Source organism: Bombus huntii, unplaced genomic scaffold, assembly GCF_024542735.1.
Source record: "Bombus huntii isolate Logan2020A unplaced genomic scaffold, iyBomHunt1.1 ctg00000075.1, whole genome shotgun sequence".
NCBI lineage: Eukaryota > Metazoa > Arthropoda > Insecta > Hymenoptera > Apidae > Bombus > Bombus huntii.
The window spans coordinates 452690-524778 of record NW_026099333.1 but is presented as its reverse complement, the minus strand read 5'-3'; the positions used below and the strand labels follow the sequence as shown (position 1 = coordinate 524778).

General features: G+C 38.9%; 2 protein-coding genes and 1 pseudogene across 2 annotated transcripts; 2 read left to right on the top strand and 1 right to left on the bottom strand.

Moving 5' to 3' along the window:
• The first annotated feature begins 16956 nt into the window (after window positions 1-16956).
• On the top strand, window positions 16957-17817 carry LOC126876445 (uncharacterized). Its single transcript, XM_050639300.1, has one exon. It carries the CDS (start codon window positions 16957-16959, stop codon window positions 17815-17817), a length of 861 nt encoding a protein of 286 aa, XP_050495257.1.
• Window positions 17818-30143: 12326 nt separating this feature from the next.
• LOC126876443 (uncharacterized) lies at window positions 30144-30629 on the top strand. The gene has a single exon (XM_050639299.1). The coding sequence runs from the start codon at window positions 30144-30146 to the stop codon at window positions 30627-30629; it is 486 nt and encodes a 161-aa protein (XP_050495256.1).
• Window positions 30630-53197: 22568 nt separating this feature from the next.
• LOC126876471 (5S ribosomal RNA) lies at window positions 53198-53315 on the bottom strand (annotated as a pseudogene).
• Window positions 53316-72089: the final 18774 nt, after the last annotated feature.

Genomic DNA, 72089 nt, shown 5'->3' with positions numbered 1-72089 from the left:
GACTAAGCAATTTATAACGTTTGACTCTTCAGAAGGGACCGATTACTCATCGATCCTTTTCGTTGTCTTCTCTGGAAGACGACCCCCACTACGCTCGGATCACGCCACCGTTCGCGCCTATGATCACGTATACCAGCTTCTTTATGCGGATAAAATAACGCACCGAAGGCGAATAGATGTTTCTGGAACTCGCTGCTTGACGACAACTACGCGTTTATCGCTACTTTGTGTATATCTCGACGGTCATGTAAGACGATCTGTTTGCGACGGTTAGGAACACGGCCTATAGTAAGCCTTGGGGCGTAATAAACGGAGAGAATAGAATAATCTACAGGATTATCAACGGTGAAGTATATAAATATACTAACGACTTAGAAAACATAATTGAAGTGAGTTGCTTAGATATTAAATTATTGTTAATAACTAAAAGAATAATAGTACAAGTTAGATTAGCAGAGAGACAAACGTGATTGTGCAGTGAGTCTAGGAAACAGGATAAAATATAAAACAAATAAAAATGGAATATGCAATACGTTCTATCCAAGAAGATTGGATACCAACTAATGCATAATAAAAGAATGTCCGCAATATTTGGAATTAAGAACAAAATTCTTAAAATAAACAACCACCATCTTTACGAACAGAGAAAATTGTTTATTGAGACTAAAGAATTTTATTAAGAAACAACATGACGCTCAGAGCATAATAACTGAAGTTATAATAACCTGAGCACAACTCAAAAACTTAGCTATGACCCTTTTGTAATAACTAACAAACAAACATTTCAAACTTAATTAATTATAAACAAGCTACAGATAATTTGAAGTTGGATATGAATAAGCTTAATAACAAAATTAAATAAATAGAATTTTTCTTATTTAAATGCGACAGTTCGTAGTACAAAACAAATTTTGTTCAGGAATAAGGTTTTCTGAAAATTTCCAGCGAAAATTTTTGCAAAAATTTCCTAAAGGAATTATAACCTATGAGATAAATGAAATAAAAATACAAAAACCAACTGATATTAAAAGAAGAATGATTATTTTACAAGATAATATGAAACTGTGTAAGGAATTACATATGTAACATATTGTCCCGATGTACACATATCTGCGAAGCGACTTACTACCCTGTATATTCCAGAAACTTCTTAGTTTGCCCCAGCCTTAGCAATTTGAAACTATTTTATTAAAATTAAGAATTTTCCACATTAGATCGAACGCACTTCTAATAGGTACCAAACAGTATATATATATATATATATATATATAGCAAGATTTTACGTATCTCTAAATTATTCACAGAAAATTAATACGGCACATAAATTAGACTTCGGATTGTAAATATTAAGAATAAATAACCGATACAGTCTCACAAAAATAGAAGGATAAAGATAGAGATAAGGGATCAAAAACAACAGTTATTTTTCAAATTTGTATGAAAAGCCCTGAAGAAAATAAGTTCCTCCTTAAATTGAAAACAGTTATATGTATAGAAATCAAACTTGCGATAAAAGTAAAAAAGATAGAAAATAAGAAAATTGTATTTGTTTTTATGACTCACTTTTACATGTAGTATAATTTCCACCGCTATTTTAGCATAGAACGCTATTTTCAAACACGAACTGTTCCAACTCGATAGTCCCTTGCTTTACTGTAAACGGAAAATTCTTTCGTGTTCTCAACCAAATTTATCAAATTCCAGCAATGACACATGCTATGTGATTGTCAGTAGAACATGGAGAAATGTTTCCAGTAAAGTTTCGAGCGACTTATCGCCGATTTTCAGGAGACACTGCGACGATATCGCGTGTACAGTGCTTCTATCGGTGTTGATGCGCTTTAATACATAGTGCAAGAGAACACTAATAAGATTTCCCAGTGGGCCTGTAAATCCTTATAGATCACTCAAAAATATATCATATTGTTTGTTTCAATTACTAGCAATTTAAAACGTCGTCTACATATATTTAGAAAGTTAGCAAAGACATATATTTGTTCCTGAGCATGATTTCTATCAGTTGAGCAAATTGTAGCAAAATGTCCGATACAATTTAATGTTGAATTTGTCTTTTTTTAGGCTAGCTTGATTTGATTACAGGTAGATTTAAACGATCCGTGTGTTGCATCTCCAAGGCATCTTCGACTCATCGATACGCAGTGATACCCGGCAAACTTCTAGTGGACAAGCGACGTTGCTTGCAGGCAGTTTATATACATGTTTTGGCATGTGTTGTCGGCAGGCAATGTCTACAGACGCCTGTAGTCTGCCCGTACGCGCCTTAAGTTTCACTGACAGACATTGTCCGCCGATTACTACGACATCTGTCTGTGGACAATAGGCCGTCAGTGTGGAGTTATCTTTACCCGAATAATTTAAGAAATATAAAATAAACTTCAACGAAAAGTTGCTAGCTTCGATATCTTACTAATACAATGTTATCGAAATTGAATAAACCTCGTTACTGTATTTAAAAGGAAATTGCATTTATATTTCAAGTTTATAGAGACAACAACAACAACCAAACAAAGAATCGCAACGAAGAAATAAACGGATACAACAAACAGAACACTGGATCGAAGATAGAACAATAAACAAGATAGAACCAAGAAAACAACAGTAACGAAGAACCGGGGCGCAGAAGAAAGCACGAAGCGTGCAAGCTGGAGAGGAAACCTGTGACCGTCGGTGAAAGCGGTAAGCATACAAAATGGTTGCCGAGCAGGAATAATCGGCTGGAGAGCCAACCTGCTGGGACCGAGCTATATGGTGGCAGGTATCGCGTGGCGCCAGCTAAGCGAGCTGTCGCCCGAAAGGGTAGGTTTAACTTGTCCAATGATCCGCAAGGAGAGGGCAAGTCGCGCGCCGACCATCTATGCGCGCCATTCCCAAGTCGAACGCGAACATCTAAATGCGAAGCCAGTATGCGCTTTTACTGCAGGTATGGCGCGGTCGACCAAAAGGTCGGGCCCTCAAACGCACACATTACTTGTACAATTCGAGTGCTGCAGATACGGAAAAGCAATTTATAATTTATCGTAATTTATCGTAATGCGAATTTTGGCGCGTCGTCATAAATAGATTTTTATTTAAAACGAAATTCTTAAATATCCTTTTGTATCAATTCACACAACGTTAATAAATCAATATTAGACATATTACTCATAAATTGTACATATCTTTGTGCATATACGCATAGTTTTCGTGCATATATCAATATTTGTATATTTTATGTGTATAACTTTCATATGCTTTTCGCAAATTTTACATTCATAAACATCTGCAATCTACACGTTACGTTTTTCGTTGTATTTACAAGTACGGACATTAGATATTCTATTACATTCTTTTATTATAATCTTTTGATATATTTATAGTTGTTTAATTATTAGGTCATCCCATAAGTTCGTGCCGTTTTTCGAGAGGTTATATATGTTAAGATCGTTTACATACCTTTCAGTTTCATGAAAAAATGTAATCCCCCTCTCGTTGTACAACTTCTTCCCATTTTTCTGGTAGGTTCCGTCTCGATAAAAGTTCTCTTGTTTTTCTTTAAAATAATTTTCTATGCTATTTTTGAGAGTGTCAATATTTTCAAATTTTTTAGCTACTAAAAAGTGTTGTAATGCTCTGAACAGGTAGTAATCAGATGAGGCAATGTCTGGGGAATATGGGGGATGTGGTAAAATTTTTCAATTAAATTCAGACAATTTTTTTGTAACGCTTTTCGCGACATGCGGTTTAGCATTGTCGTGATGGAAGATAACGTTGTTCCTATTCACTAAACCTGGCCGTTTTTCAGCTAGTGCTTCCCTTAATTTTTCCAACTGAGCGCAATATTTATCTGAATTAATGGTATCACCACTAGATAAAAGTTCAAAATAGAGTATTCCTTTATAATCCCACCATACACACAAAAGAACTTTACGTGGATGTAACCCTGGTTTTGCACAGCGTTCAGGCGGCTGATTTCGTTGGGATCAGCTACGTTTCCGTTCAGGGTTTTCGAAAAGTATCCACTTTTCATCACCAGTTACCAGGAGCGTTTAAGGAATGGTTCACGTTTATTACGCGCAATTAATGACATGCACGCTGTCGTTCGTTCAAGACGGTTCCGTTCCGTAAGTTCATGGGGCACCCAAACGTTCAACTTTGACACCATCCCCATTTTTTTTAAACACCTATGAATCGTTGTCTTAGGTATTTTCAGGACATTTGACATCTCTTGAACTGTCAAACTTGGTGATTTTTCAACAAGATCCCGAATTTTATCTCCGTCTGTCTGAGGAGGACGCCCGGAGCGTACCTCCTCTTCTAAACAGAAATTCCCAGCTCTAAAACGTTGGAACCACTTCCTACAGGTGCGAGATGAAAGCGTATTTTCTCCGTAAACAGCACATATGTTTTTCCTGGCAATTGTTACCGAACTTTCTTTCCGAAATTCATATAACATGAGATGTCGAAAATGGATACGCATTTCACTCGTGATTTTTTACTGTTAGAAGTCACTGTGTTCACTATATTACGATCTTATGCCCACGAAGATCTACTCTAGCCTGTTCTCGATCAGCTAAGCTCAAGTGCATTGGTCCCGTATCGCCGTATGTTTAGAAATCGACACATGAAATATATACACAAAAGTGTATAAATATATACACAAAAACTTATGGGATCACCTAATATGTAAACGATTTTGAACTATTTAATTTAATAAAGACCTTAGATCGACGGATTTTAATTGCTGTCACATAATCGTTAATTCATTACTTTTCCTCCAACTGTCACGAATTTTCACAAAGTGTGTATTTCGGATCGTTAATCTCATACGGATGTAAACTTCATTTTCTTAATAATCTTGGTCAATCATGTATCACATTTTCTATAAAATCTATAAGATCAGCAAGTGCTCTAATACTTGTGAACAATCATATATCTTAATTCGTGCCTTTTGTATTAATACAGAAGCTTCATGCGAGAAAGAATTTTCGATATAAATGTTCTCAATGTTGTAAATCGAGTTCTGCCAGAGCAACCGAGCCAAACGGACGTGTAAAACAGTGCTTCAGAAAAAGTGCGGCAAGTGGGGAAGAGAAAGTTACGAACGGCAACGCCCATAGCTAAATGGTGGAAACTCGTGTCTTCTACTAAGAAGACTACAAGCAAAACTAAAATGAAAAAGCACATCCCACCGATAAAAATAATTAACAAAGACGAACAATACTACATAAATAAAACAACAAACATATCAAAACCAAGCCAACCAATAAACGAAGAACAGGAATGCTCAGCTACAAACGAAGTTGATATGGAAACAATACCAAACAATGAAGAGAATATTACCAATAACGAATTAACCCAACAGGATGAAAGCTGGAAGGTGGCAAGTTATAACAAGAAACGAAAAATAACAGGAAATTCAGATACAGAAAAGCAGCGATGGCTGCAAGAATTACCATTAAGAAACTCCTTCAGCTCACTTACAGAAGAAATAGACGACCCAACAACCAAAAACACAACTAAATCAACGCAAACTACAAAACCACCACCAATATTTGTCGACGCCCAGATAATAGACCCGCTTATTGATCGACTAAACGATATAGTTGGGAAGGAAAACTACACAATAAAACAAACAAAATTAGAACAAGTAAAAATTCAAACAAACACCCCAGAAAATTATAGGAAAGTGATAAAAGAATTAAAAGAAAAAACGCTGTGTACCACACATACCAGCTGAAAACGGAAAGGAGCTACGAAATAGTTATAAGGGGACTACATTCAAAAACTAACACAAAAAAAATTAAGTGACGAATTAGCAAAAATTGGTCACTAAACAAGAGCAATAAACAATATGACAAGATACGATACGAAGCATTTAACAACACACTGTCCATACGTAGGGAAAATAAATGAAGTAAAATGTTACAACTGTAATGGAAACCACCCAGCCAGCTATAAAGGATGCGAAATCAGGAAACAATCACAACGTAAACAGTTTCCACCACTTGGCAATAGATCAATCAATAACTACCAACCACAACAAAGTATAACGGATAATTAAGCAACATTGAAAGCACAAAATGAACCAAAAGCTATAAACGGAAACACCGATCCCCAAGGAAACCGCAGCTACGCGCAAGTAACCCAAAACATTAGACAAACAACGCCCACAAACAAACAGAATCAAAGCAACAACACCGAAGACGATACAGAAATCAATGAAATGCTCAGACAATCCATTAAAGGTACAGAGATATTAAGAAAAATTGTAAGTGAGAAAAACACAATACTAAGGCAACAAGTACAACAAACAACAGTCATGTTACAACTACTCACAAACTTGCTAAGTAAAAAATAAAAATGGACATGCTTGAAATAGCAGCATGGAACTCTAACGGACTATAACAAAGGGCCCTAGAAACTAAAACATTCCTGTATAATAATAATATCGACATACTACTCGTATCGGAAACACACTTCACTATAAAAAGTTACATAAAAATACCGTACTACACAATATATGATACCAAGCATCCCTCAGGAAAATCACACGGAGGGACAGCAGTAATAATAAGAAACGACATTAAACACCACTAACACAGCCAAGCTAGTAAGGAATATATACAAGCAACCGCCGTTACTGTACAAACTAGCAGCAACCATTTACAGTTGTCAGCAGTATATGTACCACCGCGACACAAAATGACATCACAAACGTGGGAAGAGTACTTTCAACACTTAGGTGACAAGTATATCGCAACGGGAGACTACAATGCAAACCACACGCTATGGGGATCAAGAATTACCACACCTCCAGATAGAACCCTGGAAAAATACATTAAGAACAACCTCAATATATTATCCACAGGAAGACATACTGGCCGACAGACCTGAGCAAAATACCTGGCCTACTCGATTTTGCAGTTACAAAGGGACTAAACGCAAATAAACTAAAAATAACACCCAGCCTCATTGCATACAGCCCAATTGCTTACAGAAACAAATTAATACTTTATAGCAATCCAGGGACACTATGCAACAGAACAACCAAATGGCAAATTTTTAAAGAAATAATCGAGAGCAAAACCAGTTGCAGCATCCCATTGGAAACACCCGAACACGTCGAACAGGCAGTAACACCATTGACAGAAACTATCCAAGAAGCATCATGGACAACCACTATACCTGAACCAACCAACAGACAAACAAAAATAATTCCATCAGACATACTTGAAAAAATTAGAGAAAAAAGAAAAGCGAAAGCTAAATGGCAAAAACATAGAACACGAGAAAACAAAAAACACCTAAACAAACTTGCAAAGGAAATAAAAAACAAAATAAAAGTGCACAACAATAACGAATTCACAAAATTCATAGAGTCACTCTCTGCTCACGAGAACTCCAACTACTCCCTATGGAAAGCCACGAAAAAAAAAGAAACCAATAAAACTAGTCCCAGCAATCAGGACGGCAGACAACACATGGGCAAGAAGCAACGAAGAGCAAGCTGAAGAATTTTCCAACCACCTTTGAAACACATTTATACCACATAATATCAACAACAGCAACCCCAAATGTCATACGGACGAGGATGCGTTTACCACTAGTACCTCAACTGACAACCACTATACCATACCTAAAACAACAGCACAAGAAATTAGAAACATAATCGAGAAAACAAAAAACAATAAAGCACCACGAATCGACCTAATCAATGGCAAAATCTTGAAAAACCTTCCGCCAAAAGCGATAACACTAATGACAATAATATTCAATGCAATACTAAGAATCCAATACTTTCCTAAACTGTGGAAACTAGCACAGGACATAATGTTACCTAAACCAGGCAAAGAACCACACCAAACTGCATCTTACAGACCAATATCACTACTTCCTGTGTTTTCCAAAATACTCGAGGAAATAATATGCAACCGCATAAAACCAATAATATAGAAGGAAAAATTAATACCAGATCACCAATTTCGATTCAGAAACATACACTCCACTATAGAGCAAATGCACAGGCTCATTAAAGAAATAATACTAGCATTAGAAAACAAACAATACTGTACAGCCCTCTCTATGGACATAGATAAAGCATTTGACAAAATAAACCACGAAAGCCTACTACAAACAATCAGGAAACAATTTCCGGAGCAAATATACCAATTAATAAAATCTTACTTAAGCAGCAGAACCTTCGTAATAAAAATCAAGGACACATACTCTGTAGTTAAAGACATCAAGGCAGGGGTTCCGCGAGGAAGCGTCTTAGGATCAATACTATACACAAAACATACCAACAACTACCAATAGCAAAATACTGACACTCACGGACGACACAGCTGTACTAGTCAGACACACTAACCCAGAAACAGTAGTCAAATTACTACAAGAACATATCACAAAAATAGAAAAGTGGCTGCAAGATAAACAAATAAAAGCAAACCCCGATAAATGCAACCATATTACACTCACACTGCGAAAACAGACACCATCAAACATCCTACTGAACGGCACGCACATACCGCAAACAAAGCAAGTCAAATACCTAGGACTAGACCACCTAGAAACACAACTCACATGGAAACAGCATACTAAATCAATAATAGACAAAATACAGACAACAAGGAGACAAATGCATTGGCTAACAAGTCGAAAATCCAAATTAAGCATAGAAAATAAATTAAAAATATACAAAACGATCATAAAACCAATCTGGACGTACGGAATACCACTATGGGGGGCAGCGGCAATGAGCCATATAAACAAAATAGAGACAGTACAAGCTAAAATTCTTAGAACAATAGTAAACGCCCCATGGTACGTTAGAAACGAAGGCATACGGAAGGACCTGGGAATACCAATGGTCAAAGAGAAAATTAGCAGACACGCAGAAAAATACAAAGAATGAATAGGAACACAGCCAAACTGGCTAGCTGCGGAAACGATCAACACCTCAAACATGGATAGAAGGCTGAAAGGGAAATACTCAGCAGACCTCACAAAGGACACAACCAAACAAACACGAAGATGGTATCCCACTGGGAGTAGCTACCCACATAATAATCTAACAGCTAAAAAATTCTACCAAATGTCCAAACTGGCCAAATTGTGAATCTAATCTATAAAATAAAAAAAAACCTGTGATCTGAGTTTAGATCTCAGTTTAGAGTGATACATCTCCTAAAAGGATTAAGAGATTTTTTAACAAATTCCCAAAATAACAGTGAATTTTAGAACAAAGATAATGGAAATACATAAACATCTTGTTAATAACGACGTGGGTATACTGATAGGAACTAATATCTGCAGAATATATGAATGTCTTAAACATAACGTAATGCTAAAAAACGTTCTCTTTGTCCAACGACCTCTTGATTCCTATACAACCTCTCCTGGTTATCTTGCGCACGCGTAACATTCACGTACCGTTACATGCATTGCCATTCCATACTTTTCGTATCCTTTTTATACGGTTACTTGGATATAGAATTATATAAAAAATACAAGAGCACAAAGATATAGAAAATATAAAAATATAAAAATAAAAGATTACAAAACTGTCAAAATTACAGAAAATCAGATTAAACATTAGTACCTATATTCTACATTCTTTTTGTATTACATATACATTTTTTACATTATAAATGTCGGGTTTACATTAGAATTAGGGTTAGGGGCGTGAAACGAATCTTCATTTGGATTACACATTGTCGTTGTGCAATAGGGAAGACATTGACTAGTGCAACTGCGATTATTATAGAGTCGGACAAGTAACCGTGGTAATTAGATACTCGAGAAACTAATGACAATGATCCTAAGTGCAATAACGAATCCGCGGTCAACGGGATAGTAGACGTACGGGCTCACAAAATCTAAGTCGGACTCTTTGTTAATAAAACGCGTAATATTCACTGGTCGTATGGGGTTACCCTTTTCGTCGATGAGATCGCAAGAAAGAATGAATTTCCGTCTCGATGATGCCACAGAGAAAAACTATGATGGGGTGTGTCTAAGGACACGAGATCATCGGATTCGTCGAGGATAGCCTTCGTTCAGAAAGTAAGGGAAATTGACGTTGCTGCTAATTGGTCAATTTCCATATTGGTGGTTAGAAAAAGATGCTAGCCGCCCTCGAGGGAATGTTGCTAGTTGGAGACGCCGTTCGTTGAAAAATAGGTCTCTTCTATCTTCCCGTAGCTGGGACAAAGACTGTTTGTTTGGAGGACTTTAGTTAACTAAATCCTAAGATTTATAGCGGCTCCTCAGGCTAGCTGAACATGTACTGTGGAGACGCATCGACATCTGGCAATCATCTTACTCGAAGAATAGGGTCTGCGTGTGGCGAGCCAGGGGACAGAAACCGTTGGAATGTTTACTGTCGCGTGTCGCCACAAATATTTCTTTTAAGGAGAGCTATAGAATTACTCCATACCTTTGTTAGACAAAGCGTTCATTCCGTGACCGCGGCTACGTTCGGCAACTGATTGTCGCCTCGAGCCCAAGCTCCTTATCACAAATCTCAAACAATTATAATCCAGTTAAGTTATAGAGGCAAAATATTGGGGGTTTTCCGAAGAATTCCAAAGGAAGGTCCCGGTGTCCTTTCATTTCCGACATATATAAAGTGCATGCAGGATAAATTTGATAAATATGCACTTACTTAAAGAAAATTGATATATCTGTGTTTAATTAATGTATTTAATATTATATGTACATTATGCAAACTGTTATAAAAATCAATTGTTTTATACATATCTTTAACACGCAAAATACAATGTAAGATAAATACTAAATTTTAATGTCAAAACAACGTAATATGGATATAATATTTTTAGAGACATTCACAATTATGCTATTAAACTGTAGTAATAATCTGTATTAATATTGATAATAATAATAATAATCAATTAATTAATACTTATAGTTTATATTAGCATTGAACTGTTATGCTTTTTTTCGTGGAGGAAGATTTCATAGGCGCCCAAGTCGAGACGCTCACTTGAGGTTACATCAATTCTTTTGTCAGTCCGTGCCAATACAGTCCGTGTCCCATAGGTGTTTGTCCTAAGTCTTACGCCATCGATGAATCTCGAGGGCTTGAACAGATTATACTCCTCGAGCCACACGTTGCCAGTATTACTCTTTGAGAAGTCATTTACTCCATGTCCCTGACTTCTCAACTCTTGCCATTGTTTAATATGTCCGCTCTTTAGTCGCTTTCTAGCTTTTTTTACCTCTTCGGAAGTGGCCGGCCAATTGATCCTTAGAGAGTTTGCGATTTCCTTTAGCTTGCTGTCGTTTTCTCCATTGATCAAGCTAGATACCGCTGAATCGACTGAATTCTTATTGTTCAATGCGCTTTTTACGGTACCAAGTTTGATAATATGTTCAAGTCTCGGTAGCCCTAATCCCCCTTTTGCTTTTGGAGCATAAAAGAAACCAGTGGCTGTCCAATGCACAAGATGTAATATGACCTTTATATCCTGCCTGACTTCGCTGTCCAATAATTTTAAGACACTGTCACTTGGTAGATTTATAAGGAAATGGTAAATATATCGAGGGAAGATGTACTTCGTAATTAACTCAATTTTCTAGCATGGCTTCAGAGAGAATTTTCTAACTCTTCTGACCATGCTCAGAATTTCTAGCACTATGATGCCACAATGGATACCGTTCCAAGGCCCCATTTTGGCGCCTAAATACCTGAAGGCCTCATCTGGGTCAACCGTTGGTATGTTGACATTTTCGAGCCTAATTCGCGATTCTTTTATGAATCATGTGTCCTTTTTGGCGACCACCTGGAACGTTTGGCTCTTCTCACCAGATATGTTCATCCCCAGGCTCTTCAGATATTAATGGAGCATATTAATTCTTGTTGTGCCTCCCTCTCATCTTCACCAAGTAGAACAATGTCGTCAGCGAAAGCCAGGATCGATATTTTTCTTTTACAACTGACAATGATGCCACGGGTTTGCTCCTCAATCATTTCCAGCAGCGGTTCTAGGCATAAGTTGAATAGCAGTGGCGATAGAGGGTCACCCTGCTTAACTCCGAATGGGATATTGTGTCAAATGCGTTGGAGATATCCACAATTGTGAATATCCCCCCGTTATTTTTTTTACTATAATTTAAGGCAGCGTTCAATGGATCGATGTTTATTTTACATCCATTTTCAGATGTAAAACCTTTTTGCTTTAAATTTTACACAATACCTTTTCTCATCCTTCCGCCACGGATGGAGAAGAAAATTCGGCTGAGAATGGGGCCTACTGTTATAGGCCTCCAATTCTCCACCTGGTTGCTTGGTTTCTTTGCTTTGAAATTGGTGTAGGCCTATTTTCCTTTCATACTGTCGGAAAATGGGAACTATACATTAATATATTACAAATTTTAGCTAGTATTGCGGGCAGGCCAGATATCATTAAATGTTCTTTTTGAAATCCATCCGCTACTGCCGCAGCCTTTTTCCTAATTTTATTAAGTTTCTCGCTCACATCCTCGGCGGTTATCGGCGGAAACAATTCGTTTATTACCAGCTCAGAGGTTCTACTTCCTGGGATTGGGGGATTGGTTGGTTCTGCCCGACGCCATAAATCTTCATAGAGCGTCCTCACTTCACTCTCTTCCGGTGGCTGCCTGGTTGGTTCCAGGTATGCACGATCGTTGTTAACGACAACGTCGGACAACTTTCTTAGACATTCCTTAAACAACTCCTGGCAACGTGCGTAGGAGTATTCCTTCCCTTTATTTCTATTATTATTCTTATTATTATAATATCTTCTATTTTGGGATTTTGAATTACTTTTGTTTTTGTCATTTTTAATTTTAACATTCTCTAGCGCTCCATATAGAGATGTGTAAATAAATTCATTTTAATTATTTGTTAGGACTTCTTTATTTTCCTTGTATTTTGCCCAAATATCTGTTAACCGAGCGTTAACCTCCTTCAACGACAGGGGCACCTCGGTTACTCTCTCTATTTCGTACTCTAGTTGGAGTCTCCACTGATGGGTAGGCTCCTCATTATATGTTTCCCCGCTAGTTACAGGCTAAACGCATGTCCGCGCATTGCCTGAATTAACGGGATCGCACCCTCCCTCTGTCTCCTCGGCAAACTCTTGAGGACTTGTATTCTCACTAGCTATTTTTAATATCTTTCTCTTGTATTTTATTTGTTCAACTGTCCTGTTAGTGAGGACTTTGCTAATTTCAACATTTGGCAATTTTTCACTGTTATAAATTTCATCGAGCTCTCACAAGAGCCCGTTCTCCTTCTTTTTTCATTTCTCATGGCAGAGTGCGCATGCCATTCGTGGGTGGATAATCCTCTCTGAGTACAGAAGCTCATGGGGCAAAATTTGCATTTGTACGCTCCTTCTTTCCTTTGACTAGTGCCACTACACTTTGGAATGTGGCATTTTGCCCCATGGAGCTTCGGGAAACTCCTTTCACAATATTGACATCCCCACTGGATGCGAGCATCCGTGTGATGTCGGCCAAGGTGCCTGTTCAGGTTTGATAGGTCAGAACCTAACACTCGTAACCTCCTAACACTGCACAAGCAAGGGCTTAGTTCTCCAGTAAACGCCAGTGAGTAAAAGTGCGCAAATACTTCCCTCCTATATACTTATGGCTAATAATAATTAATAATAACCCATCAACATGGGTAGATGTATGGAGTGTTAGAAGACCTCTTCTCTATTCACTATTAGTAAAACAATTTATCGTACAGTCTCAAAAGTAGATTTCTTCCTCGTCATAAAGCCGCCGACAGCGGGCTCTCTAGAACCGCCTGCGGGCCCGAATGCACTTTATCCGTAGCTTTGCGATCTCCAGGTCCACCAGTTTAATCCCTGGCACGGAGCGCGTCATTGACGCATCACATGCCGCTTTGACGTCTCGGCGAAGGTTCTCCGCCTCCTCCTACATGTTTGTCTTCTCTGTACGGGCGTCCCAGTTCTAGGCCGCGTCACTGGCTGCTGTCTGGAGCATCTCGTTGTCTCTATCCTTGAGGCGCCATCTTGGTGGCGGGCTGGAGAGTTCCATTCCCCTAATGCCGCAGGTCTGTCTCGCGGGTATTGCCTCCGGGCCGACCTCGATGAATATATACAGGTGGACTGCGAGAGTCTCAACCCCTTCGGCTACTCTCCAGCCTGAGACCCGCTGGAAGGCATTGGGGGTACCCCATGTAATATCGACGACGGAACATCTTCTCCATGCCACGCATGTGCTGGACGAGCCTCTGTTAAGTAAGAGGAGCCCGAGGCCCGCAGCCCAGTCTGATAGCATCCGGCCCGGAGCATCTGTCCTTGTGTTCCCCATTGCGAGGAGTGAGCGTTAAAGTCTCCCAAGACGAGGACCTGACGTGAAAGGTATCGTCTCACGCAATCGCTAAACACGTCCAGGAACTCCTCAAACGCGACCAGGCCACTGTTCAGGGAAACATATACGCCCACCACTACCATCCCAGCCCACTCGATCGCGGCATACCCCTTGCCCTGCTCGAACAGGATCTCTGCGGCGGATGTGCTCGGTGCTGACATCCACGTCATAGCGGCTAAGCCGTCCAGGTCTGCGACCCTGTCAGGGGTGTCTAGTATACAATAGGGCTCGGCTACCATTGCCAGAAAAACCTTGCTCTCCCTTATCGCCTGGAAGAGCAGGTCTTATGCCCGTTTCGATCGCTCCAAGTTGGTCTGGTGGAGCCGCATGAATTTATTTACTTTACTAAGTCCATATCCATGGCTTCCCCCTGGCCATCTGCCCCACTCGTGATTCTTTCCTCTTCTTGCGGTAGATCTCTCGCGTTGTCGCCCTGTCTCCAGCCCGTAGCTGGCTCCCGAATCCGGCTCGTCCCTTTAGTTTTCGGCGGAACGCATGCCGCCTCTCCCATTCTGTGGGTGGCGCACCAAGCGACTCACAGAGCGGGCCCCCGGGCACGGTGGCAGAGCAGCTCTTGGCCTGGTAACCGATGCCTTCGCATCTGTACCATAGCTGCCCCCGGTCTACCGTAGATCTGCAGGTCACTCTCACGTGTCCCAGTTCTAAGCATCTGTAGCTTCTATTAGTTTCTTCGGGGAGACTTCGACCCTCTTCCCGCTTGACTTAATTTCCCCGCTGTTACTGTCGGGCATCTTATCCAGGCTGACCCAACCTCTGGAAGTCTTCATGTCTCCTACTCAAACTTCCAGTGCCTTGCATCCTCCGGCCCTCTCCAGGGTGTCCCGAAGTTCTTCTTTGCCGACCGAGATGTCAATCTTAGTTACCCTCAGCTCCACCGTTGGGGCCGCAACTTTCACCGTGGTCAGATCCAGGACCTGTGTCAACCATGCTGTAAGCGCGGGTGCCTTCTTCCTCTCTTTGTCTACGGGAACTTCTAGAATGATAATCTCAGTCATCGCCATTTTGATTTTAACTCGTTCAATGCCGAATTCGGCTTTCTGTCTAGCCGTCGCTAGCACTTCAGCTTATGATGTTTTCCTCCCCTCGTTCAGCGTTAGGGTCACCGCAGATGACCGCGGAGGAAGTGGGAGCACCATCTTCCTGGTCTCCTGCACCGGCCCTCCTGTTGGAGTTCGTTGTGAGGTCCTATTTTTTTTTAATAGCGAGGAGGGGAAAACGCTTTTACGCATACCCAAAGACCCGCGTCTCCGGGTTATGTAGGACTCGGCAGATGACATCGCCATACCCACTAAAAACCCCTCCTCATTTTCCCTCTGCTACGGTACTCGAGGCACCAACCGGGTACAGTCATTCGACATTACTTCAGGTTGGCCTCTACACCACGTACCCGATCCTTTATCCTCTCTCCTCGACTCCGGTCATTCTTCTCCTCCTTCCTTCCCATCTTCTCCTGACCTCCACCGCCCTTTCCTTAGAAAGCCAGCATTTCATCGCCTTTGTACAAAAGTCATGAAACCTGTTCCACAGCCGCTCCTCTGCTGCCATCTTCTCAACGACTCGGTTCTCCAATTGAAAATCTTCACCGATCTCGACCTCCAACTCCGTTCTCTCCTCCGTCCATCTAAGGCACCAAAATAGCACATGCTCGGCGTCATCCATCACCGCACCACAATCCCAACAGCTGGTGTGAGACTCTTTGCCGATCTTATGACGGTGTTACGCCATGCGGCTTGCCATAGATCATATTCTTAACTGTCGGTCGCGGCACTATAATGTCGCAGACGGATCGTCGCGGCTGCCCGGCAAAACAAACATTGTAGTGGCAAGCGCATGGTTCATTAAGCAGGGCGACCTCCAGAAACGTCGATTCGTAGCTGTTATTTTATCTGGCGTAAAAGAATGTGGCGTGATCCGAAGGTAGTGGGGGTCGCCTTCCAGAAAAAATCAGAACGTTTCGAGAAGCCAAACAGTCAACACACATCTTATATCGCGCATTAGGTAGTCACATTTTCTTTTTGTTGTTCCATTTATATCTTTCTAGTTAATAAGTTGTTGCAATAAACATTAATTTAGTTGTGTTAATTTTGTGAAATTTCATTAAACTACCCTTATTATCATAATCGAAATAAGGGAATCGATCAGTTCGTGGCGTCGATTGTTTAATCGTAACGAGAACTTACAACTCTCGTTGACGTGATATCTCGCGATCGCGTCTCTCCGCGAATGATCGAAACATTTTGGTCCTTCGAGCCGGATTACGTGCCAGTGAAGAGTGCACTTACCAGTGACCACACAGTGCCACGTGACTTTATCAAAACCAGCAGCGGAAGCAGGAGCATCCACTACAGCGAAACCAGTGACGTCAGGCGCGTCATCTTCGAAGAAGCACATCCCATTGGCAAGGGAACGCAACCACGCAGCCTTCCGTCGCAGCTGGACAATCATCAACGCAACGAATTTCACAACTTAACATACACGCGACCTCACGCCGCACGACAGTAAGGTAAGCTCGTTCCTTATTTCGACCATCTCCTATCCTCGGCAACGATGACGAGCGAAGACCAACTCATCTCCCTGCGTCGAAGACGAGGCTACTGTAGCGGCCGATTCACATATTTATCGAATCGACTGGACGAGTACGAGCAATCTGAGAGTCAGCAAAATTCCTTATTAAAGAATTACGAGAAACAACTGACCGAAGTTGCGAGTCAATTCGAAGCGATTCAACTCGAATTAAAAGTATTGGACGAGGGGGAACAAGCGCGCGGCTTCGAAATAAGGGATCAGTACGTCGCGGTAGACACAAGGCTACAAAATCTTCTGAGGAACGCGCAAACAGCTTCGCCGTCGACATCCATAAACCCTCCAACCTGTGCACCATCCGCAAGTTCAAATCCGATATCCATTAAATTACCAGATCTTCGGCTCCCTACCTTTGACGGAAGCTTAGAAAAATGGAACACGTTTTATGATACTTTTTCCTCCACTATCGATAAAAATCCTAGTCTCACTGACATACAGAAATTCCATTACCTGCAGTCCGCCCTGCAAGGAGAAGCAGCCGATTGTTTAAACGCGTTACCCCTTAGTAATGTAAACTACAGTCAGGCTATAGCCGTTCTCAAGGAAAGTTTCGAATGTCCACGATACACAGCTTTCAGTCACTGCATGGCAATAATTGATTATCCAAGGATAACCAAGGAATCTCCAACGGAATTAAGGCGCTTAGTCCACACATTTAAACAACACATATATGCATTGAACAAATTAGGAGAATCCTACCCCGATACCAGTGCTATGCTCAACAGCCTCATCCTCTCGAAAATACCACTAAGCAATGGGTGTCGCTGTATAAATATCCTTTTCCTATGTTTTCTACGAATACAGAGTTTCCTTCTAATGGTGTAATATTTATTTGCGCGGATACTATTCCGGCAAAGAGGAGCGTCGACCTGGAAAGTAAGGTTTTAGACGATTACCGTGTATCTTTTTGTCTTGAATCAGATAGTATGGAGTACATACTTTATCAATCGTGTACGGTCCTAACCATTCCACATCAAGTTTATGCCTTTTATGATCGTTATGTATTAAAACAGAGTCTCCTTCTTTGAAAACTGATTGAGGTTTTATAATTTTACGTTTTTGATCGCGCTGATATCGCTGTTTACTTTTGATCAATGTTTCGCGAGCGTGTCGGAGTCTAGAGTCCCATTCCTTTTTGCGGAACGTGACTTCGTCTGCGTACGTGCGTTGGGGATTCTTGGATATTGTGGAGGGAAGATTGGCTTGGTGTCCGAATGTGAGTTCGAATGGCGTGTAACCAGTAGAGTCGTGTATCATTGTGTTATATGCAAGGCATACAAAGTTAAGTTGATCGTCCCATTCTTCATCCGAATTTCGCTGTATCGATTTTAACATGTCTGTTATTACTGCGTGTGTCCGTTCTAACGATCCGTTACTTTGTGGGTGGAAGGATGTCGTTTTGATATGTTTGATTTTGAACGCGTCTTCGTACTGTTGCATTAAACTAGATATAAAATTCTGTCCGCGGTCAGTTAATATCTTTTTTGGAGCGGAAAAGATGTAAATGTAATGATTCAAGAGTGCGTTCCAAATTGTTTCCGTTTGCTGAGTTTTTAGTGGTACGAGTATTAAGTATTTTGTTAATTCGTCATGTATGGATAGAATGTACTGATTGCCTTTTTTCGTCTTTTTCAGTGGGCCTAATAAGTCCATAGCAATTTTATCGTTTGGTTCGAGGGGTGTGTCGGTGATGCAAGGTTCTTCGCGCGGTCTGATACGTGTAGTTTTAGATGTTTGGCAGGTGTCGCATGATTCTATGTGTTGTTGTATACGTTTCATCAAATCTGGTACTCTGTGCCGTTCACGAATGCGGTCGTATGTCTTTTGTATACCGGGGTGTCCTACTAAATCGTGATTTTCTTTCAATAATTCGTCTATTTCTTCGTCGCTATATGTTTGAATTGGTTCCCATGCAAAATTTAATTCTTTTACGGTGTCGTTCAGGAATAGTAAAATTTGTTTGATCGCGTTCTTTTCGGTCTCTGTGAAACTGTCGTCGCCTATACCTATCTTTTCGTTTATATGAATAATTTCGTTTAATTTAGTTAACCATTCGATTCTGTCGTAATTTCCTAGCTCTGTTTTGGATAATTGATAGAAAGATTTACGGTTCGGAGTCATTTTGAGAATTTTGGGTAACGCGTCGGTAGATTTTTCCCAATCGTGATATTTTTTATCGAGTTCTATGTTCAAATTTTCGCGTCGTCTGGTCAGAACATGTATTCTAGATAGTGCGTCGGCTGCAGTATTATCTTTTCCTTTCGTGTATTCTATGTCGTATTCGTATTCTTCTAGTTTTAATCGCCATCTCATCAAGCGTGATGAGCGGTCTTTGCAATTCTGTAACCATTTTAGTGCTTGGTGATCGGTTCGGATGAGGAATTTCCGTCCTAACAGATATTGTCGGAGGCGTTTCACGGCCCATACTATTGCTAAAAGTTCTTTTTCTGTAGTGGAATAGTTTCGTTCCGGTGGGTTTAGAGTTCGCGAGATATAACAACATGGATGTCCGTCCTGTGATAAGATTGCACCTATACCTTCGTTACTGGCGTCAGTCGTTAATGTGAATGGTTTCGCAAAGTCTGGGAATTTTAGTACGGGTGATGAACAGAGTTTGTTTTTTAATGTCTGGAATGCTTCCTGGGTTTTATCTGTCCAATGAAATGGTGTCTCCTTTTTTGTAAGTTCGGTCAATGGTTTCGCTATCTTAGAAAAGTTTCTGATGAACTTACGGTAATAACCTGCTAGTCCTAAGAACGATTTGATGTCTGTGGGATTACGCGGCTGTTTGAAATTGCTAACGGCTTCTAATTTTTTGGGATTTGGCTTTACACCTTCGGCGGTTACTATATGTCCAAGATATTCTAATTCTGGTTTGAGAAATTCGCATTTGTCCGGCTGTATTTTGAGTCCGAGTTCGCGTAGGCGTTGCAATACTATCGCGAGGTTGCTATTGTGCTCTTCAATCGACTGTCCGAATATTATAATGTCGTCTAAATATACGAAGCAATGTTTATTTATGAGTCCTCTTAGCGCGGTATCCATCATGCGTTGAAATGTTGCAGGTGCATTCTTTAAACCGAATGGCATCCTATTGTAATGATAGTGTCCTTGTGGTGTGGAGAATGCTGTGTACTTTTTAGAGTCTATGTCCATTGGGATTTGGTGGAATCCGGAGGATAAATCGAGGGCTGAGAAGAATTTTGCGTTGCCTAGTTGCGATAGTATGTCGTCTATGTCAGGTAATGGATATGCGTCCTGGTCAGTTAGTTCGTTTATTTTTCTGAAGTCTATTACAATTCGCCATTTCTGTTTCCCTGAGGCGTCTGCCTTTTTTGGTACTACCCAGACTGGTGAATTGTAAGGAGAATCGGATGGTTCTATAATGTTCTTTTGTAGCATTTCGTCCATTTGTCGTTTGATTTCTTCTTTATGGCATTCAGGCGGTCGGCAAGATTTTGTGTTAATGATTTTATTTTCTTTTAACGTTATTGTGTGTTTAGCAAGATTAGTGCATGGTAATAAGTCGGTCTCTAGATTGAATACGTCGAGGTAGAACAGCAATATCTTTTCGATTGGTTCACGGAGGGTTTTCTCTATATGCGAAAGTCTAACTAAATCTTTAAACGTGGAGACTTGATCGTACGTATTTGAATTTTCGATAAAATTAGTCATTTTGGCTGGGCACTCACCACCATTGATAAAGCATATCGTTGTCGGTTTTCCTTCCAGGTAGACTGTTTTTGACACTGCTTGTTTTGGAAGTACGTCGTTTTCCTGTTGCAATAAAAGTATATTATTGTCAAGTTTTAATTGTTGATTCGAGAGTTCAAATTTGAATTTAGATAGAGCTGGCAAACCGAGTATGCCGTCTTCTATAATTGGAAAGTTGTCTTCTACCACAAAAAATTCTAGAGTTTTGCCAAATAGTTTTATCAAAGCGTGTTCGTTGGTTTTAAATTTAGAGTGTCCCATCGAGAATTTCCGTTCTTTTGTTATTCTTGGTCGTAATACGCATCTTCGCTTGAGTATATTAATTCCTGCTCCGCTGTCAATGAGGAATTTATGTCGCTGTCCGTCGGATCGTAAAAGTACTGTGGGTAGTCTTCCTGTTGTGGCGTTAATTCGTAGGTCTGGTCTATTGGTTCCTCTATTTCTTCCTTGTGTGTCTCGAGATTGTGGACTGCTGGTGGTCTCGGAAATTGGCTGGGTGTTCGAAAATTTTTACATTGACTGGAGACATGTCCGATTTGGTTGCATTTGAAGCATTTTAATTGTGTCCTTTGGGCAAGTGGTATTTGTTCGGTTTGTCGGAAGCTTCTTGGCATTGGATTGGGTGTTGGAGTTGGTTTTTTAGTGATCGGATTAGGATTATTGGTTGTTAGTCGTTGCTGCTCGGGAAGTCGTAATCGTTCTATTGGTTTTGGTCGTCGATTTCGATCTTCCCTGAAGAATCGCTCGATGTCGGTGGCTTTCTTTTCGGCTTCAAGGATATTGTATGGTGGATTGGCGAGTAGTAATTGTCCTATTTCGCCTTTCAAGCCTCGGATAAAATCGATCACGGAGTCTTTTAAAATCCTGTCGTTCATAGCTCGTCTAGTAATTTCGTCACGGTATTCGTTCGTTATACTGTATTGTAACTTATTGAGCGCTCTGCGGAACCTGATGATATAATTTTGCACACTTTCGTCGTGACGCTGTCTCGTTTCGCGTAGCTGGTCTTGATGTTCTCTAACAGAGTCTTGGGTGGCTACGTTTCGTCTTAGGGCATCGTACAGGTGTCCGTATTCGTATATCGGTATATTGCAGATGGCCATTGCGGCTTTACCCGCGATTTTCCCGATTTTGATCATTTTTAATAGTAGCGTGGGTTCGCTACACATGGCTCGTAATTCAGCAATAATAATTAAGAATAACATTAAACACTACCTCCATAGCCAAATTAATCAGGGTCACGTATAAGTTACAACCGTCTCAGTACAAACAAATACAAATTCTTTCCAAATTTGAACATTGTACGCATCATTAAAATATAAAATAACACTAGAATACTGGAAGTACACTCTCAGAGTAATATTAGGAGTAACCTTAAGGTCAGCTGACGAGCTAACTCACTTATCAACAGAACTCAATAAAACACTGGATGTGCTTGACTTTGCAGTCACAAATGATACAGATCTAAACAAACTAAGAATATCAGGAAACCTAAGACTCGTCTCTGATCATACTCCAATAATAATTGAATATAACGCAAACGAGTCTTTTGCAGTAAGTCAACATCACTCTGCAATAAAACAATTATTTAGGCAATGTACTAGTAATAACAAGACACCAGATGAAGTTGAGTAAGCATTTAACAGAACTCACACAAGTAGTGGAAGCAACCACGAATTGCAAATCAACAACCAGACAAAACAAATTAATACCGAATGAAATTCTGGAAAAAATTAAATGTGAGAAGGAAGCAAAAGCGATTTGGCAGAAACACGAAATATCAGCAAATAAAAAGGTCCTGAGCGAAATAACAAAAACGTCAAAAAGGCTATAAAGGATACAATGATATGGAATTCTCGAAATATCTAGACTCACTTTCACCCCACGAGGACACCAATTACTCACTGTGGGAAACTACGAAACGAGCTTTCGAGAAGAACTCAAATAACGAGAAAAGCCCAATAAAACTGATTCCAGCAATTAAAAACCCGAATGCGATATGGGCAAGGGAGACCGAAGCATGTAGACCATTTGTACAAAACATTATTTTCATGCGAAAACAACAAACATATCGAATGAAAGCAGCCAAACAAACACGGATAATGCTGTTGCAGCTGATGGTAGCTATTCTGTATCATACCAACCACAAATTTTTTTAATTTTTGTAGATATTGTTAGACCTTTTTAATTTTCACTTTTTTAAACTCTTTTATTTTTGATTCGTTTTATTTCTTCTTTAATGTCCATGCGAATGTAGCAATTATTGTTGAGCGAGTTGTATTGTGTGTATTGTGTGCAGTGCATGTTATTGCGTGTGTAATGCACTTACTGCGTATTGTGTATATTGTGGTCGTAGTGTACATCATCATCTTTTCGTAGTCTATTGTACAATGTCATACTTTTGACACACTTGCCGATATGCACTTGCGTTACGTGAAAAATCTCCGAATAGAATAGAATACAAAGAACAAGTATATTACGTAGAATCAACCAAAATTTATTAGATGCAAGTACATTAAAATCTGTAAAGTCCGACTATTCAACAAGATGATTCAGACTTTGGGTATAGAACATCGCAGCGTGTTTAGCTAAAACATGGATTATGCTGCAGAAGAAGATACCAACAACCATATGGATAGCATTGAAGAAATAAAAGCTACACCCGTACAGTTTTCGAAAAGTTCAAGAATTGAGTGCGGAAGATTTCCCGAGAAGAGAGAATTTTACAGATGGATGTCTCGCAAAATTTAGTGTAACTGTAATTTTCCTGCGAGAATATTATTTACGGACAAGGGCTCATTCAGTAAATATGGAACGGTGGATATGCAGAATGAACATTTCTCGGCAAGTGAAAATCCAGACGTGTTAAGAATCAAATCCGCAAACGTAATTTCTAGCAAATACTCGAATAGGAATTTTAAATGATAGAATCGTTGGCCCAGTTATTTTATTTTCCAAACTTTTGGAAAAATTTATAACAAAGGAACATAATTTCCCGAGACAGTAACGCAGATGACAGCTATGGAAAGCTGTCTTCTTTTGTCGCTAACTGATTATACCAACCTGTCTTCTGCCTTTAAAACCGATAATTTGAAATCACTTTTCTTGTACTATCGTGATACCTGTCACGTCAACGTTAAAAATCTTATATGGTCGAAATTTATGCTTGTCTACAAGGTCATGAAACGGATGAAAAAATTTTACCAACATTGACCTTGTTAAGTTCCATGGCTCGTGCGACTGAAGCGGATTTTGCTGCACGAAGGGATAATTCAAAATACTGTTTCATAAAATTAGTTAACCAAACTTCTGCTAAGGAAAGCATCGAGGAAAACTGGAAACTCATGTTTTGTTTCTAATATAACAGCGAAACAGTTTGACGCTGCGAAAACAAACCTGCCCTCAGGTGACCATTAACAATATAACAATTCCTAACAAGGATTCAGTCAGATACCTGGGCATGACTCTCGACAGGAGACTAACATGGAAACAACACAACATAGACCAATCGAAGCAACTCAAGGCTAAACTCAAAAAATTCTACTGGTTCGTTGGTCGACGTTCTAATCTAAGCACGCAGAACAAAATTACACTCTATCGGATTATACGGAATCCAACTATGGGGAACAGCAAGTAATTTCAACATTGAAATAGTTTAACGCTTCCAGTCGAAAACTCTAAGGTCCCTAATAGATGCATCCTGGTATGTTACCAACGAAGCAATACATCACCACCTCAAGATACCCACAGTCAGAGAAGAAATAACAAAATGTGGTAATAGATATATCATAATAGTCAACAACCACTGCACCACGCCAGAGAAACTTACTCAAAATTCTCAATGCGAGAATTGATTGTAAAGTACTTGTAAATAAAAAGAAATTATCAAATAAGAAGGGACGTAAAGGTAGGAGACAGGTTGAAAGGCCCGTTGAGGTTAACGTCTCTACACAAACTTCCCCTCCAATAGTCTAGATTGGAAAAAGAAACGGGGACGTGAGAAACAAGTTTGAACAGCGTAACAAAAGGAAAACTGTGTCGCCGCTTGAGGACACGAAGGCCGATGGGATAAAAAGGGCGAAGAGAGGCGATCCTTCGTATGTGGAAGAGGGGCGAAGTTGACCCCAGGGATAGAGAAACCTACGACTCTGGAGGCGAATGGATTGTTCAAATAGGTAGAAAATAAAAAAGACGGGTGAGAGAGAGGAGGAACAACGAGGAAAGGAGGCCACCGGTTAACGAAGGCTGGAGGGAAAGGTTGCCTAGAATTCGAAATAGGCCCTCTTGGTGAAAATCCGGGAGGGTAAGGAATGTCTCCAGACCTATAAGGAGCCTATGGTAACGAAGGAGGTGCTGTGCGAGAGCACGGGCATTAAACGGACGAGGATATCCTCGTGAAACTGGAAGCGGGGGCATCAAAGGGGGTGACGTTGCCCTCAAGATAAAGAAAGTAACAGCGGACAGAGTTTTGTTTCCCCCCTCCAGTTGTGCTCTCCTGAACCCTGAGTCCGAGCTCTCATCTCCTTTTTGATACCTTCCACGTGTTTAGCTAATGAATGCATTGAAACCGGAAGGACGAACGAGCGAGGCGCGTGGGACATCGCCTCGTAAAAATAACTAGGAACAACTCGTAACGTATTGTGATCCAGACCTTGTAATATCGTGCGTGAGATTGAGATTTTCATCTACGATAAGACTTTAATACGGAAAGAAGCGTCTGCTGATACGACAGGAATATTAAGCCGTAACAAATAAACTCTTATACATTTTTTCTTTTCTTGTTTAACCATAAAGCAGTAACATTGTACGTACATCACATAATAAATCATTGAGACCTGCTTTTCCAAAATTGTAACATTGAATATAATTTATATTATATTCGATAACGAGATATTCTCATAAAACCGTCGGATGCCGGCATATTTATAATACTTCCGTTCTAAATTTACAAAGAATAATTTCATTGAAATTAACAGCTACTTGGCAAATTCCAAACGATCCATCGATACATCGTGAATAGAGAATTATCTGTGAAACATCTTTGACCCAGACGTAACACGGCGAACAAGTATTACATACATTGTTCCTGAAAACGATAACTGTAAACCTACCTGTGATAACTGTAAACCTGTAAACCTAATGGTGATTTTGTCTGCTTACGAGTAGTCCATTTTCATTCTGGTACGTTCAGAGTCTAAAAAATTCCCAATTTCTATTCTATCAGATTTCGTTTGTTAATGGAGGAATTTTACAGTTTTTATTATATTTTTTACGATTAATTTTATAACTATAATTTTATCTGACATATTAATTCTTATTGCGTTAAACGAATAAACGTTATGAAATTAATTATACGGAGAAAATTTTATAGTAATATTACGTCGAATGAAACAGGTCCATTCGCGATTTTAAAACTTTATACCTATTAAAATCCATCATTCCCTGCACTCTCTGCATTTTGTTCGCCAAATAAACCAAATTATTCGTAAAATATAAAGTTTCACGTTATTTCGTAATCGACATTCAAACTTCTTGAAACTCAACCCTCTAAAACAGTTTTTTTTTCATAAAACGAGCAAATATTGCCTCGGTTCATCGATTTAATTTTCAGTTGCACCTCCGTATTTTCCTTTCTGTCGAAAACGAGTGTATTACCAGCCGCGCGTCTACATTTCGACGACCAAGTTTTTCGAACGTACTGCAGAAGTCAAAGAAAAATGTCAAAGAAAAAGGAAAAGTAATACCGAGAAGTTTCTCACGTTCCTCTGGCTTTCGAGATCAAAAATGTTAATCGTGCGACCTGTATTCGATTTTATTGGAGATCGTGCACTCCATTAATTGTCCCTTTCGTCGAATCAGCAAAAGGAAATCTAACAAAGGATACGTTAATTACTGATTACAATTTTTTTCAGTTTTGTATCAAGAGAAAAGAGCACAATGCAGAGGACTGTATTTTATGGACGAGGTCAGGCCACGGATGTATCGATACCAGGGATTGCAGCTGTCAAGTGATTAATTGTCGGTGTATTAGTTACCGCTAGTACGTAACGGCGTCGATTAATTTCCGGTTCGACGCGCCTCTTCGATTGACGCCACACCGAAAAACAAGCTTTGGTATATTGATATTGGCGTCCCTTGAAACAGTAATTATCGAAGCTACGCAAATAATCGCCTGATCTTTGGAACATTTATTAAACGACCACGCTTCTGCGATTTTTCAACGGGAAATTTCAAGATACAAAGTTATTTTATGCCGATAGTAATTTTCGAATATTGTTCGAACGAGCGTAATTAAATATTTTATCTCGATTACGTTTTACTCGTTTTAAAAAGGCAATAAAAAAATTAAATGCGAATCCTAACAATAGGAAGACTAAAAATTTGATAAGTGAAAAATCCTTGAATTTTAAAATATCCAAAATAATTATTTTGCTTCGTGTTATTGGATTAGTGAGTTCTTAATGAGGATTATTAACTTTCGAAACTTAAATATTTTCCTTTCCATTGTATGCAAACAATGAAAAGTATGAAGAAACTTGCTTTTAATACACTTCTTTTCGTTCATTTCACCAGCAAAATTGAATAAGTCGAAAGATGTTTTTATTCTAGCAAAAAAATTTGCAAACGGAAGAGTAACTATTATAAATTGTATTGAATATTACTCTCGAATAATGTCCCAGAAATATCCCAATTTTTATTCGCTTCTTGTTCCTCGAAAACTCTTAAATTTACGATATCGTTCTTCGCTGTTGGAAATATAAACTCCGACAGTTCTAAAAATTGTTCTTTCTTCGAAAGTAGTACAATCAAACAGATGCAATAAAATTATATAGTTGAATTAAAAAACTAGCATGTTTCGTCTCGATCATATTATAAACTCCGTTAATCGACAAATCTTAACAGCGTGACAATTTCTGGAGAATCACCTTCTAAAGTGTCTCGTTTATCTCAGACAGCTCTGAAGAGAGAGATCTTTGAAAGATCGAAAAGAACCGCGCGATTTTCCGGATTTTGTCCCGAGTCAGAATAGGTTATGTTTGAATTCGAGGAAACGCTGTTGTTTTCGATAAATAATGTCCTTGGTAGCTTGCGTAATTTATTTAAATTGAGATTTCACTTCACACTTTCACAGTACAAAGTACAAAAATTAAGACGGTAATTATTTCTCTGTTACTTTATTTCGTCGAGCGCTAACGACGTTATAGGAATTAGCCAGACAGCATAAATTAAGATTTCTTTAACTTCTCATCCTTTCGATAAAAATTATTAAAAAGTGAAAGTTAAATTTTAGTTTAAGTAGCGTCTGAATTAAAAAACGACAATATTTGCCAATATTAATATCTGAAAAATAAATCAGATGGAACAAAAAATTAGTGGTACTTTCATTCGAATTTTATTCAAATAATATTAAGCTAGAATTATCGATGGAATTTATTTGCACGTCCATCTCGTTGGAATGATTTATTTACGCGATGTATCGTCCCGGTAGAATGTTAAGAATAAGCACTGTACTTTACAATAATTCACGCGTTACCGCGTGCTGCACGTTACGTGGAATCTCCTTTCGGGAACACAAAAGAAGTTTGACACGAGCTCTAAAGTGTAATCGCCTTTTGTGAACGAAAGAATGGCGCGGTGTCGACGTTGAAGCGGTAAATTATCAAAAAGAGTAAAATAAGGTCAAAACGTAAAGTTTCCTGGGAAGAGCTGGGAAAAAACGACGAATTAAAAGAATTAAGGAGCAAAAAATATCTAAAGAGCCCTGGCTAATAGTACTTAACGAAATATCTCCTTAGAAATATTAATTTAACGTCTTAGAAAATTACTCACAGTAATCAACAGCAATTTAACAAGAGACTTGATTAATTGTTTAACATTTAACACTTTTTGCAGGTTCTAAATGAAATAATTAATAGTTAACTTTTAGATAATTACATTTTATTATAGTATATGTACCATAGCTGAATGTTCTTACAACATCCATTAAAAACGAACAATCGTCTTCAATTGCATAGGAAATTGCATATACATGAATTGCATGATAAAACTTACAAATAAATTTTCGGTTATCCAAAAAGAAAACAAATTTCTCGCTCATCAAAGTGCAACTAAATCTATTCAAGACTAATTATAATTACTTTCAGACGTTGCGCTCGTGTCAATATCTCCGGGTCTGAAACAGAATTTCTCTGCTACGTATCTGTTCCGTCATATAATTCACAAATCGCTAACTAACTGCACTGTATTTATCTCTAATTGAATCTGTGTTGCATTTACATTAGCGATTGAGTTGCGAGAATTTCAAAGCTTACTGTTTGGCAACATTCGTGCCACTGTAATCGTTACTTCAATCTTGCCCTTTGACCCCAAATTTCACGTGGCTAAATGCGATCTTTGCCACAATTATTTCTAAGCATAGATACGTTCTACTATCTTTAATGAAACTAATTGCAACATTCTTACTTTTAGATATTTTTTCTACGAATATATACTTTACATCTGCAGAAATATATCTTAACATACCGAATTTTACCGAAAAGTTAATTATCAATATCAATATCCTTTCTCGTTTTGATATGTCTCAGTTCCCTTATTTTTTCTTAACTTCATCTTGTGTCTTTATACTCACTGACTCTTCGATCGAGAAACACTCACTACGATTTCTTCTTAGACTAAACATTTATTGTCTATGGCAAAGCTCGGCATAACAAACGTTTCGACTGCATTAAATGTTACAAGAAGTCGTTATGAAACCTGTACTCTAAACTCTAAACGAATCACCAGTCCGCAACAGAAACTCTGAGATACGTATCGCACCATTTTAGTTAACAACCGAAGATTAACGATTTGTTCTACCCAGAAGCATCCGGCTGGCCACAGTGAATAGTTTCAGGCATTTGTCCTTTCGCCGAATCTAGAAATAACATAAAAGGAGATGCACGAGTACAAGCTATTCCATCCAAGTTTGATCTGCAGCGGCACATGAGTCAGAGGACAATTCAAATCATGTTGTTGTTTTGCCTCGGAGTATCAAGATCGTTAGGACACACGTAATATAAGAATAAATAGACTCCGGGTAAAACAATGCCGCCGTTACGTGCAACCATCGAACAAAGACGGATTCGAATTTTTCGGCTCTCCCCCAACCAGTATAAATAAACGGACACGATCGCCAGCGAAGCGATAATTATACGAGTTATACGAATTATACCAGTTATCGATTAATATCTACGAGTTATCTGCGAACGATTATACACTGTCTTTGAGAATGCGTTTGTACCAGCGACTTTGGACATTATCTATATTTATTTATAATTTATTTAATTCATTTCAAATATATTTGACAGGTTGCAACAGTAAGTTCTCGTTGCCGTTTCATCAATCCTCTACAATTCCGCCACAAATTGGTGACATCCGACGTGATTTGGAACGAAGAAATGGCAACCGCTAACGAAGATAGCAAAGTCACAGCTAGTGTAGCAATCACTATGTCTCCTCTGCTACCTTCAAACATCACCGTGTGGTTCGCCTTATTAGAGACGCAACTTCGCACGGCGGACATCTCGTCGGACAAGATAAGATTCGCGACTCTTGGAAAATGTCTCGACGGTCGACTTCTACAACAAATTGAGGGCGTCATGACGGATCCTACAACCACGGGACGGTACGCGGAGTTAAAAGGCGAACTTATTCGTATTCTAACGGATACGGACAGTGCAAGGTTGAAGAAGTTGGTGGAAAGCGAAGAGATGGGGGATAGGAAGTCATCTGAATTTTATCACCACCTGAGAAAACTTGCTAACCCCTCCACGCCGGACGATTTCATCCTCACAGTGTGGAGGAATCGACTATCCGTTCGCATCAGGCGTATTTTGACCGCAGTAGATGACACGAACCAAAGAGGACGAAAATCTCATTTTTAGTGGACACTGGTGCCGACACATGCGTGTATCCGCGTAACAAGATACGCGGATCCGCGAATAAGGGCGACTATGAATTGTTTGCGACCAACGGAACGGGGATTGCGACGGTTAGGTTGGGGTTAGGATGGCACCATCACCGTGTCCCTCAACTATGTCGATCTTTCAAGTGCCGTTTTGTCGTTGCCGATGTGCAAACGCCCATCATCGGTTTCGTCTTCCTGAGTCATTATGAGTTGCTCGTAGACCCACGAAACAAACGGTTCCTTAATACGATTACATGACTGTCGACAAAGGGATTCGCCGCCACCACCGACATAGCGTCAATCAAGACCATCGACGGAGAATCATCGTATCCCAATCTACTGACGGAATTCCCTGATTTGACGAAACCACCCGTTTTCCAGAGAAGTTTTCTACGACACGGTGTGCAACACCATATCAGGGCGACGCGGGGACCCCCCCCCCCCCCGTCACGCCAAACTACACCGCCTCGTCCCCGATCGACTCAATCTGGCCGGCTCAATTCGCCGCGAAGGCGAAATTCGAAGTCATGATAGAGCAAGGCGCGATGCAGCCATCGAGAGGCCCATGGGCATCACCCTTGCACATCGTTCTAAAGAAGGACGGATGGATTCGACCTTGAGGCGACTATTGGGCCCGCACCACTCCGGATAGATACACACCGCCGTACATAGAGGACTTCGCGCAGAATCTGTATGGTAGGCGTATCTTTTCTAAAATCGATCTCGTTGACGCTTACCATCAAATTCCAATCGCGCCGGAGGACGTAGAAAAAACCGCGATCACAACATCTTTTGGCATTTTCGAAGCGACCAACATGACGTCAGAGAAACGTGTCAGAGATTCGTGGACGAAATCACGAGAGGCTTTGATTTCGTCTACGCATACATAGACGAGTTTTTAATCGCATCCGAAAACGAAGAACAACACCGCGAATACTGGCGGATTTTGTTTAAACGCCTTAACGAGTACGGGGTTGTAATATATATCGCGAAATGTGAATTCGACGTGAGCGAAATAAAATTCCTCGCCACTCCCGTAACGTCCGATGACTTCATCCTTACCATCTGGGAAGGCCGGCTGCCGGTTCACGTGCAGCATATTCTGGCCGCCGTGCAGGATAAGAGCCCCGAAACGCTGACCCGGATCGCCGGCAGCATTTACGAAATACACTCGGAACCAGGACAGGTTGTCGCGGTCAGCACAGACCAAATGACTGCGGTATCTAATCCACCTGCACAAAACGTCGGAGCTAGTGATTCTACCGCTGCTGCCATCAGCGCGTTGAGAGAGCAGACGATCCAGATGCAAGCGCAAATGAACGTGCTGCCCATGGATAATCGTCGACGACCGCGACCACGATCACGCTCTCGTACGAGATACCGCCGCCGTTCGAGATCCTGAAACACGCTGCGACAAGATGGTTTAGTTTTTACCACGCTACGTTTCGGGAACGCGCGAGAAAATGCAACTCACCGTGCAACTGGAAGCCGGGAAACGGCTGTAAACGCGGCAAACGACGACAGCTTGATGTTCCGCCGCATTTTCCTATTCGACAAAAACACGCGTATCTCGTATCTGGCAGACACAGGCGTCGACATTTGCATCTACCCGCGCAGCAGAATCCGAGGACATGCGAGATAAAGCGAGTACGAGTTGTTCGCGGCTAACGGGCACAAATCACAACGTACGGGACCGTCGCGGTCCATCTTAACTTGTCCCTACGGCGTGCCTTTAAGTGGTATTTTATTGTGGCCGACGTCCAAACACCTATTATCGGTATGGATTTTCTAAGTCACTACGGCTCGTGGACCCACGTAATAAAAGACTTCTCGATACGACGACCTAGTTATCTTCGAAGGGATACACAGCCACGGTCAACGTTTCATCTATAAAAACCATCTGCGGTAATTCAGTGTATCATCAACTACTGGCGGAATTTCCCGGCCTCACTCGTCCGCCGAATTACGGGAACATCGAAACCACGCTAGGCCCGCCAGTTTACAAAATACCCCGCCGCCTCGCACCGGATCGGCTCAAGCAGGTGAAAGTTGAATTTGAACTGATGATTGAGCAAGGCGTGGTGCGACCATCGAAAAGCCCGTGGGCGTCACCTCTGCACGTCGTACCGAAAAGGTACGGAAACCTGCGGCCATGTGGCGACTATCGTGCGTTAAACGCTCGCATGATACCTGATAGGTGGTACACGCCACCACACATAGAGTACTTCGCCCCCCATCTACACGGTAAGCGCATAATTTCAAAAATTGATCTCGTTCGCGCTTACCACCAAATTCCAATTGTGCCGGAAGACGTGGAATAAACGGTAATTACAACACCGTTCGGAAATTTCGAAGCGACCAATATGATGTTTGAAACGCCGTGCAAACGTGCCAGCGATTCGTCGACGAAATCATCCGCGGTCTCGATTTCGTCTACGCGTACATAGACGACTTCCTTATCGCTTCAGAAGACGAAAACTAACCTCGCGAACATCTGTAAACAGTATTCAACCGCCTCAATGATTACGGTGTAGTCATTAATCCCTCGAAATGCGGATACAACGTGAACGCCGAAGGAATCAAGCCGCCGACTGAATGTGTCGAAGCGATAATCAGAATCCCGAAGCCCACGGATGTTAAACAATTACGCAGGTACTTCGGTATGGTTAACTTCTACCGACGTTTCATATCGGGGGCCGCAAAAATTTTACAACCGTTTCACGACCTGTTAAGAGGCGCGGAAAAGGGCAACACGCCCATCGAGTGATCCAAACAGGCGGAGGACAGTTTCGAAGAATCAAAACGTGCCCTCGCGGACACCACGATGCTGGCGCATCCGATACTAGGTGCGCCCATCAGCCTTACGGTAGACACGCCCGATTATGCATTAGGAGCCGTTTTACAACAGTACGTGAACAACAAATGGCAGCCGCTAGGGTTTGCCACGAAATCTCTAAAACCCGCGCAACAAAAACATGGCGCCTACGATCGCGAACTGCTCGCGATGTAAACCACCGTAAAACGCTTCCGACACGCCGTTGAGGGTAGAAACTTTATAATCTATACCGACCACAAACCCCTCATTTACGTATTTCGACAAAAACTTAAAAAATGTTCGCCGCGACAATTTCGCTATCTAGATTATATAGCACACTTTACAGCGGATATCCGGTACGTTAAAGGCGTAGAAAACGATGTAGCCGATACGCCATCTCGCATCGGGACAAGTATTGTCAGTCTTAGTTAACGGGTGCTTTCCTCGGCGTCAACTTACCCGGCACCCGGGTACCCCTAGGACCATAGGGGCTGGGATACGCCCAACCATCGCGCAAGGCACCCAGTGCTACCTTGATTAGCTAAGCCTGCAGGGGCTGTCGCTCGTTACAGGTCGAACGGGGCGATTGCAAGCCCTACTGTCTCACCAGGACGGTTCCAGAGCAGGCGGGACGCTGCTCACCCACTGAAGACCATTCGGGGCGAGCCATTACCCCTTCAATCGGCCCTCTTGCCAGCATCTTGGCCATCAATCACTGCCACCACGAGTCCAAACCCATAATTGGCCGAGCAGAGGGGTCGCTACTCCCTCCGGGCTTACACTCGACCCCCGTGGTACCATCCTAAGTCATTGGTGGGACTATCATGTGGATGTACCGCCACGTCACTGCCGGCCGGCGAGCTGCTAACCGTACTCGACAGATCCAGATGGGACTTACGTAAGCGGGGGCCTCAAGGTACAAGGTACCCGGGAACTTATCCCGACGGTCCCATCCTTGGCATCGGGATCGTGGGTGCGCTACTACCCAAGGCCACATACAGAGAGCATAAACGAGCCTCTCGCTTACACTCCCGGCGACGTTCCCTGCGGTGTACATAGAGGACTCACGTAAGCGGGCCGCTGGTCCCGATGGTCCTCCCTGACTGCGGGAACGTGGGTTTACCAGCCCCCATAGACTTACATAAGCAAGTCCTCTCTGCGGAGCTCGCATCGGGACAACTGAAAACTCGGTAGATCACCGAACGTTAGCATCAGCTCAAGAAAATCCTCAACTCTGACTCTCGCGCACTGCGATTAGAGAAGATTCGTTTTCCCGAAAAGAATGTGGAAATATTTTGCGGCATTTCGACCAGAACCTTGCGGCCGTTCGTACCGAAACCGTTACGACGCAACGTATTTCAGTCGTTAGCCGGACTTTTCCATCCGGGGATACGAGCCACGCAAGAACTGGCCACAACGCGCTTTGTCTGGCCGTCCGTAAACAAAGATTGCCGTACGTGGACGCGACAATGCATAAAGTGCCAACGCAGTAAAATCACCAGGTACGTATTTTCAGCACACGTAGACATTATCGTAATGCAGTATTCGGAGGGCTATCAATATTGTATAACGTGTATCGATCGTTTTTCGCATTGGCCCGAAGCCATTCCCATCGCTGACATGGAAGCGCCAACCGTTGCCTCGGCCCTCCTTTCAACTTGGATTTCTCGTTTCGGCGTTCTCTTAAAAATAACAACTGACCAAGGACGCCAATTCGAATCGCGTCTGTTTGAAGAGTTATACCGGTTGCTCGGCGTAACCTACCTACGCACGTCGGCCTATCATCCCGCGTCTAATGGGATGGTACAACGCTTATATAGACAGCTTAAAGCGGCGATCAAGTGCCACGACACGAGCAACTGGGTCGAAATTCTGCCGATCGTACAATTCGCCGATTATAACCGCGATACAGGAGCGCCTTAACGCAACGGCGGCCGAAATGATCTACGGCACCGGTATACGATTGCCGGCGAAGTTCTTTTTACTAATCAGCGGGCCAACTTCGAATTCGCGAACCTGCTAAGAGAGCGGATGGAGAAAGTCAGGCCATACCCGGTTACGCGTCATGGCGAACAGAAAATTTTCGTTTTTAAAGATCTAAAATCATCGCCGTATGTTTTCTTGCGCCATGACGCGATAGGAGGCCCTTTACAGCCGCAGTACGACGGGCCGTTTAAAGTGTTAGGGAAGTGATACATTTACATTGTACATAAGAGTGTGTGTGTAAGGGTCAGAGGGCGTCCAGGTCTTAGTTGAGACAAAAGACTGCCGTTAGAAGATTCTGGATAGTCGGTTGGCGACAAGCGTGCGTGCAAGACGTTCTTCAGAGTGTAATATAGATGTATAGCTGTTGTGTGTGAAATATAGTCAATTATTTGTATTTCCAAATCCTCGAATTTCCTTAACATAAAGTTGTAAAAAGGGATGAAAAAGATTATATTATAAAAGTAAATAATCGCGACGTAACGGTTTCCATAGACCGATTAAAACCCGCGTGTATAGTACCGGACGACTTAGAGAAAAAAACGGCCGAAACTCGTAACATACGTATTCCGGTAGGACAAACGAACGCCCGCGACGAAAGCGGTGCAAATAATAATAATCGAACGACGGAAGAAAACACCAGGAATAGGTCCGTTAGGCGGTCTGGGCGAAGAGTCCGTTTTCCCGATTGGTTTCAGGCAGGTTTCGGTTGAGAGTCGTAAATTGTCGGACACAGGATGTATCGTATGTATCGAAAGTATGTATTTAACTTTTAAAATAGCGACTACCAAGAAAAAACAGTGTAAATAATTTTTTGAACATAACCTAATAGAAACGTTATCACTGGAAGGGGGTGATGTAACGGCACATGAGTCAGAGCACGATGCGAATCGGGAGCGACTCATGTTGTTGTTTTGACTCGGAACATTGACACAGCCTTGACGCATGAAATGTAACGATAAATAAACTCCGGGCAAAACAATGTCACCGCTACGTGCAACCGTAGAACAAAGGCGAATTTGAATTTTTCGACTCTCCCCAACCAGTATAAATAAACGGACGCGATCGCGAGCGAATCAGTTATTAACAGTTATTAACGGAGTTATACGAGTTATCGAGTTATCTGCGAACGATCATACACTGTCATTGCGAATACGTTTGTATGAGCGTCTCTCGACAGTATTTATATGTCGGAGATTAAAGGACACCGGAGCCTTCCTCCTGGAGCCTCGGAAAAAACCCATAAACTTGTAATTAAAGCTTACAGTTATAACTAAACGATTTGTCGTCACTGGACCCAATCCTACCTGCTTGCGACTTACGATAATAAACTTGGGCTCAAGGCGACCATCAGCCGCCGAACGTAGCCGCGCTCAACGGGACGGGCGTTCCGTCCAACAAAGGCGCGAAGTTACAGTATGACCCTCATTAAAAGAAACACCCATAGAGGTATTTGATAGTAAAACATTCCAACGGTCCCTTCGGACAATGAATACCAGACGTGGAGGCACGTACACAGTACAAGTTCAGCCATCCCGGAGACCCGCTATAAAACCGGGGTTTTTTTCGGCAATTAAGATTTTTGCAAACGGACAGGCAGCTTTTGTCCCAAATCGACCAATCGACAGCGACGCCGATCGGAGAAGCTGGCATACCTAGACACACTACCAGAGGTTGTTTCGGTGGTGACGTTGGGACGAACATTCATTCCTCCGGGAGATCTCATCGACGAAGGGACCAACACCGCTTGATCCGCGAGTAGTACACGTTCGAGTCAGTGTCAGTCTATCTCTCCTCCCGTTGACCGCGGATTCGTTACCGGACCTAAGACCCGCGGCGTTCACACTACGAGATATACACCGCTGCTATTGATTGCCGCGTCGGGAGTGTTCATTCGCGCGTGAGAAAACCGTATCCGCGTGCGCCTCCGCGACGATGGTCAACTCCAAGGAAGATCCACCGAACGCTCACAGCCCTGCTTGTGACCATTCTACGTCATATATTTATTAACTTATTTAATTATTTCAAATATATTTGACGGGTTGCAACAGGAATCTCTTGTTCCCACTTTATTAATCCACTATACTATCCACCACAAAAACAACTAACTATTCGGAATAAAATATTCTTTATATATGTCGGAGATGAGAGAACACCAGGGCCGCCCCTCCGAAATTTCGGGAAAATCCATAAAAATTGTAATTAAACTATTTGCCGTTATTCTACCCAATTGTATTTATTTGAGATTTGTGACAATGAGCTTGAGCTCAAGGCGACAGTCAGTTGCCGAACGTAGCCGCGATCAACGGGACGAAAGCTCCGTCTAACAAAAGCACGGAGTAATAACATAGCCCGTATTAAAAGAAATACCCGTAGAGGTACTCGACAGTAAAAAAAAAAAAAGGTTCCAACGGTTTCCTCGGGCAAAATGATTACCAGATGTCGATGCATCTGCGCAGCATAAGTTCAGCTAGCCTGAGGACCCGCTTTAAACCTTAGGATTTTGTTAACTAAGGTTCTTCGAACGGACAAGCAGTCTTTGTTCCAAATTGACCAATTAACAGCAGCGTCAATTTCCCTCAGTTTTCAAATGAAGACGTCTCTCCACTAATCCGAGAATGTCGTTCTCTTAGACACACCCATCATAGTTTTCATTGACAGCGCCACCGTGACGGAAAGTCACTTTCTCACCGGTACGCGCTCTTGTACGAGTTAACTAACGTCTTGCTGGGTAACCATTACATCTTAGACTTGGACGAAGAAACAAGCCTACTAACCCGTTGACCGTGGATGCGTTATCGAGTCTTAGACCAGAGTCACAAGTCCACATTTGTACCAATAAACATTAGCTACACCCGAGATGGTAAAGTAAGTAAAGGTTCATTGAACGCCCCAAATTTCCAACCTGACTCCGACATATACAATGTCTCAAGAGCGAAAAGAATCTCCATCTGAATTCCATTTCTATGGTTCTATTCATAGAAATATAAATTTACAGTTTACTTCCAATAATTCTTCTTGTTTTCCTCGAAAAGTTCAACTTCCACTTACATCTCCATAGACATCGGCAGTTGCTCCGATTTCGCTTTTCACAGATTCGCTATCTCAATTCACACTTTCGTCTTTACTTGCCTTATCGACGACTGACCGTTTTCTCGCGCAAATATTGGATCGAGAACGGTTAGTCGCGGCGTGGCAAGCGAAACGCATCGCATCTCCTCGATATTCGAAGAAATTGCTCGAGAATGGTTACGAAACAATCTATCGATAGGGAACAAATGAAATTTCGTTGGTTGTGGTCGATTTGTAAATCTAGACGGAAACTTTGAACGTCGTGGTCGGCGGTCGAGGTCAACGATAAGTGGCAGTCGTTCTCCGATTGATAAGAAAACTCAGGGACAATTTGCTATGGCTGGTGATAGCGCTCCGTGACGGGAATAAATTGTAATTGAGGCTGGATGTACGACAGACAGACGGAGAAACGATGTTAATGGGCATAGGGATTGACAGGTTTGTCAATTTGCCTATCGCGACCGCGACCGCGTTACGTGACGTAAAATATTTCAGTTTCTAGAATCGGGTAGTAACACCAAAAATGGTGTTTATGACAGTCCTTTTGTTCACGAAATGTCAAAAGATTTGTGTTACGCCACGAGGCTTACCACAGGCTGTATTTTCTAACCGTCGCTCGCGGTCCTACAACGTCGCAGGCAGATCGTCTTATCTGCCCGCCGGATCATATACAATGTATCGACGAGAACATAGTTGTCGCCAAGTAGCGAGCTCTAGAAACGTCGATTTTTGACCGTTACGTTTTTCACACAAGAAGAGGCATACGTGATCATAGGCGCGAGCGGTGGCGTGACCCGAGCATAGTGGGGGTCGTCTTCCAAATGAGACAAAGGAATAATCGAAGGGCGTTCAGTTCCTTCTGACGAGTCAAACGTGACACTTCGACAAATCTGACGAGCAAACGAATTTATCTAGAGATATCGCAAAGTCGAGTCAAATTTCTGTAACATCTTCGTCATATTATTGTAAAATATATTGTTCTATGTTAACCTGTTAATACAGTGTTACATTCATTAAACCACCTCTGTTATCCTAACCGAAACAGGGGAACGACTATTTCGCGGCGTCGATTAACATAATCGTAGCGAGAATTTACGCCTCTCGCTGACGCGATCTCCTAGCGACCGCGTCTCTCCGCGAACGGTCGTAACAATTTGCGAATTCATTAAAATGATCACTCTCATTTTCATAAGTTATAATGAAATTTATTCGGATTAAAGTAAAGTATATTAGGATTATTCGGTGACTATACCAAATCAGATTAATATAGATTAATGATACAAACTGTAATACTTTTCCTACTACTTCTTCTATATTATTGATTACATTATAATAATAACTAGGGATTTTTAAAATAAGAAGTATTAAAATAGAAGTATTAGAACAGAAGTATATCGGAGATTTTTAAAAATTTGTTATGTAAAATCATTCTTTTAAGATGATTACAAATTTTTTGTCAACGAATCTGAACGAATATAGAAAATAAAGTGTGAAATGTTGTGTGTTTATTGAAAGGAATAAGAAAAAAGCTTGTTTAAAGAGAGACAGAGAGGAAGAGTCGTGTGAAATTCTAAAGACGTCATACAACATAAAAATGCTATCAATATTTTTATCAGCCCGAGATACAAGCAGGATGACCAGCGTGTATGGCTAACGCCATACGCGTTTTTTTTTTTTTTTGTTTAATTCTTTTCATTCACAATCTGTCTAATTTGGACATTTGGTAGGACATTTTTTAACTGTTTGATTATCATGTGGGTGGCTACCCCCAGCGGGATACCATCTTCGTGTTTGTTAGGTTGTGTCCTTTGTGAGGTTTGCTGGGTGTTTCCTTTTCAGTCTTCTATCCATGTTTGGGGTGTTGACCGTTTCCACAGCTAGCCGGTTTGGGTATATTCCTATTCTTTCTTTGTATTTTCCTGCGTATCTGTTAATTTCCTCTTTGACCGTTGGTTACTTCTCTATTATTGGTTTTATGCGGTCGTATATTATTTTCTCTAGTATTTTGGAAAACACAGGAAGTAGTGATATTGATCTGTAAGATGCTGTTTGGTGTGGTTCTTTGCCTGGTTTACGTAACATTATAATCTGGCTAGTTTCCATAGTTTACGAAAGTATTGGATTCGTAGTATTGCATTGAATATTATTGTCATTAGTGTTATCGCTTTTGGCGGAAGGTTTTTCAAGATTTTACCACTGATTAGGTCGATTCCTGGTGCTTTATTATGTTTTGTTTTCTCGATTATGTTTCTAATTTCTTGTGCTATTGTTTTAGGTATGATGTAGTGTTTGTCAGTTGAGGTACTAGTGGTTTGCGCATCCTCGTCCGTATGGCATTTGGGGCTGCTATTGTTGATATTATGTGGTGTAAATGTGTTGGAAAGGTGGTTGGAAAATTCTTCAGCTTGCTCTTCGTTGCTTCTTGCCCATGTATTGTCTGCCGTCCTGATTGCTGGGACTAGTTTGGTTGGCTTCTTTATTTTCTTCGTGGCTTTCCATAGGGAGCAGTTGAAGTTCTCGTGTGCAGAGAGTGTCTCTATGAATTTTGTGAATTCGTTATTGTTGTGCTCTTTTATTTTGTTTTTTATTTCCTTTGCAAGTTTGTTTAGGTGTTTTTTGTTTTCTAGTGTTCTATGTTTTTGCAATTTTGCTTTCGCTTTTCTTTTTTCTCTAATGTTTTCAAGTATGTCTGGCGGAATTATTTTTGTTTGTCTGTTGGTTGATTCAGGTATAGTGGTTGTCCATGATGCTTCTTGGATAGTTTCTGTCAATGGTGTTACTGCCTGTTCGACGTGTTCGGGTGTTTCCAATGGGATGCTGCAACTGGTTTTGCTCTCGATTATTTCTTTAAAAATTTGCCATTTGGTTGTTCTGTTGCATAGTGTCCCTGGATTGCTATAAAGTATTAATTTGTTTCTGTAAGCAATTGGGCTGTATGCAATGAGGCTGGGTGTTATTTTTAGTTTATTTGCGTTTAGTCCCTTTGTAACTGCAAACTCGAGTAGGTCAGATATTTTGCTGAGGTCTGTCGGCCAGTCTGTTTGTCTTCCTGTGGGTAATATATTGAGATTCTTGTTTCTAGTGTATTTTTTCAGGGTTCTACCTCGAGATGTAGTAGTTCTTGATCCCCATAGCGTGTGCTTTACATTGTAGTCTCCCGCTGCGATATACTTGTCATCTAAGTGTTGGAAGTACTCTTCCCACATTTGTGATGTAATTTTGTGTCGTGATGGTACATATATTGCTGGCAAATGGGAGTGGTTGCTGCTAGTTTGTACTGTACCGGTGGTTGCTTGGGTATATTCCTTTCTAAATTGGATGTGTAAGTGATGTTTGATATCGTTTCTTATTATTACCTGAGGGGTGTTCGGTATCATATATGGTGTAGTAAAGTATTTTCATGTAGCTTTTTGGAGTGAAGTGTGTTTCTGAAACAAGTAATATGTCTATATTGTTGCTATATAGGAATGTTTTAATTTCTGGGGCCCATTGTTGTAGGCCGTTTGAGTTCCAGGCTACTATTTTCAGCGTGCCCGTTTTTATTTTTTGCTTAGCATGTTTGTAAGAAGTTGTAACATGACTGTTATTTGTTGCGTTTGCTGTCTGAGAACTGCGTTTTGTTCGCTTATCATTTTTGTTAGCATTTCGATGTTTTTGATGGATTGTTTGAGCAGTTCCTTGATTTGTGTAGTGTCGTTGCTGTTATTATTCTGATTTTGGTTGTCTAAGGGTGGCGATTGGTTGACTACTTGCGCGTAGCTTCGGCTACCAACGGTGTTGATGTTACTGTGGTTATTGTTCATTACGTGCTGTAGATTTGGTGTTGTTTCAGTTTCTGTGCTATCCTGTTGCGCGTGAATGTTATTGTGTGTTCTGTTTCGAAGCGGCGGAGACAGTTTACATTGCAGTTGTTTTCTAACTACACAGCCTTTGTAACTGGCTGGGTGGTTTCCATTGCAGTTGTAGCATTTTACTTCATTTATTTTTCCTATGTATGGACAGTTTATTGTTAGGTACTTTTGACACACACCGAATTTCTGTTGCAGTAAATTTTTGTGTGTCCATATTGCTGGCACCGTATGCATTGCGGTATGTCTTTTTTATGTCTAGGTGGCTCCACTGTTACTATTGTGCTTAGAACTTTTTTAATTTCAAACATTTCTTTGTTATTATTTTTAGGTTCGAGTTCTATTAGAAATAGCGGTAATGGTTGTTTAGTATCATATCTCGTTATGTTGTTTATTGCTCTTACCTGGTGTCCGATTTTGGCTAGTTCCTCGCATATGTTGTTTGTATTTGTTTTTGGGTGTAATCCTCTGATTACTGCTTTGTAACTTTTATCAGTTTTGAGCTGGTAAATGTGATATACGGCGTTTTTTCTTTTCGTGCTTTTGTCACTTTTCTAAAAGTTTCTGGGGTGTTAGTTTGTACTTTTACCTGGTCTAGTTTTAATTCTTTTATACTGTAATTTTCTTTTCCTGCCGTGTTGTTCAGTAGTTCAATGAGGGGGTCTACTATTTGGGCTTCTATGTAAGTTGATGGTGGTTTGGCGATGTGGGTTATTGGTTTTTCGGCTGAGTGTGTTTTTTTCTCTTCTGGCAGTGCGCTGAAGGAGTTTCGGAGAGTGATTTCTTGTAGCCGTTGTTGCTTTTCTGCTTCTATAGCTTTCCTAATGTTTGTGTTTGGTGTTATTTTACGTTTTTTGTTGTAAATTGCGACCTTCCATCTTTCATCCTGGTGGGTTACTTCGTTGTTGATTTTATTCTCGTCATTATTTTGTAATGTTTCCATTTCTATTTCATTCATAGCTGAGCACTCCTGTTCTTCGTTTAGTGACTGACTTGGATTTGTTATATTTGTAACTTTGTTTATGAAATATGTTTTGCCTTTGCTTGTTATTTTTATTGGCGGTATTTGTTGTTGCATTTTGGATTTTCCACCATTTGGCGTTGGGTGTTGTCGTTATTCTCTTACTTTTCCTCACTTGCCGCACTTTCACTGAAGCACTGTTTCACACGCCCGTTTAGCTCGGCTGCTCGGGCAGAACTGTGTGTACAAATTGCAGAGGAATTATTAGGTTGTCCGAAAAGTTTCTTTAGTTTTTTAAGGTGATAATATATGAACAACAACTTCTGTTTTATATTATTTTATTGAATTGGGTATGATCCATTTTGTTATATTTCTATTATTATGTTCATGCATAATTCAATAAACTAATATAAAACAAAAAAACATTTGATTGATTCCTTCAAGAATGATATGATAATTTCTTTAATAATGATGCGACGATTTGCTTAAAAATTCTTTAAAATTCAAGATGAAAGTCTTACTTGTTGACGATTACACCGCGATATTGCGTCTGCAAGAACGCCCATCAATATAACGATAAAATGAAATTCTTATACTTCATTATTGTCCTTACTCTCTTGATTTCCCTCTCTACAGATAACTGCTTCTCTTACGAAAATTAAAGTTGGAATTAAAACTTTTGTTGGATGGACATCTGATATTTAACTGATTGTTACAACGAAATGAAACGTAATTAAGTTAGAAGAATTTTCGACGATTTCTAAGCTATCATGTGAATATCATAAGCAAGTCCATCAGAAATTATTTAAAAAGCAATAAATAAAAAAAGATCTAGTGCGTCGTCTTTTGTGCGTCCATGTACTTTACTTTTTCCTGGTCTCGTTATTCTTTTGCTGCACTTGTGTATATTGGAATTTTGGGAAAATACCTTAATACTTTAATTTAGATTTTACCATAGCCGCAATTAAGCAATTGTCGTTATTGAATCCGATTGTATTTGTTCGAGAGTCGTGATAATGAGCTTGGGCTCGAGGCGACAGTCAGTCGCCGAACGTAGTCGCGGTCACGGGATGAACGCTTTGCCTAGCAAAGGTATGGAGTAATTCTATAGCTCTCCTTAAAGGAAATATTCGTGGCGACACGCGACAGTAAACATTCCAACGGTTTCTGTCCCGTGGTTCGCCACACGCAGACCCTATTCTTCGAGTAAGATGATTGCCAGATGTCGATGCGTCTCCGCAGTACATGTTCGGCTAGCCCGAGGGCCCGTTATAAATCTTAAGGTTTAGTTAACTAAAGTCCTTTAAACAGACAAACAGTCTTTGTCCCAACTACGGGAAGATAGGGGAGACATATTTTTCAACGAGCGCGGTCTCCCACTAGCAACTTTCCCTCGAGGGCGGCTAGCATCTTTTTCTAACCGCCGATATGGAGATTGACCAATTAGCAGCAACGTCAATTTCCCTTACTTTCTGAGCGAAGGCTTTTCTCGACGAATCCGATGATCTCGTATCCTTAGACACACCCCATCATAATTTTTCCTCCGTGGCATCGTTGGGACGGAAAGGCATTCTCGTTCGCGATCTCACTGATGAAAGGAGTAACCCTTTACGACCAGTGAATATCACGCGTCCGACTTAGATTTTGTGAGTACGTTCATCTATCATCCCGTCGACCGCGGATTCGTTATTGAACCTAGGATCATTGTCATTAGTTTCTCGAGTATCTAACTACCACGGTTACTTGTCCGGTTCTATAATAATCGTATTTGCACTAGTCAATGTCTTCTCTATTGCATAACGACAACGTGTAACCCAAACGAAGATTCGTTTCACGCCCCTAACCCTAATTCTAATGTCCGCTCCGACATATATAATAATTTTAATTAAATTAAAATTATTAATATTAATAAATATAAATATAATAATAATAAAAAAGAAATTTTAAATATAAAATTTATTTCTAATAAATCACAAATATATCTTATAATTTTTCCTATAAATTTTTCTAATAAACCTTTTTCAAAATAAAATTCATAATAAATTATTTTATTTATTAATTGATTAATTATAAACTTATAAAAAAATTCTATTATAAAATATCTTTTAATAAATATTTTTCTTTTTTTAAAAAAATTAACATTCAATATTAATACTGATAATATTAATCCTAATAAAATCATTTTAAATACAAAATATTTATAAATATAAATTAAATATTTAAATGATAAAAAAAAATTAAAAATAAATTTTCTTAGAATTAATATTATTATTAAAATTATTGATATAACTCTAATTATAATACAATCTTCTCTTAAATATATTAAATTTATTATATAATTATTTCTTATTATTATAAATATTGAACGAAAAGAATATGATACAGTAAAGATAGTTCCAAAAATTAAATTTACTATACTAAAAGTTCTTTTAATTCTTAAAAAATAATATTCAACAATTAAATCTTTAGAATAAAATCCCACTAAAAATGGAAAACCACATAATATTATTAATGAAAATATTATTAATAATCCTTTTATAGGATATAAAAAAAAATATACCAGAATAAAAACGAAAATTTTGAATACCATTTATATAATGAATCAATCTTCCAACACATATAAATATTATAGATTTAAAAAACGCATGAATAAATAAATGTAAAAATGTCAAATCTGTTATTCCTAAAGAATAAATTCTCATTATAAAACCTAATTGTCTTAATGTTGATAAAGCACTAATTTTTTTAAAATCTATTTCAAAATTAGCTATAATTTCTGAAATTAATATTGTTACTCTTGAAATTATCAAAATAAATCTTTTATATTTTAAATCAATTATTATTTCATAATTAATTTCATACCTATATTATTTATTAATTTACCTACACCAATTAATATTAATTACTTATGAAATTTTGGATCAATACTTGGAATATTTTTAATAATTCAAATTATCTCAGGATTATTTTTATCAATACATTACTGTCCAAATATCAATATTGCATTTAATAGAATTTCAAATATTATAAAAGATATAAACTCAGGATGATTAATTCGATTAATTCATATAAACGGAGCATCATTTTATTTTTTCATTATATATTTACATATTGCACGAAATATATTTTATTATTCATTTAAATTATTTCAAGTTTAATCAATTGGAGTTTCAATTTTATTTTTATCAATAGCAACAGCATTTCTTGGATATGTATTACCATGAGGTCAAATATCTTTTTGAGGAGCAATAGTTATTACTAATTTAATTTCAGCTATCCCATATATTGGACAATTTACAGTTGAATGAATCTGAGGTGGATTTTCAATTAATAATGATACATTAAACCGATTTTATTCATTTCATTTTATTTTACCATTTATTATTTTAATAATAGTATTTATACATTTAATTATCCTTCATGTTACAGGATCATCAAACCCAATACACTCAAAACTAAATATTTATAAAATTAATTTTCATCCATATTTTTCAATTAAAGAATTAATTACAATCATTTTAACATTTATTTTATTTATATTAATTAACTTACAAATACATTACATCTTAGGTGATCCAGATAATTTTAAAATAGCAAATCCAATAATTACACCAATTCATATTAAACCTGAATGATATTTTTTATTTGCATATTCAATTCTACGAACAATTCCAAATAAACTAGGAGGAGTAATTATACTTTTTATATCAATTTTTATTTTATATTTAATTCCATTAATTAATTTAAATAATTTAAAAAATAATAAATTTTATTTTATAAATAAAATTTTTTATTGATGATTTATTAATATTTTTATTATACTTACTTGGTTAGGAAAACAAATATTTGAATACCCATATACTAATTTAAATATATTACTTACATCATTATATTTTATATATTTAATTTTCTCATTTTTTATAAATAATATTTGAGATACATAGAGAAAATTAATTTTAACTTATTAACTACGAAAATAGGAATGGGGAAGTATGAAAGAAAGTAGGAAACTAAGAAGTATGTTTTCATGCGGTCATAAAATTTCCTCGGGTATAAAGCCAGGTATAATTCCTTAGGAAATTTTGAAAACATTTGGGGGAGGGGGTGCAAATCCTTGGAGGCGGAGCAAAAGACACTTTTGCAATGTCCGTCTGTTGCGATTCTGTCCTGCTTCTGTCGTCCTGTTTCTTAAAAACTCTATAATTTTCACTGCTTTAATACTTTTCTTGAACTATCAATATTATATAGCAGTGTACTATATCCAATTAATAATAATAGTAGGATACATTGAATTAATAATAAATTTAAATCAAGAATCTCAATATTAATATCAACAATTTTTTTAGGATTTTATTTTAATTTTATACAAATTTTTGAATATTATAATTCATTTTTCTGTATTAATGATAGAATTTTTGGATCTATTTTTTTTTTATCTACCGGATTTCATGGTATTCACGTTCTTATTGGAACATTATTTCTATTATATTCTTTAATCCGAATAATAAAAAATCATTTTTCAATAATTCATCGTATTAATTTTGAATTTGCTATTTGATATTGACATTTTGTTGATCTAATTTGATTATTCATTTATATATTTTATTACATCATCATAAATTAAATTAAATTTTAAATATATAGTATAATAAAATTACATTTAATTTCCAATTAAAAAATTTAATATTAAATTAATATACTTAATTAATATAATTTATTATTTATTAATTTTTATAATTTTAATAATTATTTTTTTATTAAATAAATTTTTATCAATATACAAAAAATTTAATATAGAACAAAATTTACCTTATGAATGTGGATTTAATCCAATTACAAAAATAAATATTCCATTTTCATTACCATTTTATTTAATTTCATTAACATTTCTAATTTTTGATGTAGAAATTGTTTTACTAATCCCTTTAATTTCATATATTAAAACATTAAATTTTCTATATTTATTTATTTTAATAATTTTTTTATTTTTTATGCTAATTTTTTCTTTATTAATAGAATGATCATGTAATTATTTAAATTGAATGTTTTAATTATATAAGGATTTATAAAAATAAATCAATCTTTAAGTCGAAATTAAAAGTAAATTTTACTTCTCATATAAATTAAATTTATAAATTAAATAAAATAAATTTTAAATTGAAGCCAAATTAGAGGCATTTTATTGTTAATAAAATAATTGAATTTAACATACCAATTTATTAATACATATATATGTCGGGTTTTCATTAGAATTAGGGTTAGGGGCGTGAAACGAATCTTCGTTTGGGTTACACGTTGTCGTTATGCAATAGAGAAGACATTGACTAGTGCAAATACGATTATTATAGAACCGGACAAGTAACCGTGGTAGTTAGATACTCGAGAAACTAATGACAATGATCCTAGGTTCAATAACGAATCCGCGGTCGACGGGATGATAGATGAACGTACTCACAAAATCTAAGTCGGACGCGTGATATTCACTGGTCGTAAAGGGTTACTCCTTTCATCAGTGAGATCGCGAACGAGAATGCCTTTCCGTCCCAACGATGCCACGGAGGAAAAATTATGATGGGGTGTGTCTAAGGATACGAGATCATCGGATTCGTCGAGAAAAGCCTTCGTTCAGAAAGTAAGGGAAATTGGCGTTGCTGCTAATTGGTCAATCTCCATATCGGTGGTTAGAAAAAGATGCTAGCCGCCCTCGAGGGAAAGTTGCTAGTGGGAGACGCCGCTCGTTGAAAAATATGTCTCCCCTATCTTCCCGTAGTTGGGACAAAGACTGTTTGTCTGTTTGAAGGACTTTAGTTAACTAAACCTTAAGATTTATAACGGGCCCTCGAGCTAGCTGAACATGTACTGCGGAGACGCATCGACATCTGGCAATCATCTTACTCGAAGAATAGGGTCTGCGTGTGGCGAGCTACGGGACAGAGACCGTTGGAATGTTTACTGTCGAGTGTTACAACTATTTCCTTTTTAAAGAGAGCTATAGAATTATTCCATGCCTTTGTTAGACAAAGCGTTCATCCCGTGACCGCGGCTACGTTCGGCTATTGACTGTCGCCTCGAGCCCAAGCTCATTATCACAGCTCTCGAACAATTACAATCGGATTGAATAACTACAATTGTTCAATTACAGCTATAGTAGACTCTAGGTTACAATGTTGCGGGATTATCCAAAATTTCAAAGGCTCCGGTGTTCTTTCATCTCCGACATATAAATAAGCGTAGCGACATAGAAGAGAGAGAGATAATTCCTTAGTTCAGAGTTCCTCAGTTCCCCAGTTCTTGTTAGTCTTGTTAATCGACGTGTTTGCATTTGTCAATTTGTAAATTATTGCAAATCTATCAAATTAAAATCTTGTAATTAATAAGAGTGAAAACGTATTGCGAACGATTCGAGTAACTTCGAGTATTTGAAATTTCAACGACAATTTCCAATTAGAATATGAATAAACATTTTTTGTGAAGAATATTTGTCTAATAATATAATAGGATTAAGCGAACATTTATTTTCACCAACTTTAATCCTCTCCCGTGCCAGTACTCCTGCGCGTAGCAGATCACCCGAAACGTGGAGTTTAATTGTCAATCGCATTAAATAACAGACAACACTACAATTTAATCTGAATTCAAAAATTAACGGCAACACAACCAAAACGAACCAAACAAAAACGTAACAATATTGATTTCTGATCCGGAGTCTAATAGTAAATTTGTCTTAGTTTTTAAATCTGGGGAGACTATTCTAGCGGTGGGAGTACTTGGAGTTTCGTTCATTTTTATTGAAACAATCCGGAGAGTCCAAATCTGAGTCCGATCCTTGGTGATTTTCTTTTGTCAATTCTTCTCGTATTTTCTTCTCTTTTTGATCCAGCAGGAAGGTTTTCCCACAGTATTTGGTGGTGGTTCCGTTGGTTTTACAGCCGGCTTTACATTCGCTCTGGTTTTTGTTGTAGATCGTGTAGTTGATTTTACGGGGATCGCTGCTCGTGTTTGTTTTACTGGCGTAGGTGCCGGCTTTCTTGCTACTGCCTGTACTCTCGGGCGATTCGGAATATCGTTCCTTCGTGGCTCGCCCCATTCTCCCGAAGGACGTGCCCGGTTTCCCGATTGTTCCGATGCATAGGGTACGATTATCCTAGCGTCTACTCTGGCTTTGAATGTATAACAATCTTTTATCAAATGCCCAGGTTTTTTTGCAATAATTGCATGTTAGCGCATTTTGTCTCGGAGCGTTTGGGCCATTTTGCGGCGGCGATATAGGTCTTCGATCCTGGCGGTTGTTTCCGATGTTTTTACTATTGCTCGGGGGACGAACGTTGTTACGATTGTAATTGTTCGGAGGTGTCGGACGTTGGTATTGCGTTCTGTCGTTTGCTCGTTTTAATTCTCGCGTTGCTTTAACAGCTTGGCGATACGAGTTCTTCTAAAGAATGGTATCCCGCTATTTTTACTCACAAATATACCTCGTTTGGGAGTCCCTTAACGAAGGCCTCCCTTGTGTCCCAATCTATTGTGTCTTGAACATCCTGAGATATAATACCGTAATCACATCTTTCTCCGTCCATTATTGCTAACCTAAGGTTTCTGACGCGATCTATATAGTCTAGTATGTCTTCCCCCGGTCGTTCCAATATTGTTCCTAATTCTCCCTTATATTCGTTAAGGGATTTCCCTGGGCCGAACATATCCTTTAATTTGTTCCCGAAATCGTCCAAACTGTTTAGCTGACTGTCCTCTACGGCGAGGTACCCGTACCCGCGAAGCTTATTCATTAATAATTTTACCAATTGAGGCTCCTGATGCCGCGGAATCATGTTTCGTGCGCGCTCGTATGCTCTTAAAAATTGAAATACTGAGGGTCGATGTCTGTCGAATATTGGTACTGACTCGATCGCGTCTTTTAACTTAATTGGTTGGGGGCTACCGTCTGTCGGTATTGTCACCTGAGGAATTATCGGCAGTGATACGGGTGTCTCGATTTCCTTTTTTGTTTTGAGTGAACGCATGTCGTCTTGTAATTCATTGGTTTTTGTACTCATGTCGGCTCATTACTCGAAAATTTGCATCACATGCTCTTAGTTTTTCTGACAATGTCAAGAACATGTCTTCGTTCAATGATTCTAATGGAGTTGCCATATTCTCTATTATATTTTATCAATAACCGTAAGAACTTTAATCCTCTGTGGAGCGCATCCCACCGCTGCCACGAAAAAAATATTTTAATTGTTATTGTTACGTTTTCAATTGAGTTGTTGTTTTAGTTTTTCTTTTTTTTTTTTATTCTTACTTTCTTGGGCCCGTTACTATAGTAATTTACAATTATATGTATATGTATGTATGTATATGTATGTATATGTATAAATATGTATATGTATATGTATTTATCCGTGTAAGTTGTCGATAATGATATTGTAGTCATCTAGGGGGACAACGGGGCAAGTTATCTTTCCAAAAGCCAGAAAACTTTTTTCGGTTTCGGTAAGATCCATGTAAGCGTTTATACACTCAGTACTGGATGTCGCGGGTTGTATCTGTGACATATCTATATCGCACATTCGGCAATGCTTTGCTGTAGTTTGCTCCGGTACTCCACACAGCAAGTGTGTTGGCGTATCTTCGTGTAATTCTTGATCCTCCGGATCCAATCAGTCTTGACAAATAAAAACATATTGGAACTAGTAAGCAGAGCGGATTAGATGGACGCAACAACTGAATAACAATTCCTCGTAAGCATCCGGGTAGTCCGTAGGTAAGATTCCATCCGGAAGGTATAACAATTGGTTCTTCTGATTGTTAAATTCAACGCCCATTCTGTGTAACAGAACAAAGATATTTTATTATTAACATGTCTCGCTTTATTATGAAGTTTTTGTTGATTCATTTTGTCAGTGCGTCACAATGGGATTTTCCTTTCGGGATATTGCCTTTATCTTTCAGTGTTTCATATATTCCTTCTAATTCGTCAATCATGGACGGGTTGATAGCTGATTACGATCCAGTTTTCCTTTCTCGTGACTGTTCGTTAACAGATTTTAACATTTTTGCTACTGTGTATTGTATTAATTGTCATTTATTATTTCTTCTTAATCCGTTCACCATGAGTAGTTAAGGGTTTAATAATTTATTATAAGGTTTTAATCCATGGTTTGTTTCTCGTGGCTGGTTACAACCCCTCTTCTTCTTGCGCTGAAATACTACTTGCAGTGAATAAAAAATGAACGAAAAAGAATAAACTAAATAAAAGAAAACAAAACAAGATATGCACTGGAACAGTCCGCATGGGAACCTCTGACGAAGATACCTCCGTATGCATCATTAAACGTTAATATTGAAATGACCAAAACCTATGTTCATAACAGTAAATCAAATCAAACACCGGAGGCAACAATCACATGGAAATAGTAATCAAAATCTACGTAATGATAATATACCAAATCAACAATCAAGATGCACAACCCGTCATCCGGAAGCCGACGCTACTCACCGCGTGTCAATGCAAGGGAGAAAAACAACAAACAAAACATATCTTATTAAATAAAATATAAGAATATAGACAAAATCACTCCAATAAAATAACACCCGCTGGGAACACATTTAGGCATATATACACACATGAATAAATAAGGCACTGTTACCAAGTAAAGTCAAAATCTACACACGGAGCATCAGGATACATTTCACGAAACCTATCTAAACACCATGAGAGTACTTCAGGACAAGTACCCCCCCTTGATCTGAGGAATGGTGGCGTAGGAAAACCTCCAACACTTGATCAGGAATCTCCTCTGAGAAACGAACCTTCGCGCTGGCATCCGTATCAACCACCGCATGGGGGGCGCGGCGGGCCCAGCGCGCTCTGCCAACGCCACACGGAATCCCAGGCGATCACCCATCCAAGTACTATCCGTGCCCGGCGCTGCTTAACTTTCGTGATCTAACGGGAACGAGTGCACTCAGCGCGGCCAGGGCATTGCCTACTTTCACTTGAACTGGAATGCATTTAACTATGTGTACTGCTTCTCCTGCGACCAAAGCCATGTGTCCTGGAGTTTTGGTTATTGCATACGCAAATTCATCAGGTAATATAGTTGCTAGACTGAATGCATTCTCTATTATTTTCTTTTCCGAGATGCATCTTAGTGTCAATATATCCTGATAGAGTGCCGTTATTTGTCTTCTGACAGTTTTTCTACGTAAATGAATTTTGAGTTAACGTATGCGAATATATCCAAATTTTTGATTGCTGTTTTACGTTTGGGTATAAATGTATTTCCTTTAGTCGTTTTTAGGAAAAAGAGCTTGGGGTGTTCTGTGGATAACAGAGTGTATCCGCACAAAGGCTGTTCTCCAGTCTTGGTTAGCACAAAGGTTATTTCTTGAGTCGTAAAGGCAAAACCCGGTAGCGTCGGGTTGCTATTGGTTTTTATTTCTTGAATTTTTGTGGCGATTCCTTCGTACAAGACGTCATATTGCTTGAACTTACATAGGAATAGTGGATGTGGCTGCCAATAGGTGTATCCATCTTCTGAATCCAAACAAGTTCCTTTATTAATAGCGCATTCATTGAACTATTCATTAGACTTATTCATTAGACTAGCACTATTCATTAAACTTATTTAACGAATAGTAAGTTTAACTTACTATTCGTTAAATAAGTTTAATGAATAGTATGATTTACGAATAATAAGTTTAATGAATGCTATTAACAACGTTTTTGTGTTTAAACGAATCCACGGTCAACGGAATAACTCTTTACTAAGCGTAGACTAATCTTAGACGCAAAAATACGATTGTTGAAAATGCTCGATGTGTTACTCTCCAAGACAATCGCACGAATGCCAGCCTCGTGGAGATTTTTCTCGCTGTACGATTGCATTTGCTTTCTATACTAGTTTGGAAGCATCGAGAAAGTTCCAAACACCGTTGCTAGGCAGTTTCTACCTCGAGTTTGATTATTAATACAATGTATGTCCCATTGTATCGGGACCTCTGAGGCAACATCACACGTGGCTAGGCCCGCTCCCGAGGCCGCATGCCGCCACTACCACATTTCTCGGAAAACCCATACAACCACTCCAGACCTCCGTTAGGCAAAACGTCCATCCCGTGACCGTGGTTACGTTCGGCGACCAATTGTCACCTCGAACCCAATCTCGCTATCACAAATCTTGAACAATTACAGCTAGGATAAAATCTAGGCTAGAGTAGAGGATGTTCCCAAAATTTCCAAGAAAAGGCTTCGGCTTTCCTTTCATCTTCGATATATATAAAAAAAGATAGGCGAATGAACAATACTTTATTCAAAAGGCGAAGTTACACTTCAATAGCAAAATACAGACTGACTTACTTACTAAAGAACTGGGATCTTTGCCTCCTCACTATGATTCATATATCTCACGGGTGGGAGTTCGGTTACTGTCTATTCTCACCGCTATCGCATGACCAGGTGACTTCGTATAAGTTGATGGAAATTTTATTGTATAAATCCAACAGAGTGTCGGTTCAAAGTGTTACAACAGAATAATGTGTTGAGCGCTAATTTAGGAGGGTTTTTATATGGAGGTTTTAGTCCCTTTGGAGGGGCTGTTTTGTTATTATTTCGATAGCTATGGCATGCAGGATTTTTCGTCTACTTTATTACTGTTTCTGAGCGGGTGGCCTTTCTTGAGCGTGTGACACTTCCACCGGCATGTCGGTTGACGTCCACGGTTCGGCTAGCGAAAAAAGGAATAAATCGTAAAACTAAAGGATCGTTCAAAATTGACACTTTATACGTTCGTTCAAGTTTGTATAACGAGATTGCGATATTAATTACACTATGTTACGTAGATATTAGTCTATATTCACTATTTACTGAAACTGTAGTAAGACTGACTAAACTTCGATTTTGATGTTTTTTGCGTATGTCGTGCAAATCTATATTTTGAAAAATCTTTTCCTATCCATACAAGGAATGAACTTGCTTAATTTCCGAGATATTCGCGAAAAACTGCCGGTATCGCTTGAATGAATTCTGCCTATAGTTGTGCGTCCGTGCAACCTATGCGTAGGTTGCTACCGGATACAGTATTTTGTTCATAGTATATGTAGGTATGATAGGGGGAGATTGAAAGATTACGGGAGATTAAAAGATTACGGGAGATTGAAAGATTACGGGAGATTGAAAGATTACGGGAGATTGAAATATTATTTAACTGCCAGGTAAAGAGAGACGTCCGCTTGAACTCGCTGACTAAGCCCTCTTGTCTTCATGTAGGCATTCTCTGCAAACACACACATACATTCCTTTATGCAAAAACTGCCTAGGTCGAGTTCACCGTCAAGCCACAAAAACGCGTGTGCTCGGCAGAAACAGAATAAGCCGATGAACCACCAATCAACGAAATAAACTTGATCATTACAATAGACAATATAGAGGAAATTTATGTCGATTTTTCCCTAACAATAAATAATGTCAATGTTTGCGTACATTTATTGTACAATTATATTATTTATATAAATGTTCTTATGCTGTACAATTACATATATGTCGAGTCAAAGTCCGAATCTGGGCCCGAGTCGTCCTCTTGGCGGAGGCTTGGGACAGGTAAGGATTCCTCACTGAAGCTATTCATTTTTTTACACTGAAGTTATTTTTATTGACACACACAAAAATGTTACAGAGTTGACACAGCTCACAATGATCACACACTCGCGACATCCGTGACGTCGTTCGTGGAAAAATAGGTCTCTCCTGTCTTCCTGTAACTGGGACAAAGACTGTTTATCTGTTGAAGGATTTTAGGTAACTAGATATTAGTGTTTATAACGGTCCTCGGGCTAGCCGATCACGTACTGCGGAGACGCGTCGGCATCTGGTAAACATCCTGCCCGGAGAATAGGATCTGCGTGTGGCGAGCTACGGGACAGAAACCGTTGGAATGTTTACTGCCACGTGCCGCTACAAATCTTTCTTTTAAGGAGAGCTATAGGGTTACCCAATGCCTTTGTTAGACAAAGCGTTCATCCCTTGACCGCGGCTACGTTCGGCGACTAATTGTCGCCTTGAGCCCAAGCTCATCATCACAAATCTCGAACAATTACAATCGGACTGGGTGACTACAATTGTTTAATTACAGCTATGGTAGATTCTAGATTACGGTGTTAAGGAATTTTTCCGAAATACCAAGGGGAAGGCTCCGATGACCTTTCATCTCCGACATATACTTTAGCCTGCCACGTGATTCTAACAACCTCGATTGAATTTATGTGCAAGTGCAAGTGCAAGTGCATTTTACGCAGTTTATCAATAGTTAGCGACTATCTCCACTCGAATAACTCTACCAGTGCTATACAACTCTCAGGGTGCATGCCGTGATCGCCCACTCCTTATAATAATATCAAACAATCCCATTATTTACATCTACAAATTTAAAGCCGTCGCAACAGAATACCCATCCACTAGGTAAACAAAACAAAATAATACACCCGCCAAGCACGAACGCTCTGTAGATTATCATCTGTTCCATTCGTGCTTTATAGACTAAACACTCATTCGTTAGATATTTAATTATTAAATTCAAATTATAAACTGAATTTCAGCCACTGTCTAATAAATACTGCTCGCAAACCATCTATCATTTCTTAAATCAAATATAAGAATTGTTTATTTTATAAATTATGTTGTGTGTCTAAACACAGCCCACTTAAACATTGTATCGACCGCGTGACATTGATTGTCAACAAGTCCTATAAACTAAGATCTTTCAAATTTCTTTTGTTTTTGATAGACACAACCGCTAGCCGATGAGTTATTCCGGTATATTTGGCTTGTTCTTTGTTATTATACAATTACTGCCATTTTTTACGACTGACCTCCTTTCTCGTAGTGACGCGACACTATGCTATATTTAATCAAAACTCATAATTTTAGCGATAAAATACTTCCTATCAATACAATATTATTTAATACAATAATATAAAATTTAAATATCCTGGTTTAGGGCTGTTAAAGGATATAGGTTTGGGTTTATTAATTAATCGATTCACGCAGATTCGATTTTCTCCAATATATTTGATCGCCTCGTACAACACGTCTTAACACACAGAATACACTCGGTCAATTAACACGTGGTCGACTTCTAAGACAAAAGAGCGTCGTTAGAAGTCGTACCAACTTAGCTTGTAGTAACTAGCGATCATGCCAACCTAACATTTTTCAACACTCCCCTTTGATCGTAGTTCCTACAAGCCCCATAACTTTGGTGAAATACTGAGTCTTAACCCTATTTAAGCCTTTGGTAAGGATGTCAGCGTCATTCTCAGGACTAGGTATATACGTATAATCTAATATCCCCTATATATAATACGTATAATCTAATATAAAAGTAACGCACTTGGACGTGCTTAAAACCTTTGACCATGAAATAGCTCCGATATTATCACAGAAGATCTTGCAAGGGCGAGGGCAATATGACAATTGGCCCAACTCCCTTAACAGTAAGGAAATCCACACTGTTTCCCTTGCTGCTTCCTGCATCGTCACGAACTCCGCTTCGCACGTCGATTGAGCTATAATCGGTTGTTTTTTGGATAGCCAGGATATCGCACCACCAGCGAGTATGAACATATACCCGCTCCTGGATTTCCTGTCTACCGTACAACCCGCAAAATCCGAGTCGCAAAACACCTTCAGAGGTTGCCCGGTCCTTTGGTATACTAACTTCAAGTCTTTGGTCTTTAGTAAATATCTGAATACCCGCTTCGCTGCTTTCCAATCGGATACAGTCGGATTCGCGCATCTTTGGCTTAGTTTCCCTATTGCACACGCAACATCAGGACGACTTACAGTAGCTACATACATTATGTGCCCCACAGCTTGTTCATATAATTTACTGTCGAGAGGCTCATCACGTTCAATATCAAAACCAGTCTCACATTCTCTAGCTAGCGGTGTCGACACTCCCACCACCCCAACCTCACGAGTAATGTCAAACAGATCCAGCATTTGACCTATCCGTACAGATTGATCGAATACTACAGTGGTGCTGTTTGGCATGCTCAGGCGGATGGATAGAAATTGAGTGTCTACACCTAGCATTCTTACGTCTAATTTGTCCTTAATCCTAGTTTTGAATATTTCAATCCACTCCTTCGTCCCAAACACAAGAATGTCATCCACATACACAGCTACAATCAAATCTTTGGACGCATTCACATACACACATGGATCGCTCACACATGGGTTCAGACTCATACCCTTTAAAATACTATTGATGTGCCTAAACCACATTCTCCCAGCTTGTTTCAGTCCATACAGGCTCTTTTTAAGTTTACACACAAATTGAGTTCTGTCCTTCCCTGGCTTGGGAAATTCTGGTTGCTCCATGTATATATCCTCATCCAGAGAACTGTTGAGATACGCACATTCCACATCGATGTGCTCATAAACCCACCCATTCTCCGCAGATAGAGCAAGCAGAATTCTTAGAGTTCTGCGTTTCACTATTGGACTGAAGGTTTCTGAGTAATCTACTCCAGATCTCTGCCAGAATCCCCGAGCTACCAGTCTAGCCTTATACCTATCAGGGTCTCTCTTTATCACAAGCACCCACTTACAGTCTATAACGTTTTTATTTAAGTGTCTTTGCACAATGTCCCACACATCTTTTTTTTTAGATTGTCTAATTCTTCCCTTATTGCGTCAGACCGCTTTTGAGCAGCTGGCCCCCTCAGGGCTTCGTACACATTCACAGGTACACACATGTTTTGAGTTTTACAAACGGTCGCAGTATGAGCACAATTATCACATGTTTTCGGTTTGTGCCGTCTTGCCGACCTCCTGGGCACAATCGGTACACTCACAGCCTCCACTGGATTATTCTCACTCGTTAAATTATCCATAAAGTAGTCAGTCTCCCCTTCGTCGTTTTCGCCATCACTCTGTGTTTCGACGTCAGTCTGGCCAACTCCCCTTCCAAGTTCAAAGGCTTCTACATCCCATATCCATTCCGAGGACTTATCCTTTATATGGTTCGTTTCCGCCTTAGCGCTCTTGTAGGGGAACGTGTTCTCCTCGAACCTGACATGACAGGATATTATCACCTTCTTGGTCTTCGGCAGGTAAACTCTATAACCTTTGACCTGTTTGTCATATCCTACAAATATTCCCTCATCCACCCTGCTCTCGAATTTTCCTCCGCTTGGACTTTTCAGATACCAGACTCTGCATCCAAGCACACTCAGTCTGTTAATCTCCCCTTGGAGGTCACATCCCTTACCCTTCCATAATTCCAGTGGGATCTTGTCTCCGATAGCAGTGAATGGAAATAGGTTCCTTATGTGACATGCCGTGTTCACAGCCTCCCCGCACAGATAGTCAGGGAGTCCTGATTGGATGAGTAAACATCTAGACATTTCGACCTATTTGCTCGTTCGGAAACCCCATTTTGTTCAGGGTTTCTAGGAACGGTCTTTCTGTGTAAGATACCTTTCTCCTTCAGATATTTCTCAAAGTTTTCCCCCGTGTACTCAACCCCGTTATCAGTTTGGAGGGCACTTATTTTGGATTGGTGCAAAGCCTCCACTTCCACCTGGTACTCGTTGAAACATTTGAGTACTTCATTCTTCCTACTGATGATTCTGACGTGCATGAAACGAGAAAAGTCATCAATAAGGGTCTCAAAATAATTACCTCCGCCCAGCCACTTGCATTGAGTTCTGCCACTAATATCGCTGTGAGCAATCTCTAAAGGGCGTTGACACATGTGGTGAGCTGTCCTCGGAAATGGTACTTTGGTCATCTTTCCTTTCACGCAGACTCTGCATGGTTCCTCAGGTTTCCTCGAGTCCTCTTTCACACTACTTACAGGGATTTTCCTCATCGCATTCCCATGTAGATGACCTAATCTCTCATGCCATGATACGATACTTTTGTATGCCTTGGCTTCAATGACCTCAATGTCGTCGTCATCTTTCCCAGGTCTTTCCTGATCATTCTCCACGGAAACGTTTGCTACATGCCTTTCAGATGGTATTGTCTCTAGGTAATACACATTGTCTCCTGCCTTTGAATTGAATATTACATCCCTATCATCATGTGTACCGATGGCCTCATCCCTCGTACATACTGCCAATTGCCTGATTGAGATTAGATTCACATTTAATTCAGGTACCCACAGGACGTTCGACAAGTATAGGTTCCACCCGCCACAGGCCTTAGTCATCTTCACGACGATCGTTCCTTTTCCCTTGACTTCCAGGTACACCTTACCAATCCTGATCTGTCCAGTTGCAGGCACGAAATCCACGAACCGATGCCTGTCCGGAGTCATGTGATTTGAGGCCCCCGAGTCAAGGTAGCTGATCCTGTCCCTTTCCATGTGGCTGATAGATGATAGAGTTAGCGTGGAGATAAGTCCCTTGGACTTCGGTTTGTCTTCTGATTCTCTCTCCCTTTTGTCTCCTTGGTTTTGGTCCTCCTTATCTCCCTTTCCCTCTTGGCAGTGGTACGACATATGGCCTCATTTTCCACATTTGTAGCACTTCTTATCCTTTTGGTCTTTTTGCATTGGTTTCGCGCCATCTTTGCTTTGTTGAGGCTTGGGCCTCCATTGTTTCCAGGTCGCCATTGCGTTGTTCTTCTCGGATGAATCCATGGCCGCTTCGATCTGTTTTTCTTCAAGTAGAAGATCGGACTTCACGATCCTCATGGTTAGACTCTTATCGATTCTTATTGTTCTAATATACATTGCACAATTTGGATCCGCCACGAGGCCGGCCAAAACGAAACATGCCATCATATGGTCTTCAATTTTTAATCCTACGTTGGAGAGCTTGTCGCATAGGTCGTATATCCTCCCGCAGTATGTGGAGATATCCATGTTGGGGGTCTTCTCTATAGTTCCCAGTTCCCGTATGCATAAAACCGTATGCATATTGTTCACAAACCGTTATAGCGCAATATTTCCAAATTCTATCATGTTTAATTCGGAAATATTATAATGGAACTTTCGGGCAGCCGACTATATCAGCCCAACTGTCTCGGGGTTCAAAGTAATTTCCTGTGCTCCCAGGTTTTTTCTTGTAACGCGGCTTGGCAAGTAGATAGTTGTCACTGTACGACACTATATAAAATAAATTAGAACCTACTCTAATGTAGCTACAGCTACAAACTCACATCGAAATACTCGAGGAGCGGCCAAATAGATAGAAATAAACTGAAAATACGGGTAAATGCAACCTCACTATATTCACATTAAGGAAAGGTACCACATCTCTTATTATTCTCAACCACCACATCATACAGCAAATCAAAACAGTTAGATAATCAGGTCTTTGCCCGGACCATCTACATCCAGACAAATTTGTTTGGAAACAACACATAAATAAAGAAATCGAGCAAATCAGACTCAAAAGGAAGAAAATGTACTGACTCATTGTAGACATTCTACCAGTGAACAATTACCAAAAAATAAACTATCGCTACATAAAACAAGTTTACTATGAATGTTCGTAAAAACCAGAAATTCGTTCGAAGAATAGAAAACACTGATCTGGTATATGGTCAGTTATGACCATAGAATAGGTGCTAATGGGTCGATGTAGATTAGCGGTGAATTCGCATATAGTACAGATATACACATTTATATTATACAGAGTGTTTTTTCAAATTATTCTTTCGGATAACCATTCCGATGAAAACAGTTCTTCTTGTACAAAAGCAACAAAGCTTTTTCGTAAGGTGAAAATGCGTCGTTCAAAAGACAATTTTTTTCAAACGATGAAATTAAATGCAAATTTATCTTCATGCTTCATGGTGAATTTCACATTGTTAGATTTGTAACCAATCAGGCCAAAGAAAATGCTGATGCTCTGATTGTAAACACAGTCAATCGATTTTCTAATGAAAATAAATCCGTTATCATTGTCGAATAAGATATTAATTTGTTAATGTCATTATGACGATCGATCAGTTCGTCGAAAACGACAGGACCGAGGAAAAACTGAAGCAAGAAAGAGAAAAGGATAATCCGAACTTATTTAGTGATTAAGCTCAATTAAGCGGTTCAATGTAACAGAATCCTTTATTTTGTTCTTTATTTTTCAAAATACTTCTAATTTCACAAATAAATTTGAAAGACGTATAAAATAATTATATTTAAAATAATATAAATTGATAGTCTCGTGATTATCGCATTCTCAATTTAGTTTTCGATATATTTATCCGCGAATCGACGAACTTTAGTGCAAATAAAATTATTATCATGTAACTACTGTGGGGGAAAGGGGCCGCACCTTCGACAAGCTTGAGAAGTGTTTATCCAGCGAATACCACACGCATGTAAATACACCGTAAATAAGCCGCAATAATTACAAAAGATGAGGTTAGAAAGGAGTTAAGAGTGAAAAATTTGAGTGCACTCGTAGGTTACACGCGAAATGATTAGCATAAAATAATAATTGTTCTATTTCGAAAAATAATATCAATTATCAATTCGTTCAGTATTTGTATAATTAACTTGTTTTTATTTCAAGCAAGCTATTAAAAAGACTAACCCTAACGCAATACATTGATGACATTTACATTTAATTGGTTTACAATAGACATTTCTTACAACCTATACAGTTATGCACGGGACATTGAGTTAGCCCAATTCTCGTTTATATATACTATAAACAGAAGATAAGAGATAGATTTGTAGTGGACTTGGGCAACCAATACTGACCCATACGCTGCCTCAGCACACAACTATAGGCTGACTACACTATAGTACTATCGACAGTTATTTGCGAATATCTCGGATACTAATATATTCAATATAATAATATATTCGGATAATATATTCAAAACCCATCGAAATCGAAGAGGAAGTAATTTTTTTCCACAAGTCCACTCATTATCATATGTTTATCGATGGTTTAATTCAGTACCTATATATATTCCTCTATACATATGATAATAATAAATCTCTGAGATAGAAATACTCGTAGAGTTGCAAGCATTATAGATGTAAGACGTCCAATTAAAAAAAGTTTCACGCATCTCAATAAAAAATCAATAGATAACAACGTACTGCTCCCAATCTACATAGTCTAAGTATTCTCTCATAGCAATATTAGTAACTTACCAAAAATTAGCCGTCTGAATTACTTTAGGGTAAAATGGGGAAAAACCAGAAAAAATTACATGACGCAATGCCACAAATGCCAACTGTTATGTCATATCTCACAAAACTGTAACCTTAATTATCGGTGCGTAAAATATATTGAGTCGCATTGACCAGGCAAGTGCAAAATAAAAAAAGAAGACGCGGAAACAAAGACAAAATCAAACCTGCGACCCCTCCTATCCAACATAAGCTAAGTATTCGAAATAGTCATAAACAACCCCCTAGTCTCCTTCCGCACAAAAAACAACGTAATCCAACACAATCAAATCGGCTTCCGACACAAACATTCCACACTGTACGCAATAAATAAACTAACGTCAGACATCTGGTGGGCTCCCAATGCAAAGCAACGAGTAGCCGCCTGCCTTGAAAAAGCATTCGATATAGTAAAAATTTTCGGCCTTATATACAAAATATGTATTTCTTTGGGCAATAAACGTTATAATTAAAATTAAAAAAGCACTCGTTTTCGTTTGATCACGAAAGTTAAGCAACGCTAGGCACGAATGGTACTTAGATGGTTCACCGTTTGGGAACTCCGTGTGGTATTGGTTTGTTCATTTTTACAATTTTTCTTTTGCTTTCCTTAATAATCTATTTTTAATAATCTATAATATAAGCATCGAAAAAAAAATATTTTAGTACTACGCGACTATTGCCATACATTGTATCATTCTCATTTTTACATACATCTGTTTTTTTAATATTCTTTTTTTCTTGAATATTAAGAGCAATTAACAAAACTACTTACTTCAGCCAACTCTCATACCACGTTGAGTGCACTCGTTCTCGTCCGATCTCACATCATCGTCATTAGCATCTCGAGTATCTAATTACTACGGCTACTTGTCAAATTTAATAATCATATTATAATCATATTTGCACTAGTAAATATCTTCTCTATTACATAACAACAATGATTAATCCAAATGAAGATTCGTTACACTCACCTAACCCTAATCATAATGTGAACGCGACATATATATGCTCGAAATAATATATATATTAAATATAGATACAAGCATACAAATAAATTAAAATAAACGTTCCAGCAAGTGTTTTAAGGAGACTGTGATTTGCCAAAGTTGATCTATCTTCGAATAAAAGGAGTTAGCATGATTTAGCTCACGATTAAAGCAATATGTGTTGACCGGTGTAGAATAAATTGTTGGTTCTAAGACATCTTAAAGGGACATTAAGAGAAAATTGCTGGTTGACATTAGAAGAAGAAATAATACCGTCTACTATTTTATTTACAGATAAGATGTCAAACATTATTCTCTTAATTTTATATAAAATATAAAAAAAGGATTTATATGTTTATGATGCCAAACATACTTTTGCATGAATATAACGAAAACTAAGACCGAGCATTCGTATCTATAAGAAAATGTTGTTCAGAATCATGATCTCACGATATATTTCAAGGGCATCGAAATCGATGAGCAAGTAGCTCTTCGACAGGTTCACCTGCTCTAATAATGACATTTCATTAAATTTTTAAGACGTCGTATTAAGAAAACGAAAATTTGTTATGCCTATGAAGCGGAGATACACGTTCGCATAACACCGAAGTTATCTTTTTCAAAAAGCACTTTTTAGTTATGACTGATCAGAGAATATTTTCAATCGGAGAAAGGTTCATGCAAATTGAGCATTGAGCATGAGTCTGTACCATTCAGATTTCTATATAACATAACAATACTAAAAAATATGAAAGCAGAAGAACCGATTAAACACCGTATGAATTTGGACATTATTTTAGAAAATGAAAATCATCGAAATGTAGATAGAAGCGATATGCTTAATGAAATAAAAATATTTTGTGACATATACAGTAAAAATTTGTTGTATATAACAGCAATGCAATGTTCGAATATGATACATAAAATTAAGGATTTATTTTCCAATTTTATGTTACTTTAAGAATATTACTAATTATTCCAATCGCTTCTGCAGGGCGTGCTTTCTCTAGATTAAAATTAATTAAAAATTATATACATACTACTATGTCTCAGGGAAGACTATCTAATTGATTATTTAATTTGAATAAGTTATGTGAAAATTGAAATTACGAAGATATAATTATTGATTTTGCACGAAACAAAGCGAGAATAATAAACTTTATGAAATAATTGTACCTCACTAAGTTTCAAAATAATAAACATTTCAGATACGGGTATTTTTGTTAATATGTACTCAATCATCGAGTCATTATTTTGTTATTATTATTACTAAAAACTTTATAATTAGAATAGGAATAAATTTTCGTCAAAGAAAGTTATGAGCTACAGAGGTACATGTCTTTTCTGTTTCTAATTTGTAATGCTATACATGTGTATAATAATATTATTTTGTCAGAGCGAGACTTTTAAATATAATGTATGTAAATATGTAATTTTAAAAATAAGATTTTGTTTACAAAAACTGTTTGTTATAGGACTAGAAACATTCTCGAGGACGTAAGGTTCTAAACAAACGTTCTCCTTTCTTATTGAATGTCAGAGATAGGGATACCTGACACGAAATATCAAGGTCTAATATCGACAGTCAATAAGGAATAACGAATAAAATTTTATCAGCTATTAGATTTTCATACCTTATTCATTTTTCTTCCTTTAGGAAAGACATTTCTTCTTCCGTTTTTATTCAAAATTATTATTTGCAATTGATTTTAGAGAAAAACTTTCCATTAGTCTATTTGCAATAAAAAGATCCTTCCCTTATGAATCTTATGAATCGATTTGCAACTGACAACTAAATTGTAATGAAAGAACATAATGAACGATAAATCCAAATTCGTAATCTAGAATATTGTATTACTGTTACGTGTTTTGAATGTAGGTACACACACATGTAATATATTTTGGATATGCACACATTTATATATTTTATTTTATATACATTTACATATTTTAACATACTATTTACACATAAAATTTCGCATTATAATAATCGTTATATATAGTAATCGATATTAAAATAATTATTAAATATTTGTTTAATTAATCCTAAAATTGAAGTAGAATTATGAAAATGTTAACAAAAGAATTACGTTTAGATTTCATAAGCATATCGCAAAGTGACCGATTTAACCAGCGATCGTACAGAGGTCCCACATGTAGTCCTGAAGTATAACCAATCAGCAAACAACGCTACCTCGTCGTCGACATTATATCATGCTAGCGCATCATCATAGAGTTCAGTACTGTTTAATCTGTTGAGATAAATGTCATGTTGGTATGATCACTAGTTCCTACATGCGAAGTTGGTACGACTTCTAACGACGCCCTTTTGTTTTGGCTTCTGCCACGTGTTAATTATCTGAGAGTATCCGGTGTGTTCATATGGCTGTACATGGTGGTGAAATACAGAATATAAAAACTGAATCTGTGTGAATCAATTAAATATCGAACTCCAAAACCTATTTAATAACAGGGGTAGTGCAGTAACCGAAATGGAAATTATTCTACATGCAAAAGTAAGTCGTAATAACAAATACAGTTTTCTTCTTTTATATTTTTTGTATTTTTACTGCATTTTTGATTTTCATATACATAACCGTCTTTCATTAAAAGAAGAATTTAATTTCTGAAGGATTTTTCATACAAATTTGAATAATAACTGCTATTTTTGTTGTCTTATTTCAACCTTTGTCCTTGTTTGGGCTACTGTATCGCTTATTTCTTTTTAATGTTTGCATTGTTCATAGGCTGTACTAATTTTGTGTAAGTAATTTAGAAATATATGAGGTCTTGCAAATCAAATAATTTGATGTAGGAAATTCTTGATTTTCATAAAATAGTTCTGAACTGCTATGACTGCGTGGAAACGAAGAAGTTCGAAAATGAAATATAGAGTAAGTAAACTTCTTCGCAATCGTATGTTGAGAGAATACGGTACATGTTTCATTTCTCCTTTCGTATGATCTTCTTGTAGACTAATCATGTTTCTTCTAATAATCTTTTATTTCACGTATCTGATTGGCCACAATTTTTTAAGAATAAATTTTTATAAATTTCTTTTTTGTTAAAGTTATTTTTTCTTTTTTAATTTATCTTTTATTACAGACTGTCACATTTCAATAAGAAAAGTTCTATTTATTTAATATTATTTATGTTTATTTCTACATAGAATTATTTATGGCATATTTATACTTAGGCTAAGTCTTTAAATTTGTTGGTTACTGCAAAACAAACATAACAAAGTATTTAAGTTGTTCTTAGATTATTATAATTTGTGAATTTGTCTGAATTGCTATTCTTCTATGATAAAATGATCTTAGCTTAATGCTGCTTTTGCTTTTTAATAAAATTTGTCAGTCCTTGTAACTATTTTTCTTTGTCAGAAAAAAAATCACCATCCTATTGTTGTTTTTTAATGAATTTTGTTGTAAATTCTTAATATTATCCAATATATTTTTCTTACACATATTATACATTTTGTTTTCATCTGTTTTGTATTTTATGCTATTTTCTGCATTCACTGATCGTTCCTGTCTCCCAGCTACTCTAACTTTGATTATCCTTTTAGTTATTAATAGCAGTTTCATATGCAAGAAACTTTAATTATTTTTTTCTATATTTTTAGCATATTTATATACTTCACTATAAGTAGATTATTCTATTCTTTCTTTCTTTTATCCAGCAAGTATTTGTGTTATTTCTTCTATTATTGTTCAGTTTAAATTTATTATTATTTCTGTACCATCGGCTTCATAACTCTATTTGAGTTTATTATGTGTGTATTACTTTTTGCAATGTTTTCCTGTCTAATTATGAGTTCTCCCATGTTTGCCAGTTTTAACATGTAGTTTATGCCTCATTTTATTATTTTGTGTTCCAAGACTATTCCTATTGCTTTTAATCACATAATCTGGCATTACATGGTATTTCAGTATGTATAATATTCTTTTTAGGAAATGTGTTTGTGTTTTATCTATTCTTGTTGAGTAGTGGAGAACCCATATTCTTATACCATATACCTACACTGTGTATGGTTGACTTTGTCTTTATGTCAGATTACCATTAAAGCATTAATTTCTGTCCATAACATGAATGTTTTCGCTATAATATAAGTTGGGCTATATATATTTTTCCACTCGTACAAAATACCAAAAGTTGCCTTTGCCAAATCAATTTATATATTGATCACTACTTGTGAAACAATTGATCACTAAACTCAAAACTGTTATTTTTCGTTCTCATATTCATTTTCATATTCATGAAATAACATTAGAGGATACAAACAATGACCAGAAAAGAGTGATGCCCTCAAACAAAGTTTAATCTATTTATGTTCAATTTCATTTTGGGTTCTTCTACTTTATCTCTTATTTACAACCTTTTTATAATAATAGTTTTTCCTCTCTTTTCTTCTTTTAATTTTGTCTGACTCTTCTATTACCTCACTTTTTTTTGTTAGTTTGCTTCTTTCTTCTGCCCATTTTGCTTTGTTCATCTGCTCATTTTCTTTTCTTTTCTCCTACCTTTTTCTATATTCTGGTATCTTTCTATTATAATATAAAATCTCTCTTAATTAATGATAAATTTTTCTTACCTTCTTTAATTTGTCTTTCATATTCTTTGTTCCCTTCAACATTATATGTACTTTCTGTAGGATTTAAGGTTTGATTTAAAATCATTTCTTCATTTCCTTTTTTGTATAACTTATTTTCCTTGCTCCTACTTGTTATTTGTTTTTTGTCTTCTACTGCTATTTTACACTTTGTAATTTATTTTAGTGACCTTTCTCTTGTGTTTCTTTCTTATTGTTATGGTTACCGCTGCACTCTCGAGCTTCTTTTATTTTGCTATAGTTTCCTAACGTCTGTCTTACTTTTTCTTGATTTTTTACTAAATTCACTGTCAGAATTTGTATTTTCTTGTTCTCCTTTTATTACACTCTATATTGTTTCCTTAATGTCAATGGCATGAATTTTGCAATTTGGCCAATTGTGGAAATTTACAACTAAACATGAAAAGCAATTAAATAACTCCGGAAATCAATGTATCTGAAATTTTCTTTCAAACCTTACTTTTCATACCATATTCAAGTGTAATTGTGAAATCAATTTTAATTTTTATATTCTTATTTTGCATTATACATCATATATATATATATATATATATATATATATATATATATATATATATATATATATATATATATATATATGTCGGAGATGAAAGAACACCGGAGCCTTTGGAATTTTGGATAACCCCGCAACATTGTAACCTAGAGTCTACTATAGCTGTAATTGAACAATTGTAGTTATTCAACCCGATTGTAATTATTCGAGAATTGTGATAATGAGCTTGGGCTCGAGGCGACAGTCAGTCGCCGAACGTAGCCGCGGTCACGGGATGAACGCTTTGCCTGACAGAGGTATGAAGTAATTCTATAGCTCTCCTTAAAAGAAATATTTGTGGCGACACGCGACAGTAAACATTCCAACGGTTTCTGTCCCGTGGCTCGCCACGTGCAGACCCTATTCTTCGAGTAAGATGATTGCCAGATGTCGATGCGTCTCCGCAGTACATGTTCGGCTAGCCCGAGGGCCCGTCATAAATCTTAAGGTTTAGTTAACTAAAGTCCTTCTAACAGACAAACAGTTTTTGGCCCAACTACGGGATGATAGGGGAGACATATTTTTCAACGAGCGGCGTCTCCCACTAGCAACTTTCCCTCGAGGGCGGCTAGCATCCTTTTCTAACCACCGATATGGAGATTAACCAATTAGCAGCAACACTTTCTGAACGAAGGCTTTTCTCGACGAATCCGATGATCTCGTATCCTTAGACACACCCCGTTATAGTTTTCCTGTGTGGCATCATCGGGACGGGAAAGGCATTCTCGCTCGCGATCTCATCGATCCAAGAGTAACGCCTTCGCGATCAGTGATCATTCTCAGACTTAGACTTTGTGAGTACGTTCTGTTGTCATCCCGTTGACCGCGGATTCGTTATTGAGCCCGAGAGCATCGTCACTAGTGTCGCGAGTGCCGAACCGCCGTGATCAATTGTTAAGACTGTAATAATTCTATCATTGTAATAAACTACGCCTGTGTGTACCGTATCAATGGCTAATCCTCGAGAAGATTCATTTGACGCCCACAACCCCATTCCCAGTGCTGACCCGACATCAGAAGTGGGATCAGAACGGTTGCGAACGCTGGAAGGGCAGGTCGCTGTCATGAACAACCTAATTCATACGCTAATGCAACGACCAAATACGGGAATCACCAAATTACCACATTTTAACCCAGAAGTCGCAGGCGCCGACCCAGCCGCGTGGTGCGCGGCTGTTAGTAGGGCCCTAGAGAACAACCCCCTGCGAGAAGACGCGCTACGCTCTGCCTTAAGTGACTCTCTACAGGGTTCTGCAGCACATTGGCTGGCGCGAACGGTGGGAAACGGAGAAGTTACCTGGCCTGGAATTAAGGAACGATTCCTTACACAGTTCGGTGGCCGAGAGACAACGTCCTCATCGTTAATCAAGGTATCCAGGGAACCGCGGGAAGCGGGCGAATCCACGGGGGCGTTTGCCGGCCGTGTCCGTTCCCTCCTACAGACGCGGTGGCAACATTCTACGCTAGACGAAATACTTAACGCTGTCACTCTCTACATATTAATTCCACACGACCAACGCCTTAAACGATTGGCCCTCACGAGCGATATCAGAACGGAGGACCAATTCCTGAGCGAAATGCGACCCTTCTGTTACGAAGAAGAGTCGACATTTTCGCCGAGATATGCATCGGCGGAACCCGAAGCTAAGCGACGCAAGTTATCGGGCCACCAGACGAAGTGTCACTACTGTGGTACTCTCGGACACAGAATAAAGGACTGCCGCAAGAGGATGCAGAACGAACAGCAAAGGGATGCACGACGCCAGGAAGGAAACCGACCGGCCGCACCGTCCAAGGCGGTTTGCTACAGGTGTAATGCGGAAGGCCACATCGCACCTAACTGCCCGGCGCGACGGGACGGTAGACCAGGCCCCAAGGATGAGCGTAAAGTCAACTCCTGCGTGGTGGAGTCCCCAGCCGGTAGTTTAAGTCATCTGGGTGAGTCGTTCCCATTTTACTTCGATTCCGGAGCCGAGTGCTCATTAATTAGAGAATCTGTCGCTCCGAAATTCTCCGGTAGGAGAACGACAGATATAGTAGTTATGCGAGGAATAGGAAACACCTGCGTTAAGAGTACATCCCAGATCTTATCTACGGTACGCATTAACTGTTTTACATTGGAGATAACCTTCCACGTTCTGGCCGATAGTCACCTGCATTATGATATCATGATTGGCCGCGAGATCTTAAGCCAGGGTTTTGATGTAACTATTACACGGAATAGCGTCGATATTTGTAAAACGAAGACTATTAATGCCTGTAGTAAAACCCCCGAGGACGAGATCAATATCAATGCGGTTGACACTGACGTGGTTGGTAATGATAAAAGTCGGTTAATTTCTGTCCTCGAGAAATTCAAAGATTCATTCATTACGGGCTTCCCACGTACTCGCGTAAGCACGGGCCAGTTGGAAATACGGTTAATCGATCCTAATGTTACCGTGCAAAGAAGTCCCTACCGACTTAGCG

Coding starts and splice junctions, on each gene's coding strand:
- LOC126876445 (XM_050639300.1), top strand. CDS start 16,957: ATGACGAGCGAAGACCAACTCATCTCCCTGCGTCGAAGACGAGGCTAC.
- LOC126876443 (XM_050639299.1), top strand. CDS start 30,144: ATGGCAACCGCTAACGAAGATAGCAAAGTCACAGCTAGTGTAGCAATC.